We start from the raw sequence: 60,948 nt of genomic DNA on the forward strand, positions 1-60,948 counted from the left end.
TTGTGCTTCAGACAGCTGGGTTGTTGCAATGCGCCTCTAAAGTCTGACAGTAAACTAGCGAGTGAATCTTCGATAGTGCCGAGTCAAACCAAAGAGTTGCCAGCCTGAGTCAGGGCGTTGGGGCTCCAGAGAACTACGGGGTCTAGAGTTTACGAGGAGGAAGAGGAATGAGACCAACACGATGTGACAACAAATGAAAGATCAGAAACATTTGGAAACTGGTTGATCAAAAAAAAAAGGTGGTTAATTTCTGCAAATTACTGGTGGAAATCAACAGATCAGGTAACAAATGTAGAAAGAAAGAAATAGATAATATTTAGGACGAGCCCCTTCAGCGTGCCTAGACTGTGTACTCCTCTGCTTAGTTGCTGTCTGAACTGCAGAGTTCCTCCAACATGGTGTGTGTTTGCGTCTCTGTATTTCCAGCAACTGCAGAATCTCTTGTGTTTTATATCTACATTTGTAAGAGTATTGTACTTCGGCATTAGATACACGTTGATATTGAGTACTTTTTTTTAATGCCACTTCCTGCTTTAACCCAGCTGCTGAATTTTCCATACACACAAAAAAGACTTGAGTTATAGACGTGGAACCGGTGCTTGCTGAAACTGTTAATGGCACCGTGATTACCCATAAAACCCTGCGTTACATATTTCGCCGGCGCTGAAGCCCCGACCGAATGCGCAGGCGTCAAGGTTGTGACCTTCCCGAATGTAACGCATGCGCGCTGTATACAAAAGGCCTCGGATTTCGACTGCAGGTAAGGTCTGATCTCCAGCCGATTCTCTCCGGGCGGGCGGGAATTTCGGGACAATTGCTGTGACTCCGGACACCGTGACCCGCAATCCCGGGACAGTCCTGCTCTCTTCCCTCTCTCTCAGCCCCACCATCCGTACACGGGCCCCGGGGAGCTTCCGGCTGATGAGGGAATGGGAACCGATGGGTCTCTCAGACAGAGCTGAGCTCCAGCTGTCTAAATGCAAAGATCGGGAACTCGGAGAAAGGGAACAAAATCTTTTACATCAGCTGTTGAGAAAATCACCTTTGTTCTGCCGACAATCACAAACAAGAGAAAATCTGCAGAGAGGGCACAGTTTTAAGGTGCTTGGAAGCAGGTACGAGGGAGATGTCAGGGGTGTTGTGTTCTTTATACATACCGTGCGCTACTAATAACAAACTATATTCTGGCAGAATTGAACTTTAATTTAACAGCAGCAAAACCACGTCTTACACTGCCATGCTTCTGGATCATTCTTCATTTCTGCGCATGCTGGGAACTCTGTCCAGTCACGTCCTGACACGTGATATCAGCTCAAGGGGTGAGTTTTTTTTACACAGAGTGGTGAGTGCGTGGAATGGGCTGCCGGTGACTGTGATGAAGTCGGATACAATACGGTCTTTTAAGAGGCTCCTGGATAGGTACATGGCACGTAGAGAAATACAGGGCTATGGGGAACTCTAGGGAATTTCTAAAGTAAATAATGTTCGGCACAGCGTTGTGGGCCGAAGGGCCTGTATTGTGCTGTATTGTATTGTGTTGTATAAATGGGGAAGTCACTTACCCATGACCTCTGGTTGTCGTCCAACCCAACATCAGTGGAAAAAGCTGCTTGCATTTACCCTATCTATACCCTCATACCTTTTTATCCAAACAACAAATCCTCAAAGCAATGTATAATTTCCTTGTTTATGCGGCATTGATCGTGTGGATAGCCAGAGGTTGTCCCCCAGGGCTGAAATGGCTAACACAAGGGTGCATAGTTTTTAAGTTGCTTGGAAATAGGTACCGAGAGGATATCAGGGGTAAGTTTTTTTCACACAGAGAGCAGTGGGTGCATGGAATGCACTTTCAGCAGCGGTGGTCGAGGCAAATACAATAGGGTCTTTTAACAGCCTCTTAGATAGGTACATGGAGCTTAGAAAAATAGAGGGCTATGTGCTAGGGAAATTCCAGGCAGTTTCTAGAGTAAGTTACACGGTTGGCACAACATTGTGGGCTGTAGATTTCTATGTTCAGCAAAATTACTTTGGCTACCCTACAAACTCTCCCGTCACTAAGGATGATTTAATTATCCCTGCTGGGCCCCAACTATTTCTGCACTTGCCTCCCATAGGGTCCGAGGGAACACCTTGTCATGCCCTGGAGATTTCTGCACCCTAATCTGCCTCAGGATAGCAAACATCTCCTCTTCTTTAATCTGTACAGGGTCCACAATTTTAATGTCGCTTTTCCACACTCTCATTGACACTCTGCCCATCTCCTGAGTAAATGAGATTAAAAAAAATATTTTGGATCTCCCCCATCTGCTTTTGTTCTACACGTGGATTGCTATTCCGGTCTTCCAGAGGACCAACTTTGTGCCTTGCAATCCTTTTGCTCTTAATCTATTTCTAGAATCCCTGAGGATTATCCTTCATATTTTTTGTGAGGACAATCTCATGCTTTCTTTTAGCTGTCCTGATTTTTTTCTTATGTGTTCTCTTGAATTTCTTATACTCCATAAGAACCTACCTGCATATCCCTGTTCTGCAACTCCATTTTGTGCTTCACCAGGTTCTCAATATCTCTTGAAAACCAAGAGATACAGTTTCTATCTTTGTCTTTTATTCTGACAAGCACATACCCACTTTGTGTTTACAAAATTTTGCTTTGAAGGCCTCAATTTATCAAGCACACCTTTGCCATAAAGCAGCCTGTCCCAGGCCACAGTTGCCAGATCCTCGTATCTAAATTCCAGGTGTTGATCCATGCCCTGAACACATCCGCCTTTCCTGCACTGCTCCTTGTATTGAAATATACAGGGCTCAGCATATTCACTGCACCATGCTTAACTTCTTCATTCCTGACTTTGTCTGAGGTCCAAACAATAGCTGTCTCCACAACCTCTCCACTCTCTGTTCTGTTATTCAGGCTCCCATTCCCCCTGCAACTTTAGTTTAACCCCCCCTACCCCCACCTCCCACCATGCAGCTCCATCACCCCTTTGTGATTCATCTCCCAGATCAATAAAATAGGAGGTTCACACCAGGTATGGGCAGATCAGAACAAATGGGGTACTTATGAAATACAGGAAATTCAAGTGAACACTTATGAAAGGCAAAGAAGGCATGAGGTTGCCCCAGCAGACAAGGTGAAGGAGAATCCTCAGGGATTCTGCAGATATGTTAAGAGCAAAAAGATTGCAAGGGAAAAAAAAATTAATCCTCTGCAAGATCAGAATGGTAATCCATATGAGGAGACAAAACAGATGTTGGAGATTTTTTTCTGCAACCGTATTTACTCAGGAGATGGACACAGAGCCTATGGAAGTGAGGCAAAGCAGCATCAACTTCATGGACCCTGTACAGATTACAGAGGTGGAGGTGTTTGCTGTCTTAAGGTGAATTAGTGTGGATAAATCCCCAGGGCCTGACAAGTTGTTCCCTAGGACCCTGCGGCTGACAAGTGCAGAAATTGTCGGGGCCCAAGCACAGATATTTAAATCATCCTGAGTGACAGGTGAGGTACTGGAGGATTGGAGGACAGCCAATGTTGTTCCGCTGTTCAAGAAAGGCTCTAAAAATAAACTAAGAAATTGTACATTGGTGAGCTTGACATGGGTAGGGGAAAGTTATTGAAATGTATGTGCAGGAGCTGGAATTATAAGTATTCGGATACATAAAATAATCTGCAGATGCTGGGGTCAAAGCAACACTCACAACACACTGGAGCAACTCAGCAGGTCGGGCAGCATCTGTGGAAAAAGATCGGTCGACGTTTCGGGCCAGAACCCTTCGTGACGAAGGGTTCTGGCCGGAAACGTTGACCGATCTTTTTCCACGGATGCTGCCCGACCTGCTGAGTTCCTCCAGCACGTTGTAAGTATTCGGATAGATGTGGACGGATAAACGATAGACAGTATGGCTTTGTGCATGGTAGGTCATGTCTAACAAATCTTGTAGAGTCTTTCGAGGAAGTTATCAGGAAAGTGGATGAAGGCAAGGCAGTGGATGTTGTCTACATGGACTTTAGCAAGGCACTTGACAAAGTCTCATATGGGAGGTTGGTCAAGAAGGTTCAGTCACTCAGCATTCAAGATGAGACAGTAAATTGGATGAGACACTGTCTTTGGGAGAAGCCAGTGTGTGGTAGCAGATGGTTGCCTCTCTGACTGGAGGCCTGTGACTAGTGGTGTGCCACAGGGATCAGTGCTGGATCTGTTGTTGTTTGTCATCTACATCAGTAATCTGGATGATAACATGGTTAACTGGATCAGCAAATTTGTGGCTGACACCAAGATTGGTCATGTAGTGGTCAGCGAGGAAGAGTATCAAGGCTTGTAGTGTGATCTGGACCAGCTGGAAAAATGGTTTGAGAAATGGAAATGCAGACAAGTGTGAGTTGTTGCACTTTGGTATGACCTACCAAGGGAGGTCTTTCACCGTGACTGGTCGGGCACGGAGGAGTGTTGTAGTAGAAAGGGACCTAGGAGTACAAGTCCTTAATTCACTGAAAGAGGTATCACAGTTAGATAGGGATGGAAAGCAGGATTTCAGCCCGTTGGGCTTCATGAACCAAAGTACTGACAACAATAGATATTTTATACTTTACTGTCGCCAAACAATTGGTACTAGAACGTACAATCATTACAGTGATATTTGATTCAGTGCTTCACACTCCCTGGATTACAAATATTAAATATTAAAATATTAAAAGTAGTTAAAATTAGTAAATATTAAAAATTTAAATTATAAATCATAAATAGAAAATAGAAAAATGGGAAGTAAGGTAGTGCAAAAAAACCGAGAGGCAGGTCCGGATATTTGGAGGGTACGGCCCAGATCCGGGTCAGGATCCGTTCAGCGGTCTCATCACAGTTGGAAAGAAGCTGTTCCCAAATCTGGCCGTACGAGTCTTCAAGCTCCCGAACCTTCTCCCAGAGGGAAGAGGGACGAAAAGTGTGTTGGCTGTGTGGGTCATGTCCTTGATTATCCTGGCAGCACTGCTCCGACAGCGTGCGGTGTAAAGTGAGTCCACGGACTGAAGATTGGTTTGTGTGATGTGCTGCGCCGTGTTCACGATTTTCTTCAGCATCTTTCAGTCTTATGGATGTTATGTTGACTTGTAGAAGATATTGGTGAGGCCTAATTTGGAGTCTTGTTTGCAGTTGTGGTCACCTACCTACAGGAATAGGGTAAATGCAAGCTGGCTTTCTCCACTGAGATGGGGTGGGACTACAACCAGAGGCCATGCGTTAAGGGTGAAAGGTGAAACGTTAAGGGGAACATGAGGGGAAACTTCTGCACACAGACGGTCATCCGGGTGTGGAATGAGCAGCCAGCACAAGTGGTACATGTGAGCTCAATTTCAACATTTAAGAGGTTTGTGTAGGTACCTGGATGGTGGGAGTATGGGAGTAGAAAGTTTAAGCACCTGGGCACCAACTAGATGGCCCAAAGGGCCTGTTTCTATGTTGTAATTTTCTGTGACTGTGACAAGAGCCTGAAATAATACAAACATTCACTCCTTTAAAAGTCCTTTTAACAGCTGTGCAGACCAACCATTCATCTCAGCAGGAATCGTTTATATGGTGTTAACACTGTGGCACTTTAAGTTAATAATGCATAAAAGAAAATCCCAGCTGCATGTCAACAAAGGCTATTTGTGTGAGAGTGTTTCAGTTACTGTGGGGCCAGGTACCCCTGCAGCTCAGTGGGAACAGGGAATAATACAAATGGAGAGAGTCAAACTGAATCAGGTCACAGATTGGGGAGAGTAGAAACATAGACAGGCTCGTTGGCCCACAAAGCTGTGCTGTACATGTCCTTACCTGAGAAATTACCTCTAATTTTCTGAGCTCCATATACCTGTCCAGGGGTCTCTTAAAAGACCCTATTGTATCCACCTCTGCCACCGTCGCCAGCAGCCCATTCCACACACTCAGCACTCTCTGAATAAAAAAACTTGCCCCTCACATCTCCTCTGTACCCATTCTCATAGAGACAGAAAGAACATCAGAGAATTTGATGGTCATTCCAGATACCATCACTGTGCCCAGTTAGGAGATGATTTCTCTCTCTAACTTGGTTTGAACTTCACTGTAACAGTGTGATGTCAGATCACACCTTGACTACTCCAGTGATTTCATCTGAACTGTTGTGCTACACCAATTGATGGATTTTGTAAATCTCTTTACAGGTTAAAACTGACAAGGAATTTGTGTACGGGAATCTCGAACACAACACGCCAGTTTTGCTGTCTCTGTCCAGATATTTAAGAAGTGGAGCAAGGGATTCACTCGATCATCCTTCCTGCTCCTGTGGGGAGGGATTCACTCGATCATCTGACTGACTGGCACGTCCGTCATTTTACACAGGGGGGAACTCATTCATCGGCTCAGACAGTTGGAATGGATTCAGTTGGTCATTTCAGTTAAAGGTACATCAGCAAGTTCACACTGGCAAGTCCATTCCCTGTTAGTTTTTGCTCTTTTGTTTGCCCTCTGTTTGGCTTTTATTTTGGCTTTGGCTTCTCATTTCAGCCAGGATTTTGTCCTCCTGCCTTTCCAGTGCTTCCACTTCTTTGGGATGTATCGATCACTCAGCTCCCGAATTGCTCCCAGAAACTCCAGCCATTGCTGCTTCGTTGTCACTCCTACCAGTTTTCCTTTCCGAACAAGTTTGTCCAGCTTCTCTGTCATAGAAACATGGGGATGTTCAGTGCAGAAACAGGCTATTTGGCCCATCTAGTCAATGCTGAAAAAACATTTAATCTGTCTAATGCAACTACCTGCACTGGGACCATCGCCCTCCATACCCCTACCATCCAGGCTCCCATCCAAACTTCTTTTACATGGTGAAAACGAGCTCATATTCGCCACTTGTGCTGACACTCTCACGACCATTTCAGTAAAGAGCTTTTCCAAATGTTTCTGTTTAATTTTCACCTTCCCCACTTACCCATGACCTCTGGTTGTCATCCCACCCAACCTCAGTGGGAAAAGCTGCTTGCATTTACCCTGTCTATACCCTCATAATTTTGTATACTTCTAACAAATCCTCAAAGCAATGTGTACTTTCCTTGTTTATGTTTAAGCCTTTTTTAGATGTATAAGATGATGAGGGGCATTGATCGTGTGGCTAGCCAGAGGTTTATTCCCAGGGCTGAAATGGCTAACACGAGGGGGCATAGTTTTAAGGTGCTTGGAAATAGATACCGAGGGGATGTCAGGGGTAAGTTTTTTACACAGAGAGTGGCAGGTGCGTGGAATGCACTGCGGGCTATTTGTGTGTTTCAGTTACTGTGGGGCCAGGCACCCATGCAGCTCAGTGGGAACAGGGAATAATACCAATGGAGAGAGTCAAACTGAGCCAGGTCACAGACTGGAGATGGCAGAAATGCCCCATTCTTATAGAGACAGGAACAGCATCAGAGAGTTTGATGGTCATTCCAGACACCAGCTCTGTGCCCAGTTATAAGATGATTTCTCTCTCCAACTTGGGTTGAATCTCACTGTAACAGTATGATGGCAGATCACACCTTGGCAACTCAAGTGATCTCATCTGAAATATTGTCTGACACCCGTTGATTCATTTTGTAAATATTTTTACAGGTTAAAAATGACAAGGAATTTGTCTCCCGGAATGTCGAACACAACACGCCAGTTTTGCTGTCTCTGTCCGGATATTTAAGAAGTGGAGCAAGTGATTCACTCGATCATCCTTCCTGCTCAGACTATGGGGAGAGATTCACTCAGTCGTTTCAACTGAAGATATATCAGCAAGTTCACACCGGACAAGGCCATTCATTTGTTCTGTGGGTGAGAAGGCATTCAGTTGGTCATCCCACCTGTGGACACACCGGTCAGTTTACCCTGGGCAGAGGCTGGTCATCTGCTGAATTTGTGGGGAAGGATTCACTCGGCCATCTTACCTAATGGCTCATCAGCGAGTTCACACCGGGGAGCGGCCGTTCACCTGCTTGGACTGTGGGAAGGGATTCATTAACTCATCTGACCTACTGAGACACCAGTCAGTTCACACTGGGGAGCGGCTGTTCACCTGCTTGGACTGTGGGAAGAGATTCACTTGCTCATCCCACCTGAAGCTTCATCAGCGGGTTCACACTGGAGAAAGGCCATTCACCTGCTCAGACTGTGGAAAAGGATTCAGTTGCTCATCCCAACTGAAGGTACATCAGCGAGTTCACACTGGGGAGAGGCCGTTCACCTGCTCAGACTGTGGGAAGGGATTCACTTCGTCATGTGTCCTACACAGACACGAGCGAGTTCACACTGGGGAGAGGCCGTTCACCTGCTCAGTGTGTGGGAAGGGATTCATTCGATCGTCCGACCTACAAGCACACTCATCTTTTCACACTGGGGAGAGGCCGTTCATCTGCTCCGACTGTGGGAAGGCATTCACTTGCTCATCCCATCTGAAGGTTCATCAGCGAGTTCACACTGGAGACAGGCCGTTCACCTGCTCAGACTGTGGGAAGGGATTCACTTCGTCATCTCAACTGAAGATACATCAGCGAGTTCACACTGGGGAGAGGCCATTCAGCTGCTCGGACTGCGGGAAGAGATTCCGTTGCTCATCCCAACTGAAGGTTCATCAGCGAGTTCACACTGGAGAGAGGCCGTTCACCTGCTCAGACTGTGGGAAGGGATTCACTTCATCATGTGTCCTACTCAGACACCAGCGAGTTCACACTGGGGAGAGGCCGTTCACCTGCTCAGTGTGTGGGAAGGGATTCATTCGATCATCCCACCTACAAGCGCACTGGTCTATTCACACTGGGAAGAGGCCGTTCACCTGCTCCAACTGCTTGAAGGGATTCACTTGCTCATCCCACCTGAAGGTTCATCAGCGAGTTCACACTGGAGAGTGGCCATTCACCTGCTCAGACTGTGGAAAGGGATTCACTTGGTCATCCCAACTGAAGGTACATCAGCGAGTTCACACTGGGGAGAGGCCGTTCACCTGCTCAGTGTGTGGAAAGGGATTCACTCAGTCATCCAGCCTACAGAAACACCAGCGAGCTCACACTGGGTAGAGGCTGATCACCTGCTCAGACTTTGGGAAGAGATTCTCGCAGCCATCTCCGCCGAATGTGCATCATTGAGTTCACACTGGGGAGAGGCCGTTCACCTGCTGGGAATGTGGGAAGCGATTCACTCAGTATTCTAACCTTATGTAATTCTCACTTCAGCTAGCAGCTTAATATAGAGGGTGGTAGCCCCCCAGCCCGGCCAAACTGAAGAAATCTTGTTTGGGTGGATGCTGCACGATATGTCCCCTGTTACAAATCAGCACCCCGAAATAACAAACAATACACAATATGTGATTAAACGATTGGGCTTTATAGTTCTTTCTTTGACTACAGGGCAAGTAAAGAAAAAATAACGAAGAAAGGCCCACTCTCTCCATTCATGTCTTCTCATCTCTCCCTGGCAAAAGACCGCAAAAATCTCTCTTTCAGACTCACAAGAAGAACAACATTTCTGTCATTGGATAGCCCTGCGTTCAAAAACCCTGTTATCTCTAGTCGTAACCTAAGCATTGCTGCTCTGGAGAAAACATTACCTCAGCAGTGAAGGGGAATAGACAGAAAGAGCAGAGCACCCCTGTGGCCATTCCCATCAACAATGTGTGTACCATTTTGGATACTGGCCTTTATAGATCAGAGCATTGAGTATAGGAGTTGGGATGTAATGTTAAAATTGTACAAGGCATTGGGAAGGCCAAATTTGGAGTATTGTGTACAGTTCTGGTCACCGGGGACGACCTGCCAGGGAGAAGTTGTAGTGGTTGTGTGTCTGGCACTGAGACTGGACCCTCAGCTCAGAAAGGAAGGAGGGACAAGAGGAGAGCAGTAGAGCTAGGGGATTTGATAGTTAAGGGGACAGATAAGAGGTTCTGTGGGAAAGATGGAGAATCCCGGATGGTCTGTTGCCTCCCTGGTTCCAGGGTCCACAATATCTCAGATCGAGTTCTTGGTATTCTCAGCAGAGAGGGTGAGCAGCCAGATGTTGTGGTCCACGTGGGGACCAATGACATAGATAGGAGTAGGGATGAGGCCCTGAAGAAGGAATATTGGGAGTTAGGGGAAAAAAGTTAAAAAGTAGGACCTCAAGGGTGGTAATCTCGGGATTGCTGCCTGTGCCGCGAAACAGAGAGGGTAGGAACAGGAAGTCATGGCTGTTGAATGTGTGGCTGAAGAGTTGGTGCAGGGGGCAGGGGTTCAGATTTCTGGAGCATTGGGATCTCTTCTGGGGAAGGTCTGACCTGTACAACAAGGACAGGCTGCACCTGAACTGGAAAGGGACCAATATCCTGGTGGGCAGGTTTGTTAAAGCCGTTGGGGAGGGTTTAAACTCGTTTGGTAGGGGGGTGGGAATCAGAATGTGAGTGCAGAGATTAGGGTAGAAGGACAAGGGCATGATGCTATGTGTTCTGAGTTGGTGAGGAAGGACAGGCAGGGGACAAAATGTAAGTGTAGCCAGTTCGAGGTGTTGAAATGTGTCTATTTCAATGCTAGGAGTGTTAGGAATAAATGGGATGAACTTAGAGAATGGATCAGTACGTGGAACTATGATGTGGCCGTTACTGAAACTTGGCTGGAGGAAGGGCAGGATTGGCTGATGCAGGTACCGGGGTTTAGGTGTTTAAAAGGAATAGGATGGGAGGTAGAATGGGGGGGGGGCGGGGGGGGCGGAGTAGCATTACCAGTCAGGGATTGTATCAGGGCTGTAGAAAGGGAGGACGCTGCACAGGGAGTGTCCACTGTGGTTGGAAGTCAGAAAGAGGAAGGGATCAATCACTGTGCTGGGAGTAGTCTATAGGCCCCCAAATAGCCCTCGGGACACCGAGCAGCAGATAAGCAGGCAGATTTTAGAATGGTGCAGGAAATACAGGGTTGTAGTTATGGGTGATTTCAACTTCCCTCATATTGACTGGCACCTCCTGACTGCAAGGGGGATAGATGGGGCTGAATTTGTCAGGTGTATTCAAGAAGGATTCCTGACACAGTATGTGGACCGGCCAACGAGAAGAGAGGCCATACTGGATCTAGTTCTGGGTAATGAACCTGGTCAGGTGGCAGACCTCTTGGTGGGGGAGCATTTTGGTGAGAGTGACCACAACTCCTTTAGCTTCAGCATAACTATGGAAAAGGATAAAAACAGACAAAATGGGAAAGTGCTTAACTGGGGAAGGGCTAAATATGAAGGGGTGAGGCAGGAACTAGCGAGAGTAAATTGGAAACAGATGTTGAAAGGTGAAAACACAGAAGTAATGTGGAGGAAGTTTAGGGACCACTTGTGCTGGGTTCAGGATAGGTTTGTCCCACTGAGACAAGGAAAAAGTGGTAGGAAAAGGGAACCGTGGCTGATGAAACACGTGAGGCAACTCGTCAAGCGGAAGAAGGAAGCATATGTTAGATATAAGAAGCAGTCAGAGCCCTGTTGGTCGCTTTTCGATTGCTCCTACCCTGTTTACTTAATTGTCTCCTACCAGTCTTTGTTTTGAAACCTTATTATAATACTTCAATACCGCTTTACTGTGGCTGGGAAAAGAACCAAAGCGTTTGCAAAAGGAATAGAAACAGAAGATGATTCCCCAGTCACTTTGGATTCAATCAGTGACTTCCTTAAACGGCAAAAGTAGGAATTCTCTGAGGAGTTTCAACGGCTTAACAGCAAATTGGATACAATTCAATGAACTTTATTTGAGCATGAGAACCAAATTCAGGAGAATACTGCGAAGCTAATGACACTTGAAGAGGACGTTGAAGATGCAATTAAACTCTGCAAAGAGTTATCTTTATCCAATGATAAAATGCTGAAAAGGATCTTCAGTCCCAAAAATAGAAACAGGAGAAATAACTTGTGAATCCTGGGTCTTGAAGAATCAATTGAAGGCGCTGACCCTACGAAGTCTTTGCAAACTTTCTCAAGCGGCTTTTCCCTGCTTTATTCACTTCCGATCTGAAGCTCGATCGAGCTTTTCGCTCTCTGACTTTGAAGCCATTTTCCTCGGCGGCGAAACCCAGATCGATCGAACTAACCTTTCAGGAGTTTCGTATTAAGGACCTTTTATTTCACCACACCCAGAGACAAGGAATGATTGATTTCCAAAATTACATGGTTAGATTTGTGGAAGACTATTCATCTGATATTTTGACTGATTGCATGAAATATAAAGAAGATATCTCGGAATTTTATAATGAAGGATATAAACCATCCCTTCAGTTCCCCGCACGTCTGTGTATTGTTTTGAAGAACAGATTGCGAAAAAGAATCCATTCAGTTGAAGATGCAAAGGAGTTTCTGAAGGATGAAGTCTAAAACTTATATTTCTTATTTGATCAAGTTTTTTTCTTCTGTTAATATGAATTTGAAATAAGGTTTCATTAAGCTTACATTCTGGCTGTTCATATATTGTCTTTTGTTATATATTTTTTTGATACTACTTTATTTTATCTGTTTTTGAGGCTTTATTTTAATACAGCTTACTTTGAATTTGTTTAAAGTGATCCTTTCGTATTTCCGAATACCGAGTTATTTTACTTTATATGTTGTGTCTTGGTAGGGACATAATGACCTTGCAGGACTGGAGTTTTTTTTTCTGTCAACAGGATTTTTGGGGGCCGGTACTTAGTTCTCAGCTCGCTGACTGTCTATTGGTCAGCTTTCTCGCTTTGGGTAGGGGAGGGGGTAGGGCCTATTTCTCTCTGGGAGCTGTATTGGGTTGAATATATGATTGTTCATTTGAATACCTTACTTTACCGTTTGCTTTCTAGTTTTAATAACTTATGGCCAGATCTTTTAATTACTTGTTGATTGGTATTTAAAATGGTTCGAAGTATTAACCTGTTTAGTTTGAATGTGAAAGGGCTGAATCACCCCACCAAAAGGAACAAAGTGTTTGCTTATATTAAAAAAAATAAAAGCACCCATTATTTATTTTTACAAGAAACACACATACACAGCTGTGATACTTACGTTTTTTTTACTGGGTGGAAGGATATGCAATTCCACTCTTCGTTTAAGGCAAAATCACGTGGAGTTTCGATTTTTGTAGATAATACAGTTTCCTTTATTCAGCATAAAGTTGTTTCGGGCCCTAACGGTCGATTTGTTATTGTATCAGGGAGTTTAGACAGTAAGTTGATTGTTTTTGCAAATGTATATGCCCCCAACATAGATAATCCAGGATTTTTTGAACGTCTATTTTCATTTTTTCCAGATTTGCGTACTTACACCCTTGTGATGGGAGGAGATTGTAACAGCTGGTTAGATCCAGTATTAGATCGCTCATTTAGTAAACCAGCCACACTTAATATATCAGCTTTGTTTATCCAATCTTTTCTAACTAAATGTGGTATAGTTGATGCTTGGCGGTTTCTTCATCTGACGAACAGGGAGTATTCTTTTTTCTCTCATGTCTATCATTCTTATACCAGGATTGACTTTTTTTTTATTGTTAGTCAAATGATTCCATTAGTTCGATCGATTGAATATAAAGAGATTGCTATCTCTGACCACTCTCCTGTAATTCTATCTTAAAATCTTGCTGGTCCTATTCCCATGAGTAGATTTTGACGCTTTAATTTAACTCTGTTATCCGATGAGGATTTTTAAAAAATTTATGGAGAATCAAATTACTCTTTATTTTTGAAGAAAATACGTCGGAAGAGTCGTCTAGCCTTATTATATAGGATACTTTTAAAGCATACATCTGGGGTCAAATTATTTCTTATATTGCAAACATCATTAAAGAAGCTAACAAAGAAAAAAATGAATTAGCCAATCAGATAAAGCAACTGGACCATAAATATGCTTCGGTGTCTGATCCTGAAACATATAAGAGACGTATTGAAACTGAAACTAAATATGATCTTCTTTTAACATATCCAATTGAAAGCCAACTTTTAAAAGATACAAGTCAACTTTATATTCACGGAGATGAAACTGGTAAGCTACTGACTAATCAATTGGAAGCCATTTTCGGCCAAGCGGCTAATTAAAGAAATACATAAGATTAATGGGGACATGGCAACTGAGCACCTTGAAATTAATGACACTTTTAGAGAATTTTGTTCTAAATTGTATAGTTCTGACTCTGTTAATGATGATATTGCAATGAATAATTTTTTAGATCAATTAAATATCTTTTGTTAGATGATAGTAGACAATTGGATCAACTTACTTCCCAGGATGAAATTGCTCAGGCTATTTGAGAATTGCATTCTGGGAAATCCCCAGGACCCGGTGGATTCTCTGGAGAATTTTATTAGGCTTTTTCCTCCTTGCTTATACCACATTTATGTTCTACCATTACAGGAAGGAATTACCAGAGTCTTTTTACGGAGCTTCCATTTCGCTCATTCTCAAAAAGAATATGAATCCTACTAAATGTTCTTCGTATAGACCTATCACTTTACTCAATTTTGATACTAAAATTTGATCTACAGTGTTGGCTCGCAGACTTGAAGATATATCTTGCGCATGCACCAGTCGTGGTACAGCCAATCCGATTTATTCTTACCTTCTTCTTGTTACTTTTTAATTTACGTTATTTTTTGTATTTTTTTTCACGGTAACATGTCGAAGCTGCACACCCTCTAATATGCTGGTAGAGAGAGTTTTATTTGGGTTTTCTTTAGCGCTGGAAATGGTTACATCCCGACTCGCGGGACTGAAGCAAGGCCGCATTGTGTATTTCACGGACCAGCAAACACCGGCCAGCTTAGCGAACAGAGCGGAGGCCACCCCTGCTGAAATCCAGAGGAAAACACACAGAGGGGGATCACAAAGCCGAGGAAAGAGGACCGGGTCGAGACAACAGAGACTTTTGGTGAAGAGGAGTTCGGTGGGTAATACCGGTCTGGCTGACCGGAAGTGCACTGAGAGCGGTAAGCGTAAAGGAGTTGGGTGCTTACTGATCTGGCTAACAACAGATGGTGCAATCTGGGGTATATTATGATTGAGGAATGTGTTTGCAGACTGGATATCGAACTTCTTACTGTTGGACTTCAGCCACATTCCACCGTGATACAACACTTGGCAACACGGGAGGTCGTTCCTGCCTGTGGCCATCGAACATGCAGCTCCTCCCGTGGAGGGTCAGACACCCTGAGCCAATAGACTGGTCCTGGACTTATTTTCCATCTGGCATAGTTTGCATTTTGGTGTTTGATTGTTGGGGTTTTTTGTATTGCTATATTTACGTTCCATTGTTGGTTGGTGCAGCTGTAACGAAACCAAATTTCCCTCGGGATTAATAAAGTATATCTATCTATCTATATTGATAGGATGCAAAACTGGGCTGACAAGTGGCAAATGGAGTTCAACCCAGCTAAGTGTGAGGTGGTTCATTTTGTTAGGTCAAAGATGATGGCAGAATATAGCATTAATGGTAAGACTTGGCAGTGTGGAGGATCAGAGTCAAGTCAAGTCACTGTATATTGTCATTTCGACCATAACTGCTGGTACCATACACAGTAAAAATGAGACAATGTTTTTCAGGACCATGGTGCTACATGACGAATACAAAAATTATACTGAAGTACGTAAAAAAAAAACACAAAATTACACAAGACTGCAGACCTACTGAGGACTGCATAAGGTGCACAAAACAGTGCGGGCATTACAATAAATAATAAACAAGACAGTAGGTTGGTGTCAGTCCAGGCTCTGGGTATTGAGGAGTCTGATGACTTGGGGGAAAAAAACACTGTTACATAGACTGGTCGTGAGAGCCCGAAAACTTTGGTGCCTTTTGCCAGATGGCAGGAGGGAGAAGAGTTCGTATGAGGGGTGCGTGGGGTCCTTCACAATGCTGTTTGCTTTACGGATGCAGCGTGTGGTGTAAATGTCTGTAATGGCGGGAAGAGAGACCCCTATGATCTTCTCTGCTGACCTCAGTATCCACTGCAGGGTCTTGCGATCCGAGAAGGTGCAATTTCCGAACCAGGCAGTGATGCGGCTGCTCAGGATGCTCTTGATACGTCCTCTGTAGAATGTGGTGAGGACGGAGGGTGGGAGATCGACCTTCCTCAGCCTTCTCAGAAAGTAAGGACACTGCTGGGCTTTCTTTGCTATGGAGCTGGTGTTAGGAACCAGGTGAGATTCTCTGCCCAGAGAATCTTGGAGTATGAGTCCATAGGACAGTGAAAGCTGCTGCGTAGGTTGACCCTGTGGTTAAGAAGGCGTACGGTGCATTGGCCTTAATCAACTTTGGGATTGAATTTAAAAGCCGAAGGGTAATGTAGGACTCTGGTCAGACCGCACTTGAAGTACTGTGCTCAATTCTGGTCACTTCATTACAGGAAGGATGTGGAAACCATAGAAAGGGTGCAGAGGGGATATACAAGGATGTTGCCTGGAGTGGGGAGCATGTCTTATGAGGATAGGTTGAGGGAACGTGGCCTTTTTTCTTTGGAGCGACGGAGGATGAGAGGTGACCTGATAGAGGTGTATAAGATGATGAGAGGCATTGATCGTGTGGATAGTCAGAGGCTTTTTCCCAGGGCTGAAATGGTTGCCACAAGAGGACACAGGATTAAGGTGCTGGAGATTAGTTACAGAGGAGATGTCAGGGTTTAAGTTTTTTCCACAGAGAGTGGTGAGTGTGTGGAATGGGCTGCAATAGGGTCTTCAAAGAGACTCCTGGACAGGTACATGGAGCTTAGAAAAACAGAGGGCTATGGGTAACCCTGGGTAATTTCTAAGGTAAGGACATGTTCGGCACAGCATTGTGGGCCGAAGGGCCTCTATTCTGCTGTAGTTTTTCTATGTTTCTAATTTCTATTCACATTACTCTGGCCTCACTGGACAGGAACACTGAAACATCAAGTGAGAAACAGCAGGAGGTGGCCATTCAGCCCCTCTAACCATCAACAAGATGGCGGCTGCTCTCCCATCTCAGCCACATGTTTCTGCCCAATCCTCATTTCCTCGATTCCTTCGGTCTCCACACATCTGCCGGCCTCTGTTTGATGTGAGGACGATCACTGAGTCTTCACCGCCCTCTGTAGTGGGGATTTACAGAGAGTCACCACCCTCGGAGTGGAGACATTTTCCCTCATCTCAGTCCCGGACTGTCCACCCCCTTTTTCAGAGACTGGGATCCCTGGTTCAGCCGGTAATGATGTTGTGCATTTCAATGTGTTCACCTCTCAGTCCTCGATTCTCTAAATGAAAGGGTTATCGCATTTGATCTTTCTTCATATGATGACCCCACCACTCCAGGGATCAGTCTGGTGAATCTTCATTGCACTCTCTATAACAAATACTCTCTAACCTCTTTGTTAATCCTCTATGGAATTAATTTCCATCTTCTGCAGCCCCGTGTTGCCCCAACCACTCACCTCCCACCCCCGTCACTATTTCCACCTTCCCACCTCCCCCTCACCTGGATCCACCTCTCACTCCCCAGCTCTTGCCCCATCCCCACCCCTCACCTCTTTTCTCTGACTATTTCCCGTCCACTCTCAGTCCAGAGGGAGGGTCTCGGCCCGAAATGTTGACGGTCCATTTCCCTCCACAGATGCTGCCCGACCCACTGAGTTCCTCCGGCAGTTTGTTCTTTGGTCTGTATAACCCGTGTTAGTGTGGGGAGCGGGATTTTACACCATATTCCAGGTACAGTCTCAACAAAACACAAATAATTGTCACTTTGCCCGGACCATTGGCCCCGCTTGCAGGGCAACAGTCTGCCGGTGTTTGCCCCCCAATGTGGTGAATCCCTCTGCTCGCCACCACCGTGGGCTCAGACATTTCCACAGATGAGCCCCTCCTGTCCCCACCGGGACAAACATCCTGTCCGCCCCCTCTCTCACCGTCTTCATCCTTTCAATAAAATCCCCCTCTCCCTCCCCGGGGAACCGGCATCAAACCGACGGGCCGAGCGGTCTCCTCCCACCTCTCAGCGACACATCAGACTCCGGCCGCAGGAGACGCTTCACAAACGCCCCAACTTCCCTCGGAGGGAAATGGAAATAAATCAGAAAGCGGACATTTACTTTGACGGTTGTCCCGCCGTGACGGAAAGTTCGGGAGACGGTGTCAGCGGGGGTAACGCCCTCTCGGTTGGTCCGCCTCCGCTATTGGCTGGAAGCAGTGATTGACATCGCTTCGCACCAATGGGAATAGCGCAGCGCGTGAAACCTCTGTTGACAGCGGTGGGAGAGGGACTGGTCACGTGATTAGTAGCCCAGCCGTTAAACCGACCAAGCTCGAGCTCACCAGCGCGCGGTGCACAAAAGGCCCCGGATGATCGGTTGAGGTAAGAAGGGATCTCCGGGTTGGGGGTCTCACCGGGCGGGCGTTTTCAACACCGACTTCGGGTAGTTGCTGTGAGCTCCGGACTCCGTGACCCGCAATCCCGGGACAGTCCTGCTCTCTTCCCTCTCTCTCAGCCCCACCATCCGTACACGGGCCCCGGGGAGCTTCCGGCTGATGAGGGAATGGGAACCGATGGATCTCTCAGACAGAGCTGAGCTCCAGCTGTCTAAATGCAAGGATCGGGAACTCGGAGAAAGGGAACAAAATCTTTTACATCAGCTGTTGAGAAAATCACCTTTGTTCTGCCTCCAGTCACAAACAAGAGAAAATCTGCAGATGCTGGAAATCCAAGCAACACACACAAATTGCTGGAGGAACTCAGCATTAGTACTCTTTTCCATAGATGCTGCCTGGCCTGCTGAGTTCCTCCAGCATTTTGTGTCTGTTGCTTGTTCTACCTCCTCTTGTTCTGGACTTTTCTACCCGTGAGAACATGTTTTGTCCCACTCTCTCTGGGGACATAATGATATCAAACACCTTTGCCCTGGGCAACAAGTAGCTTTCACATCACAAATGTGCCAGACTCCAATGAGACAGACTACTGCCCTTCCCTTCATATTCACTGGCATTGCCATCACTGAGTTCACCACCATCAGTCACCTGGGGGAGGGTTCAGGGGAAATATTTATGTACAATACAGAAACTGGTGTTACCTGTGTATATTGTGAGGATGCAAAAGTTGCTGGAGAATTTGCAAGTGGGAAGAAGTGGAGTGATATTTGAAAATCTGAGTTTTTAAAGCGTAATTTAGCAAGCAAATAACATATGGACAATGTGCAAAAGCTCTGGCGAGAAAATCCTTCATTACCCGTTACAGGCCTGCTACATAGGTTGTGTGAGAGTGCAGATGAACTCGTTCGAAGCCAGAGGAGATCAAAGTTCTTACTGACAGTGATTTGCTAGCTGTTGAAATAAATACCTCTCTATAGAAAATTCATGATGCAGATGTTGCCACTGTGTAAAAAAATGCACGGTACAAGCTTTATGTGCACACTCGTCATTACAAATTAGAGGGGAAATTGGTGGGAGGGTGAGGAGACCTCCAGTGTCCCTGATGCCCTCACCTATAAGATGTGCATCCAGCTGCAGCTTGTAACCCCGCACTTTAAGGAGTTGGATCTTGAAATGGATGATTTCCAGATCATCCAGGAGTTGGAGGGGGTGATAGATATAACATGAATAGAGGTGAGTTACACCCTAGGTGTAGGACACAGGAAACTGGGTGAGAGTCAGGAAGGGGAATGAGGTTAAATGGCCATCGCAGAGTAATCTTGTGTCCATCCCACACAACAACAGGTGGGTCCACTTTAGAAACTGTTGGGGGGATTACTGACAGAGGAAAGTCAAAGGGGTGAGAGGGGATTCGTTAGTGAGGGGAACAGAACAAGAGGGGACTAATATCCCAGTGGTGAGGCTCGCTAGTGCTAGTGTGGGGAGAGGGTGATGTGGTTAAAATAAGTTGTAGGGGGAATGGGAGCCAGACTGACAGAACAGATAGTGGGGAGGGTGAATTGAATTGAATTGACTTTATTACATACATCCTTCATATACATGAGGAGTAGAAATCTTCACGTTATGTCTCCATCTAAATGTGCAATGTGTAATTTATAGTAATTTATAATAAACAGTTTGTACATAGGACAGTCAGTATAACATAGAAATGCAATTGTATCAGCATGAATTAATCAGTCTGATGGCCTGGTGGAAGATGATGTCCCGGAGCCTGTTGGTCCTTTTGCTGTGGTACCGTTTCCTGGATGGTAGCAGCAGGAACAGTTTGTGGTTGTGGTGATTTGGGTCCCCAATATCCTTTGGGCCCTTTTTACACACCTGTCTCTGTAAATGTCCTGAATAGTGGGAAGTTCACATCTCCAGATGCCCTGGGCTGTCCGCACCACTCTCTGCAGGATCCTGCGATTAAGGGAAGTACAGTTCCCATACCCAGCAGTGATGCAGCCAGTCAGGATGCTCTCAGTTGTGTGCCTGTAGAAAGTTCTTAGGATTTGGGGCCCCGTCCCAAACTTCTTCAACCATCTGAGGTGAAAGAGGTGCTACTGTGTTTTTTTCACTACACAGCCAGTATGTACAGACCATGTGAGATCCTCGGTAATGTTTATGCCGAGGAACTTAAAGCTGTTCACCCTCTCAACCCCAGATCCATTGATGTCAACAGGGGTTAGCCTGTCTCTGTTCCTCCTGTCATCCACAATCAGCTCCTTTGTTTTTGTGACAATGAGCGAGGGTTTGTTTTCTTGACACCAGTCAGATGTTGTTCAGACCTCAGACAGAGTCAGCAATCAAATGGTTGAGCATGGAGCGATGAATGTGCTGAGCTGTGTATATCACAATGCAAGAAGCATCGTAGGAAAGCCAGATGAGCTCAGGACAGGGAATTATGATATTGTAGCCATTATTGGGACTTGGTTGCACCCAACAGTCTGAGGGATTTAGAGGAACAAATTTGTAGAGAGATTGCAGACCATGCCAAGAAACAAAGGTGTGATTTTAACTTACCATATATTGACTGGGACTCCCATACTATAAAAGATGTCGAGGGGCTAGAGGTTGCCAAATGTGCCCTTAATCAGTTCGGAGAATTCCCGACATAGAAGTGTGCAATGAGCTATTAGGAAATGATCCAGGGCTGATGACCAAAATTAGTGATCATAATGCCATGAGATTCAAAGTAAATATGGCAAAAGGGAGGTCTGCACTACGGGTTGAGATTCTAAATTGGAGAAAGGTCAATTTTGATGGTATCAGAAAGGATCTGACAAGTGTGGTTTGGGACAGGCTGTTTCCTGGCAAAGGAGTACTTGGTAAGTGGGAGTTCTTCAGAAGTAAAGTTTTGAGGGTGTAGAGTTTGTATGTGCCTATCAAAATAAAAGTTGAAAGGTAACTGATGCAGGGAACCTTGGTTTTCAAGAGATATTGAGGCCCCGGTTATTTTGTTCCTCTGAATGCCTCAGACTGTTAGGTGCTACAAAGACTCACTAGTGACTACAATATCATAATTCCACCCCCTGAGCTCATCTGACATCTTTTTTAGTCATCTTCTGTTGCTTTCTAAAAGCTTCCCAATAGATTTTGCTCTTTTGTTTGCCCTCTCTTTGCTTTTTATGTTGGCTTTGGCTTCTCATTTCATCCACAGTTGTGTCCTCCTGCCTTTCCAATGCTTCCACTTCTTTGGGATGTATCGATCACCCAGCTCCCGAATTGCTCCCAGAAACTCCAGCCATCGCTGCTCCGTTGTCACTCCTACCTTTTCCCTTCCAGACCAGTTTGTCCAGCTGCTCTGTCATAGAAACATGGAGAAGTTCAGCACAGAAACAGGCTATTTGGCCCATCTAGTCAATGCCGAAAAAAACATTTAATCTGCAACTACCTGCACTGGGACCATCGCCCTCCATACCCCCACCATCCAGGCTGCCATCCAGACAACTTTTACATGGTGAAAACGAGCTCATATTCACCACTTGTGCTGACACTCTCACGATCATTTCAGTAAAGAGCTTTTCCAAATGTTTCTGTTTAATTTTCACCTTCCCCACTTACCCATGACCTCTGGTTGTCATCCCACCCAACCTCAGTGGGAAAAACTGCTTGCATTTACCCTGTTTATACCCTCATAATTTTGTATACTTCTTACAAATCCTCAAAGCAATGTGTACTTTCCTTGTTTATGTTTAGAGACTTTTTTAGATGTATAAGATGATGAGGGGCATTGATCATGTGGCCAGCCAGAGGTTTTTTCCCAGGGCTGAAATGGCTAACACGAGGGGGCATAATTTTAAGGTGCTTGGAAATAGATACTGAGGGGAAGTCAGGGGTAAGTTTTTTACACAGAGAGTGGTAGGTGCGTGGAATGCACTGCCGGCTATTTGTGTGAGAGTGTTTCAGTTACTGTGGGGCCAGGAACCCATGCAGCTCAGTGGGAACAGGGAATAATACCAATAGAGAGAGTCAAACTGAGTCAGGTCACAGATTGGAGATGGCAGAAATGCCCCATTCTTATAGAGACAGGAAGAGCATCAGAGAATTTGATGGTCATTCCAGATCCCAGCTCTGTGCCCAGTTAGAAGATGATTTCTCTCTCCAACTTGGGTTGAACTTCACTGTAATAGTGTGATGCGAGAATACACTTTAACAACTCAAGTGACCTCATCTGAAAGGTTTTCCAACACTGATTGATGGATTTTGTAAATCTTTTTACAGGTTAAAAATGACAAGGAATTTGTCTACTGGAATCTCGAACAGAACACACCAGTTTTGCTGTCTCTGTCCAGATATTTAATAGTCATAGTCATACTTTATTGATCCCGGGGGAAAATGGTTTTCGTTACAGTTGCACCATACAGTGGAAGAAGTGAAACAAGGCATTCACTCAATCATCCCTCCTGCTCAGATGATGGGGAGTGATTCTCTCGATCATCAGACCGATTGGCATACCCGTCATTTTACACAGGGGGGAATCCATTCATCTGATCATACAGTGGGAATGAATTCAATCGGTCATCTCAACTGAAGGTACGTCATCAAGTTCACACTGGGACAAGGCCATTCACCTGTTCTGTGTGTGAGAAGGGATTGAGTCGGTCTTTCCATCTGTGGACACACCAGTCAGTTCACCCTGGGCAGGGGCTGGTTGTCTGCTGAACTTGTTGGGAAGAATTCACTCGATCATCTGACCTAATGTCTCACCAGCGAGTTCACACCGGGGAGCAGCCGTTCACCTGCTCGGACTGCGGGAAGGGATTCACTCGCTCATCTAAATTGAAGGTACATCAGCGAGTTCACACTGGAGAGAGGCCATTCATCTGCTCGGAATGTGGGAAAGGATTCACTCAATCATACCATCTGCTGACACACCAGCGAGTTCACACTGGAGAGAGACCGTTCACCTGCTCAGACTGCGGGAGGGGATTCACTTGCTCATCTAAACTGAAGGTACATCAGCGAGTTCACACTGGGGAGAGGCCATTCATCTGCTCAGACTGTGGGAAGGGATTCACTTGGTCAACCGATCTGCTGACACACCAGTCAGTTCACTCTGGAGAGAGACCATTCACCTGCTCAGTCTGTGGGAAGGGATTCACTTGCTCATCTCAACTGAAGGTGCATCAGCGAGTTCACACTGGGGAGAGGCCATTCACCTGCTCAGATTGTGGGAAGGGATTCACTTGCTCATCTAAACTGAAGGTACATCAGCGAGTTCACACTGGGGAGAGGCCGTTCACCTGCTCAGTCTGTGGGAAGGGATTCACATGCTCATCTCAACTGAAGGTGCATCAGAGAGTTCACACTGGGGAGAGGCCGTTCACCTGCTCAGAATGTGGAAGGGGATTCACTGTGTCATCCGAACTGCTAATACACAAGTCAGTTCACACTGAGGAGAGGCCGTTCACCTGCTCAGTCTGTGGGAAAGGATTCACTTGCTCATCTCAACTGAAGGTACATCAGCGAGTTCACACTGGGGAGAGGCCATTCACCTGCTCAGATTGTGGGAAGGGATTCACTTGCTCATCTAAACTGAAGGTACATCAGCGAGTTCACACTGGAGAGAGGCCGTTCACCTGCTCAGACTGTGGGAAGGGATTCACTACATCATCCCAACTGAAAGTACATCAGCGAGTTCACACTGGAGAGAGGCCGTTCACCTGCTCAGACTGTGGGAACGGATTCACTCAGTCATCTCATCTGAAGATGCATCAGAGAGTTCACACTGGGGAGAGGCCATTCACCTGCTCAGACTGTGGGAAGGGATTCACTCGGTCATCTAAACTGAAGTTACATCAACGACTTCACACTGGGGAGAGGCCGTTCACCTGCTCAGTCTGTGGGAAGGGATTCACTACATCATCTGAACTCAAAGTACATCAGCGAGTTCACACTGGGGAGAGGCCGTTCACCTGCTCAGAATGTGGAAGGGGATTCACTCGGTCATCCCAACTGCTGGTACACAAGTCAGTTCACACTGGGGAGAGGCCGTTCACCTGCTCAGAATGTGGAAGGGGATTCACTGTGTCATCCGAACTGCTAATACACAAGTCAGTTCACACTGAGGAGAGGCCGTTCACCTGCTCAGTCTGTGGGAAAGGATTCACTTGCTCATCTCAACTGAAGGTGCATCAGCGAGTTCACACTGGAGAGAGGCCGTTCACCTGCTCAGACTGTGGGAAGGGATTCACTACATCATCCCAACTGAAAGTACATCAGCGAGTTCACACTGGGGAGAGGCCATTCACCTGTTCAGATTGTGGGAAGGGATTCACTTGCTCATCTCAACTGAAGGTACATCAGAGAGTTCACACTGGAGAGAGGCCGTTCACTTGCTCAGTCTGTGGGAAGGGATTCACATGCTCATCTCAACTGAAGGTACATCAGAGAGTTCACACTGGGGAGAGGCCGTTCACCTGTTCAGACTGCGGGAAGGGATTCCCTCGGTCATCCAGCCTACTGGTACACATGTCAGTTCACACTGGGGAGAAGCCGTTCACCTGTTCAGACTGTGGGAAGGGATTCACTCAGTCATCCAGCCTACTGGTACACATGTCAGTTCACACTGGGGAGTGGCCATTCACCTGTTCAGACTGCGGGAAGGGATTCACTCGGTCATCTCAACTGAAAGTACATCAGCGAGTTCACACTGGGGAGAGGCCATTCACCTGTTCAGACTGTGGGAAGGGATTCACTCAGTCATCTCAACTGAAAGTACATCAGCGAGTTCACACTGGGGAGAGGCCATTCACCTGTTCAGACTGTGGGAAGGGATTCACTCGGTCATCTCAACTGAAAGAACATCAGCGAGTTCACACTGGGGAGAGGCCATTCACCTGCTCAGACTGTGGGAAGGGATTCACACAGTCATCTCATCTGATGGTACATCAGAGAGTTCACACTGGGGAGAGGCCGTTCACCTGCTCTGTGTGTGGGGAGGGATTCACACAGTCATCTCATCTGATGGTACATCAGAGAGTTCACACTGGGGAGAGGCCGTTCACCTGCTCTGTGTGTGGGGAGGGATTCACTCAGTCATCTGAACTGAAGGTACATCAGCGAGTTCACACTGGGGAGAGGCCGTTCACCTGCTCAGACTGTGGGAAGGGATTCACTTGCTCATTCCACCTACAGAGACATCAGCGTGTTCACACTGGGGAGAGGCCATTCAACTGCTCAGAGTGTGGGAAAGGATTCACACAGTCATCTCATCTGAAGTTACATCAGCGTGTTCACACTGGGGAGAGGCCATTCAACTGCTCAGAGTGTGGGAAAGGATTCACACAGTCATCTCATCTGAAATTACATCAGCGTGTTCACACTGGGGAGAGGCCATTCACCTGCTCAGACTGTGGGAAGGGATTCACTTGGTCATCTCAACTGCAGAGACACCAGCAAGTTCACAATGGGTAGAGGCTGATCACCTGCTCAGACTCTGGGAAGAGATTCTGTCAGCCATATCAACCAAATGTGCATCACTGAGTTCACACTGGGGAGAGGTTGTTCACCTGCTGTGAATGTGGGAAGCGATTCACTCAGTCATCTAACCTTATCTAACTCGCGCTTCGGCTGGCAGCGTAATATAGGGGGTGATAGTCCCCCAGCCCGGCCCAACTTCAGAAATCTCGTTTGAGTGGATGCTGCATGATGTGTCCCCTGTTACAAATCAGTACCCTGTGTGACGGGGTCCTGAATTACCCCTATGAACTGTGCTCGATTACCCCTATTAACTGTGCTTTTGAAAAGAGAGAGAGAGAGAGATATTTAACATCGATAGCTTGTTTTGAAAGAGAGAGAGACAAAGACTAACTGTGGGACTGTCACTTTAAGGCACAAGAAAGAACTCGTTAACTTTAGGCATTCTGCTGAGTTGGAGAAAGCACCGAGCAGCTCGTAAGTTGCAATTGTAACCGAAGGCGGTATTATTTAATGGACACTTGATGTCATATTTTTGGCAGGTTGTTGACACTTTCTTCAAGGATTTTTGCCTGCTTGGATTTCTTTCACAGGGAGAGAATGGAAGAGTTATTTGAATGATAGTTGACGCTCAGCACGGGAAGATAAAATAGGTCAGATGATAGACCTCAGACACATGTTTGGACACTGAATGAGCATTGTTGTGCCCGCAGGTAAACTGGGTTTTGGAGGATCGATCCATCGCTCTTGCAGTGGAAAGAGGAAAAGGGTTGACTCGTGGGGAGTTGTCCATGTGTCCACCCTTGCCTGAGGGATAGCTCCACCACAGAAAACCAGTCCCCTTTGTTATAGTCACAGTCGGTGACTTTTAAAGGATTTCAAAGGACAACGAGAAGATCAACGGCATCAGCTCACCTGAAGACTCAAATCTCTGTCTCCCTCTCTCTCCATCACTACTCAACTCAATACCACGAACTGAACTGAACTGAACTTTACTTATCATCGTAAGACTGTATCTTTTTACCCCTAGACTTGAAGAAGCTTGGTTTTTTATACATATATATTCCACACTTACTTTTATGTAATCATTACTAGCCTGTTTGATTTATCTACATTTATATTATTGTATTGCGTAGTTACTAATAAATATTATTAGTTTATAGCAATACTGGACTTCAAAGTGTTTTCCATCTCTGCTGGTTCTTTCTTCCCGTCACGGGCTACGTATACAAAATTGGGGCTCGTCCGGGATATGAACCCTGGACCTCTTACAAAATTGGGGCCTGCATCAGTGTTATGAACAAAATTGGTTGGGAGGCTTGTTTGAATTGATTGGGGAAAATCCCGTTTGATTTGGTTGTGTGGAAATGCAGCAGAAATGGATGTTAGTATTGAGGATGAGCTTCAGCTTCTGTTGGAAAAATTAAGAATGGAGCATGAATTGAAATTAAAACGGCTTGAGAGAGGCTAGAAAGGCAGCAAGATGTAGACAAGAGGCAGCAAGACAGAGCGAAGGGTAGGAAAACAGAGAGAAGAGGCAGAAAGACAGAGACAGCCGAGATGGAGATATGGCAATGTGAAGATCAGGTGGCAGACGACAAGCAGAAGCGGTTCAAGCTGGAAAAGATAGGGAAGTTGCAGCAAAGAGGTTTAGTGTTGGACCCTGATGATTTTTACAGCTCGGAAGGGCTTGTTTTGTGTGATGAATTGAAAAGTTGTGTTCTTGATGATGTAAGGGCATACCCTGATGCAGAGGATGCCGCTACCCTGCAGGGGTTTGATAAGAAAGCAGATAAAGAAGTTTTAACCCACGAGGTTGAGTTTACTCCCAAAAAGAATTTGCCAGAGAATAGCTGGGAGGTTCGGGGTGACCTTGAATTTGAAACTGGGACAAATGATGACAGCCCAGAAGAGGCAGCTGTCCCGATTTAATGTGTTCAGGTTGTGGAAGTACCTGTGAATTCACAGGGTTCTGAACCTTATGTTAAAGCTCAGTTAAAATCTGAGGTGCCTGACTTGGTTGAAAAGGAATGCAGGTTTTGTGTGTCAGATGATCTTGGTTCAGTGAATAAGGGGTTAACCTTGGTACTGGTGGAATGTGAGGATTCTCAGTTACTTGTATTAGACCGTGGTTTAAAGGCTGGTGAAGAAGTGGGTTCTGGTGAGGTCAGTGTTGCTGAAAATAATGGGAAAAGTGCTGTTCCTGGACTTTTGGATAAAGTGCTGGAAAAGTTTGGATTGGTTGCGCGACCTTTGACCCTGCTTGCGGGACAAAGGCCTGCCGAGCAAGGATGTGCTACTCTGTGGAATTTTGTTTGGACACTTCAGCACCTGCAAGCTAATTCAGTGTAATATTATGGAGATAAGTCGGAGAAATTTGATGAACGGATTGTTTGGTCTCTTCCATAATGTATACATGGTTCCCATAAGCCTGATGATGGTGCTGAGTTTAGTAAGCAATGGAGACATGTTGACAGCTCTCCACGATAAGAGTGTTTCAGCAATTCAGCTGATGAGCAGAGCTGCTGTTGAGGCCTACGGTAGGAAAACCAGAGGTTTAAATTATAATGATGTATCACAGACTTTTCTACCTTCCAGATTTCGGCAGGACTTTGAGAGTAAGGTGTATGGGAAAGACTTGTCTTTATTGAGGAAGGTATTTACAGAGAACAGAAGGGAGATTCTGGAATGGTGGCTTTAAAGGAGATAGCTCTCATAGGAGAAGAGGTTCAGAGACAGTCAGTGGGATATTACCATAAAGATGGGGTGTTGATGAGGAGGTGGAGACCAGCCACTGTGCCTGCAAGTCACGTGATGGTTCTGAAAATTTACAGGGCTGAAATTTTAAACATGGCTTACAGTGTGCCTTTCGGTGGGCCTCATGGAGTGAGAAAGACAGTGAACAGGATTATGAAGGAATTTTACTGGCCTAGTTCAAGGAAGGATGTTGTGAATTTTTACAGGATTTGCCATACCTGTCATGTGGAGGGGAAATCTAATCAGGTTATTCAGGTAACACTACTTAAACCGGTATCTGCTTTTAGTGAATCTTTTTCCTGGGGTCATAGTGGATTGTGTAGGCCCATTGCAAAAGACTGCAGCTGGTCATCAGTATGTGTTAACAATTATGTGTGCTGTGTCTAGGTCCCCTGAAGTAGTGTATTTTGAAAACACCCTGGCCAAGACTGTGGTAACAGCATTCAGTAAGTTTTTCCCACTGGTAGGTCTGCCCAAAGAAATTCAATTTGATTTAAAAAGGGTTGTAGGTTTACTTTGAGAGCATTCCAGGGGATAGCTACAGAATTAGAAGCTAAGCACATGGTGTCATCTACAGATGTAAGAGTCCAAGGGAGCCTTGGAACGGCTCAACTCAACTCTTAAGACGATGATTAAAACACATTGTGTGAGAAATGGGAAAAATTGGGATGAAGGGGTTCCCCTCCTCTTATTTATTGTTGGAGATTCGATTCAGAAGGCTTTGGAGGGTAGTTTGTTGAAACCTGTATTCAGTTACAGGCCAAAAGGACGTTTGACCCTACTCAGAGAACTATGGTCTGATTGAGAAAAATGTGTCAGTGTGTTTAAGTTTGTTTTAAAATTCTGGGAAAATTTAGTAAGCTTTGTGTCCTTGCAAAGGAAAGTTTACAAAATGGTCGAATCAAAATAAAACACTTGTTTGCTAGAATTGCAGCTGGGAGAATTGTTATGGAACAAAATGGAGTCGTGGAATCTGATAATGGAGTGGAAAAACATGTTTATCCACTGAATCTATTCTCACTCAGATGTCAGAATTCCATTGTTTTGGAAAATATTACTGATAAGGTCCATCAGTTGGACCCTAGACTGCAACAACTAGCGAAAGGACTAATTGGTATTTTGAAATAGAGCACAGGTGCAGTGCATCACGTCATTATGAATTCAGCCCAGCCCATGAAATGGTACCTTCACAGAGAGAACTTTCAAGAAAGGAAAATGGTTGAAGAAATTAGAAACAGGAAAGAACAAGGACAGAGAATGAATGACTGTATTGATAGAGTGGGGAAGGCTAAATACCTTTTAAAGTTTGACTTGTTAAAAGAATACTGGGGTGTTCCCTTAACAGAGAGGGCTAAAGAGAAATCAGCATTTGGGACATTTCAAAGAATGATCAATTCTGTGATTAGAGGTTTAGTAAACACAGGGGCTTATATCAGTGATTTATTGGTCTTGAATGACACATGGGAAGAGCAGATTGCAGCTGTAGAAAAACTATTTGACAGATTTTCCAAGGCCAGTCTTACTGTGAACCTCACTAAAAGTGAGTTTGGCCATTTTACAGTTGTTTGTACATATCTGTGTTATATGTTGGGCCAAGGCCACTTGGCTCCTGGACAGGCCAAGGTTCAAGCTATTGCTGAAGTTCCTGTAAAACTGTATCTTTTTACTGCTAGAATTAAAGAAGCTTGGTTTTTCATACATATATATTCCACACTTACTTTTATGTAATCATTACTAACCTGTTAGATTTATCTACATTTATAATACTGTATTGCATAGTTACAAATAAATATTATGAGTTTCGAACAATACTGGACTTCAAAGTGTTTTCCATCTCTGCTGGTTCTTCATTTCCATCACAGAATACGTGACAGCTGAAATAACAAACAGTACACAATGTACAATGAAATGATTGAGCTTTATAATTCTTACTTTGACTGTATGGTTACCAAAGTAAAGAGAAAAAGGACCCACTCTCTCCATTCAGTATTGTACATCACTCATATCTGTGGAAGACACTGGCAGGAATATGGAGGTCGCAGAGGTCAGTGGTCAGAATGTGTAAAGTTACGTTACTCGGGAGAAGGTTCTTGGGAAACAGAGATGGTCTGAAGGTAAGTAGGTCACCTGGACCAGATGGTGCACACCCCAGGGATCTGAAAGAGGTGGCTGAAGAGATGTGGATGCATTAGCAATGATCTTTCGAGAATCGTTAAGGAAATTAGATCCTAAGAAGTTTTTTTCCTTCGCTACTCTCCCTCTCCCAGTTTCACCTATCACCTACCACTTCTTCCACCCCTCCAACCCCCACACTTCTTCCTCTGACATCTCATCTTTTTTTTCCCCAGACCTGATGAAGGGTCTCGGCTCGAAATGTCGACTGTTTACTATTTCCCATATATGCTGCCTGGCCTCCTAGGTTCCTCTAGCATTTTGTCTATGTGTTGCTTGGATTTCCAGCATCCACAGATTTTCTCCTATTTTTCATAAAAACAAAAGTGGGGTCATATAATAAAGCAAGAAAATGGTGGGAAGTTAGAGGATTGAAAAGCTTTTACATACCCAACAGGAGACAACTAAAAAAAACACACAGGGGAGACAAGGTGAAAAATTAAGGTAAGTGAGCCAATAATATCAAGTATCAAAAGCCTTTCAGATATATTAAGAGTAAAAGAGAGGCAAGAATTCATATTGTACCGCTGGAAGATGATGCTGGCGAGTTAGTAACAGAGCAAAGAAACAGCGGTTGAATGTAGTAAGTGTTTTGTGTCAATCTTCACTGTGTAAGACACTGGCAGTATAAGACCATAAGACATAGGAGCAGAATTAGGCCATTCAGCCCCATCGAGTCTGCTCCGCCGTTCTATCATGGCTGATCCCGGTTCTCACTCCACCCCATGCACCTGCTTCCTCGGCATATCATGTAATGCCCCGACTGATCAGCAAACTATTAGCTTCTGCCTGAAATTTACCCACAGACGTGGCCCCCACCGCCGTGTGTGTCAGAGAATTCCACAGATTCACTGCTCTCCGACTAAATAAAATCCTCCTTAATTATTCTAAAAGGTCGCTCCTCAGCTTTGAGGCTGTGCCCCCTGTTATGGCTACCCCCACCATACGAAAAGTCCTCTCCTCATCCACCCATTGAGATCTTTCCACATTCGGTGGGTTTCAGTGAGATTGAACACCCCCACCCCACCCGCGTTTATTAAACATAGGTCAGTGCAGGAGTACAGGCCCAAGGCTGGCAAACGCTCCTCATATCTTAACCCCTTCATTCCTGGAATCATCTTCTTGAATATCCTCTGTACTCTCTCCAATGACAACACACCTTTTCTGAGATATGGGTCCCCAGTAGCCTAAGTGCGGCCTAAGTAGTGTTTTAAGTATCAGCATTACCTTTCTGCTTGTATATTCTACTTCAGTTTAAATAAATGCCAGCATTGTGTTTGCCTCCTTTACCACAGACTCAACCTGTAAATTAACCTTCTGGGAGTCTTGCCTGGGGACTCATATTTCCTTCTGTACTTCTGTTGTTTGAACCTTCTCCCCAATCAGATAATAGTTCACTGTTGTTCCTTCTGCCAAAATGCATTATCGTACATCTCCCAATATTGTATTCCATCTGCCACTTTCTTTGCCCGTTCTACAAATTTGTCTGTGTCCTGCTGCAATCGCATTGCTTCCTCAGCACTACCAACGCCTCCACCTATCTTTGTATCATCTGCAAACCTTGCCACAAAGCCATCAATTCCATTATCCAAATCATTAACAAACAATGTGAAAAGTAGCGGACTGATTACTGATCCCTGAAGACCACTAGTCACTGCTAGCCAACTAGGAAAGGCTCTTTTTATTCCCACTCGCTGCCTCTTGGCTTTCAGCCATTCCTCTATCCATGCCAGTATTTCTTCTGAAGTTTATCCTGTTATGCAGTCTCATGTGTGACACCTTATCAGATGCCTTCTGAAAATCCTGGTAAAAGATGTACACTGCCTCTCATTTGTCCATTCTGCTTATGACTTCTTCGAAGAACTCTAACAGATTTGCCAGGCAAGATTTCCCTGTGCAGAAGCTATGCTGGCTTTGACTTATTTTATCATTAGTCTCCTAGTACCCCAAAACCTTATCTGTTACAATAGATGCAAACGCTTTCCCAGCCACTGAGGTGAGGCTAACTGGACTATAATTTTCTTTCTTTTGCCTTCCTCCCTTCTCAAAGAGTGAATTGATATTTGCAATCTTCCTGTCCTCCGGGACCATGCCAGAATCAAGTGATTCTTGACAGGTCATGAGCAATGCATCTGTTATCTCTTCAGCAACCTTTCTCAGGACTCTGGGATGTAGTCCATCTGGTCCAGGTGACTGATCCACTTGAAGAACCTGGGAACCTAGCACGTTTTCCTTTGTAATAGCAATGGCACTCACTCCTGCTCCCTGACACTCACGGATCTCTGGCACACTGCTAGTGTCTTCCACGGAGAAGACAAATGCAAAGTACCATCAAGTTCATCTACCAACTCTTCCCCATTTCTACCTCATGAGCATCATTTTCCAGTGGTCTAATATAAACACGTTTTTTTTATCATGGTTTATATTATTGTCCAGTTTGCTCTCATATTTCACCTTTCCCCTTCACAGAGCTTTTTTCTTGGTTTCCTGTTGTTGGATTTTAAAAGCTACCCAATTATCAAACTTGCTACTCACTTTTGCTACCTTATGTGCACTTTCCTTGACTTTCATACCGTCCTTAACTTCTTTTGTCAGCCACGGTAGCCTAGCCCCGCTGTTCGAGAACTAATTCCACAGGACATATCCAGTACATTATGAACCATTCTCAGAAACATCAGCCATTTCTGCTCTGCCGTCATCCCCACCAGGATCCTTCTCCAATCCACCTGGGGAATCGCCTCTCATCAGGAAATCAGGAGATCAAAGGACAGAATACACTCCCCCCCCCCCCCCATATACATGGAGAGGTAGTGGAAAATGTGGAAAACCTAAAGTTCCTTGGAGTTACGTTGTCAAAACAGCTGACATGGACCACCAACACCTCGCTGCTTGTTAAAAAGGTGCAACAAAGACTCTTCTTCCTCAGAAAGCTGAAACAGGCCAAACTCCCACAAAAGCTGTCGCTTAACTTCTGCAGAAGCACAATTGAAACCATCCTGACCAACAGCGCCACAGTGTGGTATGCCAGCTCCACAGCCGCTGAGCGACGGGACCTGCATCGCGTGGTGAAGGCGGCCCAGTGGGTTGTCAGGATGGAGCTCCCAGGACTGGACACCATCTATTCCAGCAGACTCAGGAGGAAAGCAATCAGCATAACCAGAGACACCACACACCCCGGCCACTGCCTGTTTGACCTGCTGCCGTCCTGCAAAAGGTTCAGGACACTAAAAGCCAGAACAAACAGACTGAGGAACAGCTTCTGTCCCAGAGCGGTGGCCTCCATCACACCACTCCCACAGAACAATGACTGAAACTGTCAGCACACACACATGCACACATTGTTGTGCATTACTGTGACATTCTGGTGCTGGTGTAATTTACTTTCTGTTACTTCTCTATTTAATATTGTTTTTCTATTACTGTCTTGTTTTTATCTACTGTTTATTTAATTGCCTGAGGGGAAGCCAAACAGAGTTTCATTGTACCGATGTATAATGACAATAAATATTATTCAATTCAATTCAATTCCCTTTATTCTATTGTGATTCTACGCATCTGACCTATGCTTCTCCCTCACAAATTGCAGGAGGAATTCAATCATATTATGATCACTGCCTTCTAATGGTTCCTTTACATTAACCTCCCTAATAAGATCTGGGTTGCCACACGACACCCAATCTAAGATAGCAGTTCCCCGAGTAGGCTCAAACATCAGCTGCTCTGAAAAGCTATTTCATAAGCATTCAATACATTCCCTCTCTTGCGATCTCACACCAATCTGACTTTCTCAATCCTCCTGCAGATTGAAGTTACCTACTATAATTGTGTCTTTAAATTGATTACATAAGTGCCACACATTCAGGAGTATCTGGGGCAGAAGTGAGGATACACGCTTTTACCAAGGAGAGAAGGTGTTTTGGAAGCTGAAAGGCCTGAAGGTGGATAGGACTCCTGGACCAGAAGGTGAACACCCCAGGGTTCAGAAAGAGGTAGCTGAAGGGATTGTGAAGGCATTAGAGTCATAGAACACCACAATACAGGGAAATACCATTCGGCCAATCTCGTCTGTGCCAAAGCATTAATTGCCGAGTTCCAACAATTTCCACCTCCTCCTCGTACCCCATCCATTATTTATTTTTATACACACATTCTTTCTCTCACTCTCCTTCTTCTCCCTCTGTCCCTCTGACTATACCCCTTGCCCATCCTCTGGTTTTCCTCCCCTCCCTTTTTCCTTCTCCCTGGGCCTCCTGTCCCATGATCCTGTCATATCCACTTTGCCATTCACCTGTCCAGCTCTTGGCTCCATCCCTCCCCCTCCTGTCTTCTCCTACATTTTGGATCTCCCCCTCCCCCTCCCACTTTGAAATGTCTTACTAACTCTTCCTTCAGTTAGTCCTGACGAAGGGTCTTGGCCTGAAAGGTCAACCGTACCTCTTCCTAGAGATGCTACCTGGCCTGCTGCATTCACCAGCAACTTTGATGTGTGTTGCTTGAATTTCCAGCATCTGCAGAATTCCTGTTGTAAGTGTGAGGTGGTTCATTTTGGTAGGTCAAATATGACGGCAGAATATAGCATTAATGGTAAGACTCTTAGCAGTGAGGAGGATCAGAGGGATCTTGGAGTCCGAGTCCATAGGACACTCAAAGCTGCTACGCAGGTTGACTCTGTAGTTAAGGCATAGTGTGCATTGGCCTCCTGTGGGACTGAGTTTAAGAGCCAAGAGGTAATGTTGCAGATATATAGGACTCTGGTCAGACCCCAGTTGGAATAATTTGCTAAATTCAGTTTGCCTCATTACAGGAAGGATGCGGAAACCATGGAGAGGGTGCAGAGCGGATATACAAGGATGTTGCCTGGATTGGGGAGCATGCCTTATGAGAATAGGTTGAGTGAACTCGGCCTTTTCTCCTTGGAGCGATGGAGGACGAGAGGTGACCTGATAGAGGTGTATAAGATGATGAGAGGCATTGATCATGTGAATAGTCAGAGGCTTTTTCCAGGGCTGAAATGGCTAATACGAGAGGGCATAGTTTTAAGGTGCTTGGGAGTAGGTACAGAGGAGATATCAGGGGTAAGTTTTTTACGCAGTGAGTAGTGAGTGCATGGAATGGGCTGCCAGCGGTGGTGGTTGAGGTGGAAACAATAGGGTCTTTTAAGAGTCTCCTGGATAGGTACATGGAGCTTAGAAAACCGGAGGACGATAGGTAAGCCTAGGTAGTTCTAGGGTAAGAACATGTTCGGCTGAGCTTTGTGGGCCAAAGGCCCTGTGTTGTGTTGTAGGTTTTCTATGTTTCTAAGGGGCTGCACGTGAGGCTGCTGAACAAGATCACAGCTCATGGAATTACAGGAAAGATGCTTGTATGGGTCAAAGATTGGCTGACTGACAAGGGAGAAAGAATCAGAATAATGTGGAGAATTCTGTTTTGCTGTCAGTAACTAATGGTGTTCCGTAGGGGTCAGTATTGAGACCACATCTTTTCATGTTAAATATGAATGATATGGATGACTGAATTGATACCTGGGTGATGAACTTTGCAGTTGATACAAAGATAGGTATGGGACAGATAGATTAGAGCAAAGCGAGAGTCTGCAGAAGGACTTTGATAGGTTTGGAGAACAGACAACGAAGTAGCAGATGGAATACAGTGTATGCAAGTGTACGGTCATGTACAATTGGTAGAAAGAATAAAGATGGAGAGAAAAAAAATAAATGGGAGAAAATACAAAAATCAGAAATAGGTACTTGGGAGTCCTTGAGCAGGAGTCCCTGAAGGTTTGCTTGCAGATTGAGTTGATTAAGGATGACAGCTGTAATGTTAGCATATAAGAGCAAGGATGTGACACTGCAGCTTTATAATGTATTGGTCAGATTGCTGTTGGTGTATTGTGAGTAGTTTCCGACCCCTTATCTGAGAAAAAGATGTGCTCGTATTGGAGCGCGTCCGGAGAAGGTTCACAAGAATGATTCCAGGAATGAAAGGGTTAATGTATGCCGAATGCTAGATGGCTTTGAACCTGTACTCACTGGTCTAGAAGAAAGAGAGGGGATCTCATTGAAACCTATCGAATATTGAAAGGCCTCGGCAGAGTGGCTATGAAGAAGATGCACCCTACACAGTGTGAGTCTGGGACCAGAGGCCACGGCCTCAATGTATAGGGCATCCACTGACAGCAGAGAATTTCTGTTGGCAGGGAGTGGTTAATCTTTGGAATTCATTGCCATGGTCGGAGCAGACGCCAAGTCACAGTGTATTTTCAATAGATGTTCAAGGATTAAGGGGAGAAGGCAGGAGAATAGTGTTGAGAGGGATAATGAATTGGACATGAAGGAATGGTGGAGCAGACTCGATTAACTGAGCAGCCTCTGTCTCATATCTCATGGCTCATGGTCTGAAGAAGAGGCTAGTGAGGTTGCATTAGGGTTAGGGTATTGTTAGGGTATCCACGCCTGGACTATTGTATTCAGTTTTGGTCGTTCTGCTGTAGGAGTGAGGACGTCAATCTGGAATGAGTGTGGAGGAGATTTACGAGAATGCTGCCGGTACTCGAGGGACTGAGTTCTGGAGAGAGGCTGGGCAGGTTGGGACTTCACACCTTGAAGTGCAGGAGATTGAGTCTGACATGATGCAGGTGTTCCAAACCCTGAGTGTACAGAAATGGGGAACGTGCGCCGTCCTTTTCCCCACTTTTGTGGAACCAACAACCAGACGGCACCGGTTCAAGGTGAGAGGGGATTTATTTAATAGGGATGCCAGAGGAAAATTATTAATCCACTCTCCCTTCCGGTTCATCGTTTAACTAACTCGATGAGTCCACTTGCAGGTTAAAGGAGCAACACCTCATATTACATCCGGGTAGTTTACAACCCGATGGCATGAACATCGACATCTTTAACTTCTACCTCTTCCTTTTCCTTTCATCAACCCACACGCGCGTCTCCTCCATTCTGTCTCCCCACTTCTCTCTTCTCCACTGTGGATCGTCTCCCTCTGGTTCCTCTTTTACTTCCTTTTTTCCCCATGGTCCGCTCTCCTATCCTATCAGATTCCTTCTTTTCAGTCCTTTGCATTTCCCACCTACCACCTCACAGCGTCTCACTTCATCTCCCACCTCCCCCACCCACTCACCTTCACTCTGATCTGACTTCACCTATCATCTACCAGCTTGGACTCTTTCCACTCCCCGCACCATCTTATTCCAGCTTCTCCCTACTTCCAGTCCTGATGAAGGGTCTCGGCAGGAAATCTCTGTTTTGATTTATCCCCCTCTGTAGAAGCTATCTGACCTCCTGACTTCCTCCAACATTTTGTGTATGTTACTCTGCATCTCCAACACCTGCAGAATCTCATCGGGACAGAGTGCAGAATGCAGAGACTACATCGGGTCTCACTAATGTCGAGGAGGCCACACCTAGAAAACTGGAAACAGGAGATGACCCCGACAGGCATGATGTTGAAAAGTTGTCTCATATGGAAGGACTGTTTGGGGCCCTGACTGGTGGTGAGGAGAGTGGTTTGGGGCAGGACTGGCACTTCATCCACTTGCAGAGTTGGCTTCCAGCCCCCTGCACCTCTCCTTATCGCTGTAAACCTCTCCCTTTTGTGGACAACACTGACACTTGGTGATTTGCCATAATAACAGGAGCCCCTGATTTGTGGACTCCATTGTCACCAGGTGGCACTCTGCCACAAAAATGCTGCAGACTGCTGAAATGTTTATTCAAGATTGTTTAATTCCATTTCCAGCAGACAAATGTAAACGAGATTGAAATAATTATTACTCCGGCTCCAATGCAACACAGCAACACAATAGTAAAAACATAACCACAGCTTATATACTGTGCACGGATTGATTGGATGTTCATAAAGTGACGCTCGGCAGAGGATGTCTGCAAATAAGATGAGAGACAGGTAATTATAAAGTAGAGGTGTTTGGTGGTGTGGAAGGGTGGGTTAGTGGGTAGAGATATTTATCAGCCTTACTGCTTGGGAAAAGTAGTTGTCCCAGAGGCTGGCAGTCCGGGTGAGGATGCTGCACAGTCTACCCAGTTGGGAGTGGGACAAACAGTGGGATGGGTGGAGGTTGATTATGAAAATCAGGTTGGTGTTTGATCTCAAGAGAGGGAATTTGGAAAATACCAATGAGATGCCTTTTTGAAAAGCTTGTAATTGTGCCCACTGGGGAAAAGTTCATTTTGGATTGGGTGTTGTGTAATGAACCAGATTTGATTACAAAGCTTATGGTAAAGGAAACGTGGACTTGGTGATCATAACATGTTAGAATTCACTCTGCACTTTGAGAGGGGAAAGGTACAAGAAGATGCATCATTATTAGTGGAGTGAGGGGAACTACGGAGGCATGGGAGAAGAGCTCACCAAAGTTGATTGGAAGGGGACACTAGCATGGATGATGGCAGAATAGTAATGTCTTTTTTCCTACCTCTCTAGCCTCAACCTGCCTCTGCCTTTCCACAGCCTCCATCTTTAATTTTTCTAACTTGTACGGGAGCCCAAGCTCACTAGGTTTACTTTCAGGAAACACCTCCAACTCCTCCACTTTAAACACACCCTCAGATACATAATACTCAGCTATTATCCTCTGCATCTGTGACCTCCTCATTGTCAATTCCACCTTAGCAAGTCTTAACCTTTTAGCAATAATCAACAACTCAATCCTTCTGGTATCCTTTAGTGCCTCAGAGGTTGATGCTTCCAGACATTTATCAACCTCCATTGCTGCTGATTTTCCACACACAAATAAATCAAAAGGGATTTCCCCAATGAAATCAATAATTAATCAACACGCTTCCAAATCTGTTCATATCCCGGATGCAGGCCCAAATTTTGTTATGAACCCTAACGCTTTAGAAATGAGCCAGCCGCAATAGACTACACCTCGAGTCTGCTTTTGATGTTAAATCCACTATCTTTATTGGTATCTACTAACAATATAGTAATTTAAGCAAGATAAACAAAAGTTAACAGTGTTATGTGTATTTGTGTGTAAATATAACTCCCAAACTATTGAGCTCAGGGGAAACAAGGCTTGGAGTCTTGAGATGGTGAACTATGAAAGTTCAGTTCAACCACAGAATAGTTGAGGAGAGAGAGATATTTGTAATCCTGGGTAAATGTCAAGAGAAGGCAATTATGTCGAATTCCACAGTTTCCACGGTGGTAAAACAAAAGGAACAGTCGCTGTAGATTTTATCCGTCGTTGTTCCAAATCCACATACAAATTATCACTGAAAGTGACTTGTCACAAGGGGTATCGTCTTCAAGTGAATTTCCACACCACAGCCAGGCAAGGGTTAACACATAAGTGGTCTTCACAGGATACCCCAAATCAGATCCACTCGTATGGATCAAACGAGGTGACAACCTCATATTCGATGTTCGCTGAATCGATAATTAACCCACCCTTATGGGCATAGGAAAGTTCTAAACAGTGACCCTTGGCCACTAGTTCCCTTGTTTCGATCCTTCCATTTATCCTCCTTCATCTCCGTCTGACTCTGAGTGTCTGTGTCCTCGGTTAAAACTAAACAAGCTGTGAGCGATGGAAACAAGCTGCAAGTCAGACTGATTTCCATTCTTAATCTCTCTCTCTCTCTCTCTCTCTCTCTCAAAATGACAGTCCACAGCAAATGAAATCTAGGGATTCATAACAATGGTCACTCCCCATTGTGAACTGACTGGTGTGCCAGTAGGTTGGATGACTGAGTGAATCCTTTCCCACATTCTGAGCTGGTGAATCGCTTCTCCCCAGTGTGAACTCGCTGATGATTCTGTAGGTTGGATGACTGAGTGAATCCTTTCCCACATTCTGAGCTGGTGAATGGCTTCTCCCCAGTGTGAACTCGCTGATGTCTCTGCAGGTTGGATGACTGAGTGAATCTCTTCCCACATTCTGAGCAGGTGAACGGTTTCTCCCCAGTGTGAACTCGCAGATGTGTCAGTAGGGTGGATGATTGAGTGAATCCTTTCCCACATTCTGAGCAGGTAAACGGCCACTCCCCAGTGTGAACTGACTGGTGTGCCAGTAGTTGGGATGACCGAGTGAATACATTCCCACATTCTGAGCAGGTGAATGGCTTCTCCCCTGTGTGAACTAACTGGTGTCTCTGTAGGTTGGATGAATCAGTGAATCTCTTCCCACAGACTGAGCAGGTGAACGGCTTCTCCCCAGTGTGAACTCGCTGATGTCTCTGCAGGGTGGATAACTGAGTGAATCCCTTCCCACATTCTGAGCAGGTGAATGGCTTCTCCCCAGTGTGAACTCGCTGATGAATCTGTAGTTTGGATGACTGAGTGAATCCCTTCCCGCATTCTGAACAGGTGAACGGCTTCTCCCCAGTGTGAACTCGCTGATGACTCTGTACGGTGGATGAATCAGTGAATCTTTTCCCACAGACTGAGCAGGTGAATGGCTTCTGCCCAGTGTGAACTCGCTGATGACTCTGTAGTGTGGATAACCAAGTGAATCTCTTCCCACAGACTGAGCACGTGAACGGCTTCTCCCCAGTGTGAACTCGCTGATGTACCATTAGGTTGGATGACTCAGTGAATTCCATCCCACAGTCTGAGCAGGTGAACGGCCGCTCCCCGGTGTAAACACGCTGGTGAGCCATTGTGTCAGATGACCGAGTGAATCCTTTCCCACAAATTCAGCAGATGACCAGCCTCTGCCCAGGGTAAACTGACTGGTGTGTCCACAGGTGGGATGAGCAACTGAATGCCTTCTCACCCACAGAACAAATGAATGGCCTTGTCTGGTGTGAACTTGCTGATATATCTTCAGTTGAAATGACTGAGTGAATCCCTCCCCACAGTCTGAACGGGCGGGCGATCAAGTGAATCCCTTGCTCCACTTCTTAAATATCTGGACAAGGACAGCAAAACTGGCATGTTGTGTTCAAGATTCCGGTAGATAAATTCCTCGTCATTTGTTACCTGTAAAAAGATTTACAAAATCCATCAATGGGTGCAGGACAACATTTCAGGTGCGATCACTTGAGTTGCCAAGGTGTGATCTGGGCGTGCCAATTGGTCAAATGAACGAGTGAATCCCTCCCCACTGTCTGAGCAGGAAGGATGGCCGATTGAATCCCTTGCTCCTTTTCTTAAATATCTAGACAGAGACAGCAAAACTGGCGTGTCGTGTTTGAGATTCCTAGAGACAAATTCCTTCTCGTTTTTAATGTGTAAAAAGAATAACAAAATCCATCAGTGGGTGTAGGACAACATTTCAGATGAGATCGCTTGAGTTGCCAAGGTTTGATCTGGTATCACACTAACAGTGAGATTCAACCCAAGATGGACAGAGAAATCATCTTCTAACTGGGCACAGAGCTGGTATCTGGAATGACCATCAATTCCCTGATGCTCTTCCTGTCTCTATAAGAATGGGGCATTTCTGCCATCTCCAATTTGTTCCTTGGCTCAGTTTGACTCTCTCCATTGGTATTATTCCTTGTTCCTGCTGAGCTGCATGGGTGCCTGGCCCCACAGTAACTGAAACAGTATCACGCAAATAGTCTTTCTTGACATGCATTTGGGATTTTCTTTTACGTATGATTAACTTAAAGCGCCACAGTGTTAACGCCATATAAAAAAATTCCTGCTGAGATGAATGGTTGGTCTGCATGGCTGTGAAAAGGACTTAAAGTGATTTTTTGTATTATTTCAGGTTCTTGGGCCATCTGGTTTGTGCTGAACTATTTAAACTGCCCACTCCCATACCCCTACCATCCAGGTACCTACACAAACCTCTGAAATGTTGAAATCGTGCTTGCATGCACCACTTGTGCTCTTTGCTCATTCCACACTCGGATGATCATCGGTGTGAAGAAGTTTCCCCTCATGTTCCCCTTAACATTTCACCTTTCCCCCTTAACCCATGGCCTCTGGTTGTAGTCCCACACCATCTCAGTGGTAAAATACAGCTTGCATTTACCTTATCTATGTCCCTCATAATAGTGGTATACCTCCATCAAATCTCCCCTCAATCTTTTATGTTCCAAGGAATAAAGTCCTGACCTGTTCAATCTTTCCTAATAACCCAAGTCCTCCAGACCTGGCAACATCCTTGTGAATTTTCTCTGAACCTCTTTTACATCTTTCCTGTAGGTTGGTAACCAAAACTGCATGCAATATTCCAAATTAGGTTTCACCAGTGTCTTCTACAAGTCAACATAACATCCGTCTATTGTTGTCAGTACTCTAGTTCATGAAGGCCAATGGGCTGAAATCTTTCTTTCTGTCTCTATCTAACTGTGATACCACTTTCAGTGAATTAAGGACTTGTATTCCCGGGACCCTTTCTACTACAACACTCCTCCATGCCTGACCAGTCACTGTGAAAGACCTCCCTTGGTAGGTCAGACCAAAGTGCAATACCTCACACTTGTCTGCATTAAATTACATTTTCCATTTCCCAAACCATTTCCCAGCTGGTCCAGATCATACTGCAAACCATGATACCCTTCCTCGCTGACGACTACACCACCAATCTTGGTGTCAGCTACAAATTTGCTGATCCAGTTAACCACCCTATCATCCAGATTACTGATATAGATGACAAACAATAACAGATCCAGCACTGATCCCTGTGGTGCACCACTAGTCACAGGGATACAGTCAGAGAGGCAACCATCTGCTACCACACACTGGCTTCTCCCAAAGACAGTGTCTCATCCAATTTACTATCTCATCTTGAATGCTGAGTGACCAAACCTTCTTGATCCACCTCCCATATTCCACCTCTGTAATCTGTACAGGGTCTAGGAATTTGATGCTGCTTTGCCTCACTTCTATAGACTCTGCGTTCATCTCCTGAGCAAAAAAAAATCTCCCACATCTATTTTGTCTCCTCATATGTATTACCGTTCTGATCTTGCAGAGGATTAATTTTTTCCCTTGCAATCTTTTCACTCTTAACATATCTGCAGAATCCCTGAGGATTCTCCTTCATCTTGTCTGCTGGGGTATCCTCATGCGTTCTTTGTCTTTCATAAGTGTTCACTTGAAGTTCCTGTATCTCACAAGTACCCCAATTGTTTCTATCTGCCTGTACCTGGTATGCGCCTCCTTTTTATTGATCTGGGAGAGGAAAGCCAAAGGGGTGATAGAGCTGCATGGTGTCGGGTGGGGGTAGGGGAGGGTTAAACTAAAGTTGCAGGGGGAATGGGAGCCTGAATAACAGAACAGATAGTGCAGGGTTTGCAGCGACAGTTGTTGTTCAGACCTCAGACAAAGTCAGGAATGAAAAAGTTGAGCATGGTGCAGTGAATATGCTGAGCCCTGTATATTTCAATACAAGCAGTAGCGTAGGAAAGGCGGATGTGTTCAGGGCATGGATCAACACCTGGAATTATGACACTAGGATCTGGCAACTGTGGCCTGGGACAGGCTGCTTTATGGCAAAGGTGTGCTTGGTAAATTGAGGCCTTCAAAGTGAAATTTTGAAAGTACAAAGCGGGTATGTGCTTGTCAGCATAAAAGGTAAAGATAGAAACTGTAGGGAACCTTAGATTTCAAGAGATATTGAGACCCTGGTGAAGCACAAAATGGAGTTGCATAACAGGGATAGGCAGGCAGGTTGAAATGGAGTATAAGAAATAAATCAGGAGGGCTAAAAGAAGGCATGAGATTCCCCTTGCAGAAAAGAGAAAGGATAATCCTCAGGGATTCTGGAGATAGATTAAAAGCAAAAGGATTGCAAGGCACAAAGTTGGTCCTCTGGAAGACCGGAATGGCAATCCATGGCTGGAACCAAAGCAGATGGGGGAGATCTTAAATATTTTTTTCATCTCTATTTACTCAGATGGACACAGTGTCAATGAGAGTGTGGAGAAGTGGCATTAAAATCGTGGACCCTGTACAGATTAAAGAAGAGGGTGGATAAATCTCCAGGGCATGACAAGGTGCTCCCTCGGTCCCCATGGGAGGCAAGTGCAGAAATCGTCGGGGCCCCAGCAGAGATAATTAATTCATCCTTAGTGACGGGAGAGTTATCAGAGGATTGTAGGATAGGCAAAGTTATTTCACTGTTCAACATAGAACATAGAAATCTACAGCATATTCCAGGCCATTCAGCCCACAATGTTGTGCCAACCATGAAACTTACTCTGGAAACTGCCTAGAATTTCCCTAGCACATAGACCTCTATGTTTCTAAGCTCCATGTACCTATCAAAGAGGCTGTTAAAAGACCCTATTGTATCTGCCTCGACCACCGCTGCTGGCAGTGCATTCCACGCACCCACCACTCTGTGTAAAAAAACTTACCCCTGACATCCCCTCATTATCTATTTCCAAGCAGCTTAAAACTATGCCCCTCGTGTTAGCCATTTCAGCCCTGGGAAAAGCCTCTGGCTATCCACATGATCAATGCCCCTCATCATCTTATTCACCTAAAAAAGGCTTTGTTGGAAGTAGGCAAAATTATGAGGGTATAGATAGGGTAAATGCAAGCAGCTTTTTCCACTGATGTTGGGTGACGACAACCAGAGGTCATGGGTAAGTGACTTCCTCATTGATACAACACAATACAGGCCCTTCGGCCCACAATGCTGTGCCGAACAGTACTTACTTCAGAAATTCCCTAGAGTTCCCCATAGCCCTGTATTTTTCTACACGCCATGTACCTATCCAGGAGCCTCTTAAAAGACCCTATTGTATCCGGCTTCATCACAGCCGCCAGCAGCCCATTCCACGCACTCACCACTCTGTGTAAAAAACGTACCCCTTGTGGTGATATCACGTGTCAGGACGTGACTGGACAGAGTTCCTAACATGAGCAGAAATGAAGAATGATCGAGAAGCATGGCAGTGTAAGACGTGGTTTTACTGCTGTTAAATACAAGTTCAATTCTGTCAGAATATGGTTTGTTATTAGTAACCCACGGTATGTATAAAGAACACAACACCCCTGACATCTCCTACGTACCTGCTTCCAAGCACTTTAAAATTGTGCCCTCTCTGCAGATTTTCTCTTGTTTGTGACTGGAGGCAGAACAAAGGTGATTTTCACAACAGCTGATGTAAAAGATTTTCTTCTCTTTCTCCGAGTTCCCGATCCTTGCATTTAGACAGCTGGAGCTCAGCTCTGTCTGAGAGATCCATCGGTTCCCATTCCCTCATCAGCCGGAAGCTCCCCGGGGCCCGTGTACGGATGGTGGGGCTGAGAGAGAGGGAAGAGAGCAGGACTGTCCCGGGATTTCGGGTCACGGAGTCCGGAGCTCACAGCAACTACCCGAAGTCGGTGTTGAAACCCCACCCCGCAACAGTCTCCCTGCAGCCAATCTCCTTAAGCTTACCGTGTACTGCGCGCATGCGTGATATTCGGCAACGGAACAACCCTGACGCCTGCGCATTTGATCGGTGCTTCTGCGACGGCGAACTTTATATCGCAGGGCTTTATGGGTAATCACGGTGCCATTAAAAGTTTCTGCAAGCACCAGTTTCATGTCCATATCTCAGTTTTTTTTGTGTGTATAGAAAATTCAGCAGCTGTTTTAACGCAGAAAGCGGCTCCCATAAACAATATACTCAATATCAACGTGTATCTAATTCCAAAGTACAATCCTCTTACAGATGTAGATATAAAACACAAGAGATTCTGCAGTTGCTGGAAATACAGAGACACACACACACACACACACACACACACACACACACACAATGCTGGAGGAACTTTGCAGTTCAGGCAGCGACAAAGCAGAGGAGTACACAGTGCAGGCCTGCTGAAGGGGTTCGGCCTGAATGTTGTCTATTTATTCCTCTCCACATTCGTTGCCTGATCTGCTGATTTCTTCCAGTATTTTGTAGAACCCACTTTTTTTTTCAAGCTGTTTCAAAATGTTTCTGATCTTTCATTTGTAGTCACATCCTGCAGATCTGATTCCTCCTCCTCCTCCTCATAAACTCTAGACCCCATCTCTCTCTGGAGCCTCAAAGCCCTGACTCAGGCCGGCATCCCATTGGTTTCTGAATCTGCTCCATCGAAGATTCATTCGCTAGTCTGCTGTCAGACTTTAGAGGCGCATTGCAACAACCCAGCTGTCTGAGGCACAGTCCTTTGAAATTAGTGAAAATGATCGAAAATGTTGAAAAGAGCAGGGAAGAAGGAGTTCAGCTAAATTATTTCACAGCACTGAACAACTTCAAATACACAGGGAGCTCATCGTCTTATTCAGCCTGGAGAAAATCATGCAGGGAATTCATGCAGGTGTATAAGATGATGAGAGATAGTGGTCGTGTGAACAGCCAGAGGCTTTTTCCCAGGGCTGAAATGCCTAACACGAGGGGCATAGTTTTAAGGTATTTGGAATCAGGCGCACAGGAGATGTCAAAGAGTGGAATTCACAGCCAGAGACATTGGTAGACGTGGATACAATAGGTTCTTTTAAGACACTCTAAGACAATCGACAATAGGTGCAGGAGTAGGCCATACAGCCCTTTGAGTCAGAACCATCTTTCACTGTGATCATGGCTGATCATCCACAATCAGTATCCAGTTCCTGCCTTCTCCCCGTAACCTTTGATTCCGCTATCTTTAAGAGCTCTATCCATCTCTTTCTTGAGAGCATCCAGAGACTTGGCCTCCACAGCCTTCTAGGGCAGAGCATTCCATATATCCACCACTCTCTGGGTGAAAAAGCTTTTCCTCAACTCCGTTCTAAATAGCCTGCCCCTTATTCTTAAACTGTGGCCTCTGGTTCTGGACTCACCCATCAGCGGGAACATGCTTCCTGCCTCCAGCGTGTCCAATCCCTTAATAATCTTATGTTTCAATAAGATCCCCTCTAATCCCTCTAAATTCCAGAGTATACAAGCCCAATCGCTCCAATCTTTCAACATATGACAGTCCCGCCATCCCGGGAATTAATCTTGTGAACCTACTCTGCACTCCCTCAATAGCATGAATATCCTTCCTCAAATTTGGAGACCAAAATTGCACACAGTACTCCAGGTGTGGTCTCACCAGGGCCCTGTACAACTGCAGAAGGACCTCTTTGCTCTAATACTCAATTCCCCTTGTTATGAAGGCCAGCATGCCATTAGCTTTCTTCACTGCCTGCTGTACCTGCATGCTTGCTTTCGGTGACTGATGTACAAGAACACCTAGATCTCGTTGTACTTCCCCTTTTCCTAACTTGACACCATTTAGATAGTAATCTGCCTTCCTGTTCTTGCCAGCAAAGTGGATAACCTCACATTTATCCACATTAAACTGCATCTGCCATGCATCCGCCCACTCACCCAGCCTGTCCAAGTCACCCTGCATTCTCATACGTCCTGCTCACATTTCACACTGCCACCCAGCTTTGTGTTATCAGAAAACTTGGTGATGTTACTTTTAATACCTTCATCCAAATCATTAATATATACTGTAAACAGCTGTGGTCCCAGCACAGAACCCTGCAGTACCCCACTGGTCATCGCCTGCTGTTCTGCCATTAATCCCTACTGTTTGTTTCCTGTCTACCAACCAATTTTCTATCCACGTCAGTACTCTACCCCCAATACCATTTGCTCTAATTTTGCACACTAACCTCCTATGTGGGACTTTATCAAAGGCATTCTGAAAGTCCAGGTACACTGGCTTTCCCATGTCCATTTTCATAGTTACGTTCTCAAAAAATTCCAGAAGATTAGTCAAGCATCATTTCCCCATCGTAAATCCATGCTGACTCGGACTTATCCTGCCACTGCTATCCAAATGTGCTGCTATTACATCTTTTATAATTGATTCCAGCATCTTCCCCACCACTGATGTCAGACTAACTGGTCTATAATTGCCTGTTTCCTCTCTCCCTCCTTTATTCAAAGGTGGGATTACATTAGCTACCCTCCAATCCACAGGAACTGACCCTGAATCTATAGAACATTGGAAAATGATTACCAATAGACAGGTATATGGAGCTTAGGAAAATAGAGGGCAATGCGGTTGGGAAATTCCAGGCAGTTTCTGGAGTAGGTTACATGGTCGGTACAACATTGTGAGCCGAAGGGCCTGCAATCTGCTCTAGATTTCTATGATTCTATGAAATTCAGGGGAAATCTCTTCTCCTGCAGAGTAGTGACGAGTTGCAACCTGTCATCATGGGGAGAGTGAGAGGTGAAGTGAACAACAGGACTAGACTTTAAAATACTGATATGGAACAGAAACATGGGCAGGGACCAGACGGACTGAGTGGCCTCTCTAGTGTACATTGTAAGTTCGGCAGAGACAGTAAGTATCTGTGACATGAGATTTGAAACAGAACTGATTTATCTTTTACAGATCCACAATATTAAACATCAGTCTAGTTTAAGGCAAACATCAGAAGAACATTGGATTTGATAAGGTACACCATGCAAGACTTATTGAGAAAGTAAGGAGGCCTGGGATCCAAGGGGAGATTGCTTTGTGGATCAAGAGCTGGCTTGCCCACAGAAGGCAAAGAGTGGTTGTAGACAGGTCATATTCTTCATGGAGGTCGGTGACCAGCTGTGTGCCTCAGGGATCTGTTCTGGGACCCCTACTCTTCATGATTTTTATAAATGACCTGGATGAGGAAGTGGAGGGATGGGTTAGTAAATTTGCTGATGACACAAAGGTTTGAGGTGTTGCGGATAGTGTGGAGGGCTGTCAGAGGTTACAGCAGACATGGATAGGATGCAAAACTGGGCTGAGAAGTAGAAAATGGAATTCAACCCAGATAAGTGTGAGGTGGTTCACTTTGGTAGGCCAAATATCATGGCAGAATATAGTATTAATGGTAAGACTCTTGGCAGTGTGGCGGATCAGAGGGATCTTTTGGTCCGAGTCCATAGGTCACTCAAAGCTGCTATGCAGGTTGACTCTGTGGTTAAGAAGGCGTACGGTGCATTGGCCTTACTCAACCCTGGGATTGAGTTTAGGAGCCGAGAGGTAGTGTTACAGCTAAATAGGACCCTGGTCAACCCCACTTGGAGTACTGTGCTCAGTTCTGTTCGCCTCACTACAGGAAGGACGTGGAAACCATAGAAAGGGTGTGGAAGAGATTTACAAGGATGTTCAAGCAACACACATAAAAGTTGCTGGTGAACGCAGCAGGCCAGGCTGCATCTCTAGGAAGAGGTGCAGTCGACGTTTCAGGCTGAGACCCTTCGTCAGGACTACAGGGATGTTGCCTGGATTGGGGAGCATGCCTTATGAGAATAGGTTGAGTGAACTCGGCCTTTTCTCCTTGGGGTGATGGAGGATGAGCGGTGATCTGATAGAGGTGTATAGGATGATGAGAGGCATTGATCTTGTGGATAGTCAGAGGCTTTTTCCCAGGGCTGAAATGGTTGCCACAGAGGACACAGGTTTAAGGTGCTGGGGAGTAGGTGCAGAGGAGATGTCAGGGGTAAGTTTTTTTTTGCAGAGAGAGTGGTGAGTGCGTGGAATGGTCTGCCAGCGATGGTGGTGGAGGCGGATATGATAGGGACTTTGAAGAGTCTCCTGGACATGGAAGTTAGAAAAATAGGGGGCTATGGGTAACCCTAGGTAATTTCTGAGGTAAGGATATATTCGGCACAGCATTGTGGCTGAGGGGCCTATGTTCTGCTGTAGTTTTTCTATGTTTCTAGTTTCTATTCACATTCCTCCTGCCTCACTGGACAGGAACACTGAAACATCAAGTGAGAAACAGCAGGAAGTGGCCATTCAGCCCCTCTAACCATCAACAGAATGGTGGCTGCTCTCCCATCTCAGCCATATGTTTCTGCCCGATCCTCATTTCCTCAATCCCTCTGGTCTCCACACATCTGCCGGCCTCTGTTTTATGTGAGGACGATCACTGAGTCTTCACCGGCCTCTGTGGTGGGGATTTACAGACATTCACCACCCTCAGAGTAGAGATATTTCCCCTCATCTCAGTCCCGGACAGTCCACCCCTTTTTCAGAGACTGGGATCCCTGGTTCAGCCGGTAATGATATTGTGCATTTCAATGTGTTCACCTCTCAGTCCTCGATTCTCTAAATGAAAAGGTTATCACATTTGATCTTTCTTCATACAATGACCCCACCACTCCAGGGATCAGTCTGGTGAATCTTCATTGCACTCTCCATAACAAATACTCTCTAACCTCTTTGTTAATCCTCTATGGAGTTAATTTCCATCTTCTGCAGCCCCGTGTTGCCCCAACCACTCACCTCCCACCCCCGTCACTATTTCCACCTTCCCACCTCCCCCCTCACCTGGATCCACCTCTCACTCCCCAGCTCTTGCCCCATCCCCACCCCTCACCTCTTTTCTCTGACTATTTCCCGTCCACTCTCAGTCCAGAGGGAGGGTCTCGGCCCGAAATGTTGACGGTCCATTTCCCTCCACAGATGCTGCCCGACCCACTGAGTTCCTCCGGCAGTTTGTTCTTTGGTCTGTATGACCCGTGTTAGTGTGGGGAGCGGGATTTTACACCATATTCCAGGTACAGTCTCAACAAAACACAAATAATTGTCACTTTGCCCGGACCATTGGCCCCGCTTGCAGGGCAACAGTCTGCCGGTGTTTGCCCCCCAATGTGGTGAATCGCCACCACCGTGGGCTCAGACATTTCCACAGATGAGCCCCTCCTGTCCCCACCGGGACAAACATCCTGTCCGCCCCCTCTCTCACCGTCTTCATCCTTTCAATAAAATGCCCCTCTCCCTCCCCGGGGAACCGGCATCAAACCGACGGGCCGAGCGGTCTCCTCCTACCTCTCAGCGACACATCAGACTCCGGCCGCAGGAGACGCTTCACAAACGCCCCAACTTCCCTCAGAGGGAAATGGAAATAAATCAGAAAGCGGACATTTACTTTGACGGTTGTCCCGCCGTGACGGAAAGTTCGGGAGACGGTGTCAGCGGGGTAACGCCCTCTCGGTTGGTCCGCCTTCGCTATTGGCTGGAAGCAATGATTGACATCGCTTCGTACCAATGGGAATAGCGCAGCGCGTGACTCCGCTGCTGACAGCGGTGGGGGAGGGGCTGCTCACGTGATTAGTAGCCCAGCCGTTAAACCGACCAAGCTCGAGCTCACCAGCGCGCGGTGCACAAAAGGCCCCGGATGATCGGTTGAGGTAAGAAGGGATCTCCGGGTTGGGGGTCTCACCGGGCGGGCGTTTTCAACACCGACTTCGGGTAGTTGCTGTGAGCTCCGGACTCCGTGACCCGCAATCCCGGGACAGTCCTGCTCTCTTCCCTCTCTCTCAGCCCCACCATCCGTACACGGGCCCCGGGGAGCTTCCGGCTGATGAGGGAATGGGAACCGATGGATCTCTCAGACAGAGCTGAGCTCCAGCTGTCTAAATGCAAGGATCGGGAACTCGGAGAAAGGGAACAAAATCTTTTACATCAGCTGTTGAGAAAATCACCTTTGTTCTGCCTCCAGTCACAAACAAGAGAAAATCTGCAGATGCTGGAAATCCGAGCAACACACACAAATTGCTGGAGGAACTCAGCATTAGTACTCTTTTCCATAGATGCTGCCTGGCCTGCTGAGTTCCTCCAGCATTTTGTGTCTGTTGCTTGTTCTACCCCCTCTTGTTCTGGACTTTTCTACCCGTGAGAACATGTTTTGTCCCACTCTCTCTGGGTACATAATGATATCAAACACCTTTGTCCTGGGCAACAAGTAGCTTTCACATCACAAATGTGCCAGACTCCAATGAGACAGACTACTGCCCTTCCCTTCATATTCACTGGCATTGCCATCACTGAGTTCACCACCATCAGTCACCTGGGGGAGGGTTCAGGGGAAATATTAATGTACAATACAGAAACTGGTGTTACCTGTGTATATTGTGAGGATGCAAAAGTTGCTGGAGAATTTGCAAGTCGGAAGCAGTGGAGTGATATTTGAAAATCTGACTTTTTATGGCATCATTTAGCAAGCAAATCAGATATGGACGGTGTGCAAATGCTCCAGTGAGAAAATCCTTCATTACCTGCTCCAGACCTGTTACATAGGTTGTGTGAGAGTGCAGATCAAAATTATTATTGACAGTGATTTGCTGGCTGTTAAAATGAGTACCTCTATATATAAAATTCAGTGTGCACATGTTGTGTCGCCACTTTTAGGAGTTGGGGCTGGAAATGGATGAATTCCATATCATCTGGGAGTCGGAGGGGATGATAGTTATGACATGAAGAGAGGTGAGTTACACCCAAGGTGCAGGACACAGGAAACTGCGTGAGAGTCTGGGAGGGGAATGAGGTTAAATAGCCATCGCAGAGTGCTCTTGTGGCCATCCCCCACAACAACAGGTAGGCCATAGATAGGGTGCAGAGGAGATTTACAAGAATTTTGCCTCGACTGGCGAGCATGCCTTATGAGAACATGTTGAGTGAACTCGTCCTTTTTTCCTTGTAGTGACGGAGGATGAGAGGTGACCTGATAGAGGTGTACGAGATAATGAGAGGCATTGATCATGTGAATAGTCTGAGGCTTTTTCCCAGGGCTGAAATGGCTAGCAAGAGAGGGCATAGGTTTAAGGTGCTTGGAAGTAAATACAGAGGAGATGTCAGGGATAAGTTATTCATGCAGAGAGTGGTGAGTGCGTGGAATGGGCTATCGGCGATGGTGGTGGAAGTGGAAAAGATGGGGTATTTTAAGAGACTCCTGGATGGGTACATGGAGCTTAGAAAAGTAGAGGGCTGTGGGTAAGCCTAGGTAGTTCTAAGGTAGGGACATGTTTGGCATAGCTTTGTGGGCCGAAGAGCCTGTTTTCTGCTGTAGGTTTTCTATTTTTTTTTTTATTTCTATGTATTCTACCACTTTGGAAACTGTTGGGGGTGGGGGGATTACGTGGCAGAGGAAAGTCAAGCGGGTGATAGGGGATTTGCTAGTTCGGGGAACAGAACTAGAAGGGGACTGATATCCTAGTGTTAAGGCTTGCTTGTGCTAGTGTGGTGGGTGGTGGGGGGTGGGTTAAACTAAAGTTGTAGAGGGGATGGGAGCCAGAATGCCAGATAATAGAGAGGGTGAATTGAATTGACTTTCTTACTTACATCCTTCACATGCATAAGGAGTAAAAATCTTTGTTGCATCTCCGTCTAAATGTGCAATGTGCGATTTATAGTAATTTATAATAGAACAGGGCAGTCAATATAACATAGAAATACAGTTGTATCAGCATGAATTAAGCAGTGTGATGGCCTGATGGAAGATGCCTGTTGGTCCTGGCTTTTATGCTGCAGTACCGTTTCCGGATGGTAGCAGCTTGGAACAGTTTGTGGTTCGGGTGAGTAGGGTCCCCAATGATCCACCAGGCCCCTTTACACACCTGTCCTTGTAAATGTCCTGAATCATGGGCAGTTCATAACTACAGATGTGCTGGACTGCCCGCACCACCCTCTGCAAAGTCTGTGATTAAGGAAAGTACAGTTCCCATACCAGGCACTGATGCAGCCAGTCAGGATGCTCACAATTGTGACCCTGTAGAAAGTTCTCAGGATTTGGGGCCCCGTTTCAAACTTCTTCAACCGTCTGACGTGAAGGGGGCACTGTTGTGCCTTTTTCACCACACAGCTGGTATGTACAGACCACATGAGATCCTCGGTGATGTGTATGTCGAGGAACTTAAAGCTTTTCCCCTTCTCAACCCCAGATCCACTGATGTAAATAGGGGTTAGCCTGTCTCCATTCCTTCTGTAGTCCATAATCAGCTCCTTTGTTTTTGTGGCAATGAGGGAGAGGTTGTTTTCTTGAAACCAGGCAAATGTTATTCAGACTTCAGGGCATAGAATTGTGATATTGTAGCCATTTCTGGGACTTGTTTGCACCCAGCAATCTGAAGAATTTGGAGGAACAAATTAGCAAGAGAGATCTCAGACTACACCAATGCTTGATATACTAAGCGATTTTAAATTTCCATAGATTGACGTGACTCCCATATGTAAAAGGACTAGATGGGGTAGAGTTTGTCAAATGTGCCATTAATCAGCACGTAGAATTCCCAGCATAGAAATGTGCAATAAGCTATTAGAAAATAATCCAGGGCTAGTGACAGAATATTAGTGTATGGGAACACTTTGCATCTCGTGATCATAATGCCGTGAGATTCCAAGTTAACATGGAAAAAGAAAGGACTGAACCATGGGTCGAGATTCTAAATTGGAGAAAGATCAATTCTGATGGTATCAGAATGGATCTGACAAGTGAGGATTGGGACAGGATCTCTTTGGCAAAGGAGTACTTGGTAAGTGGGAGTTCTTCAGAAGTGAAGTTTTGAGGGTGTAGAGTTTGTATGTGCCTGTCAAAATAAAAGTTGAAAGGTAACTGGTGCAGGGAACCTTGGTTTTGAAGAGATATCAAGGCCCCGGATATTTTGTTCCTCTAAATGCCTCAGACTGTTGGGTGCTACAAAGACTCATTAGTGACTACAATATCATAATTCCACGCCCAGAGCTCATCTGACATTTTGTTTTTTAGTTGTCTTCTGTCGCTTTCTAAAAGCTTCCTAATCGTTTTTGTTCTTTTGTTTGCCCTCTCTTTGGTTTTTATGTCGACTTTGGCTTCTCATTTGAGCCATGGTTGTGTCCTCCTGCCTTTCCAAGGCTTCCACTTCTTTGGGATGTATCGATCATTCAGCTCCCAAATTGCTCCCAGAAACTCCAGCCACTGCTGCTCTGTCGTCATTCCTACCAGTTCCCCTTCCAGTCAAATTTGGCCAGCTTCTCTATCATAGAAACATGGAGAAGTTCAGTACAGAAACATGCCCACTCGGGAAGACCAGAATGGTAATCTACATGAGGAGACAAAATAGATGGGGAGATATTATTTTTGCATCTGCATTTACACAGGAGATGGACGCAGTCTACAGCAGTGAGGCAAAGCAGCATCAACTTCATGGACCCTGTACAGATTACAGAGGTGGAGGTGTTTGCTGTCTTAAGGCAAATTAGCGTGGATAAATCCCCAGGGCCTGACAAGTTGTTCCCTGAGACCCTGCGGAAGACAGTGCAGAAATTGTCAGGGCCCATGCATAGATATTTAAATCGTCCTTAGTGACAGGTGAGGTACTGGAGGATTGGAGGACAGCCAATGTTGTTCTGCTGTTCAAGAAAGGCTCTTAAAAATAAACTAGGAAATTATACATTGGTGAACTTGACATCAGCAGTGGGAAAGTTATTGGAATGAGTGTGCAGGAGCCAGATATATAAGTATTTGGATAGATGTGGATTGATTGAGGACAGGCAGCATGGCTTTGTGCATAGTAGGTCATGTCTAACCAATCTTGTAGAATTTCTGGAGGAAGTTATCAGGAAAGTGGATGAAGGCAAGGCAGTGAATGTTGTCTATGTGGACTTTAGCAAGGCACTAGACAAAGTCTCATATGGGAGGTTGGTCAAGAAGGTTCAGTCACTCAGCATTCAAGATGAGATAGTAAATTGGATGAGACACTGTCTTTGGGAGAAGCTAGAGTGTGGTAGCAGATGGTTGCCTCTCTGACTGGAGGCCTGTGGCTAGTGGTTGCCACAGGGATCGGTGAGGGATCTGTTGTTGTTTGTCATCTATATCAGTAATCTGATGATAACATGGTTAGCTGGATCAGCAAATTTGTGGATGACACCAAGACTGTGGGTGTAGTGGAAAGCAAGAAAAAATATGGTATCTTGCAGTGTGATCTGGATCAGCTGGAGAAATGGAAAATGGAATTTAATGGAGACAAGTGTGAGGTGTTGCATTTTGGTGGGACCAAGGTCTTACACAGTGAATGGTCGGGCACTGAGGATTGCTGTAGAAGGAAAGGATCTGGGAATACATGTCCATAGTTCACTGAAAGTGATGTCACAGTTAAATAGGGACGGAAAGAAAGATTTAGGCACATTGGCCTTCATAAAGCAAAGTACTGAGTACAGGAGATGGATGTTATGTTGACTTTGTACAAGACATTGGTGAGGCCTAATTTGGAGTGTTGTGTGCAGTTTTGGTCTCCAATGTGCAGGAAAGATGTAAAAGAGGTTGAAAGAGTTCAGAGAAAATTCACATGGATGTTGCCAAGTCTGGAGAACTTGGATTATAAGGAAAGTTTGAACAGATCAGGACTTTATTCCTTGGAATGTAAAAGATTGAGGGGAGATTTGATGTAGGTATACCACAATTATGAGGGGTATAGATAGGGTAAATGCAAGCTGGCTTTTACCACTGAGATGGGGTAGGACTACAACCAGAGGCCATGGGTTAAGGGTGAAAGGTGAAACATTAAGGGGAATGTGAGGGGATACTTCTTCACACAGACGGTCATCCAGGTGTGGAATGAGTAGCCAGCACAAGTGGTGCATGTGAGCTCAATTTCAACATTTAAGAGGTTTGCATAGGTACCTGGATGGTAGGGGTATGGGAGTGGGTGGTTTAAATAGTTCAGCACAAACCAGATGGCCCAAAGGGCCTGTTTCTGTGTTGTAATTTTCTATGACTGTGACAAGAACCTGAAATAATACAAAAAATCACTCTTAAGTCCTTTTAACAGCTGTGCAGACCAACCATTCATCTCAGCAGGAATTTTTTATATGGTATTAAAACTGTGGCACTTTAAGTTAATAATACATAAAAGAAAATCCCAGATGAACGTCAGGAAAGACTATTTGCGAGAGGGTGTTTCAGTTACTGTGGGGCCAGGCACCTATGCGGCTCAGCAGGAACAGGGAATACTACCAATGGAGAGAGTCAAACTGAGCCAAGGAACAAATTGGAGACGGCAGAAATGTCCCACTCTTATAGAGACAGTAAGAGCATCAGGGAATTGATGGTCATTCCAGATACCAGCACTGTGCCCAGTTAGAAGATGATTTCTCTGTCCAAATTGGGTTGAATCTCACTGTAATAGTGTGATACCAGAACAAACCTTGGCAACTCAAGTAATCTTATCTGAAATGTTGTCCTACACCCATTGATAGATTTTGTAAATCTTTTTACAGGTTAAAAATGAGAAGGAATTTGTCTCCAGGAATCTCAAACACCTGTTTTGATATCTCTGTCTAGACGTTTAACATGTGGAGCAAGGGATTCAATCGACCATCCTTCCTGCTCAGACAGTGGGGAGGGATTCACTCGATCATCTGACAGACTGGCACGCCCGTCATTTTATACAGGAGAAAGGCCGTTCACCTGCTCAAACAGTGGGAATCGATTCACTCGGTCATCTTAATTGAAGGTACATCAGCAAGTTCACACTGGGCAAGGCCTTTCACCTGTTCTGTGTGTGAGAAAGGTTTCAGTCAGTCGTCTCACCTGTGGACACACCAGTCTGTTCACACAGGGCAGAGGCTGGTCATCTGCTGAATTTCTGGGAAAGGATTCACTCAGTCATCTGACCTAATGGCTCACCAGCGTGTTTACACCGGGGAGAGGCCGTTCACCTGCTCAGACTCTGGGAAGGGATTCACTCAGTCATCCGACCTACGGAGACACCAGCAAGTTCACAATGGGAAGAAGCTGTTCTCCTGCTCAGTCTGTGAGAAGAGATTCACTCGGTCATCCCACCTACAGAGTCATCAGCGAGTTCACACTGGGGAGAAGCCGTTCACCTGCTCAGTCTGTGGGAAGAGATTCACTCACTCTTCCACCCTACTGGTACATCAGCGAGTTCACACTGGGGAGAAGCCGTTCACCTGCTCAGTCTGTGGGAAGGGATTCACTCAGTCATCCCACCTACAGAATCATCAGCGAGTTCACACCGGGGAGAAGCCGTTCACCTGCTCAGAATGTGGGAAGGGATTCGCTCAGTTATCCGACCTACAGACTCATCAGCGAGTTCACACTGGGGAGAAGCCGTTCACCTGCTTAGTCTGTCAGAAGAGATTCAGTCGGTCATCCCACCTACAGAGTCATCAGCGAGTTCACACTGGGGAGAAGCTGTTCACCTGCTCAGAATGTGGGAAGGGATTCACTCAGTTATCCAGCCTACAGACTCATCAGCGAGTTCACACTGGGGAGAAGCCGTTCACCTGCTTAGTCTGTCAGAAGAGATTTAGTCGGTCATCCGACCTACAGACTCATCAGCGAGTTCACACTGGGGAGAAGCCATTCACCTGCTTAGTCTGTCAGAAGAGATTTAGTCGGTCATCCCACCTACAGAGTCATCAGCGAGTTCACACTGGGGAGAAGCCGTTCACCTGCTCAGAATGTGGGAAGAGATTCACTCGGTCATGCGACCTACAGGGTCATCAGAGAGTTCACACTGGGGAGAAGCCATTCACCTGCTTAGAATGTGGGAAGGGATTCACTCAGTCATCCAACCTACAGAGTCATCAGCGAGTTCACACTGGGGAGAAGCCATTTCCCTGCTCAGTATGTGGGAATAGATTCAGTCTGTCATCCGACCTACAGATTCATCAGCGAGTTCACACTGGGGAGAAGCCGTTCACCTGCTCAGTCTGTGGGAAGGGATTCACTCAGTCATCCAACCTACAGAGTCATCAGCGAGTTCACACTGGAGAGAAGCTGTTCACCTGCTCAGTCTGTGAGAAGAGATTCACTCACTCTTCTGCCCTAATGGTACATCAGCGAGTTCACACTGGGGAGAAGCCGTTCACCTGCTCAGAATGTGGGAAGAGATTCACTCGATCATCCACCCTACAGAGTCATCAGCGAGTTCACTCTGGGGAGAAGCCGTTCACCTGCTCAGTCTGTGGGAAGAGATTCACTAATTCATCCACCCTACAGAGACATCAGCGAGTTCACACTGGGGAGAAGCCATTCACCTGCTCAATCTGTGGGAAGAGATTCGTGGATCAATGCACCCTACAGAGACATCAGCAAGTTCACACTGGGGAGAAGCCGTTCACCTGCTCAGTCTGTGGGAAGAGATTCACTCAGTCATTCACCCTACAGAGACATCAGCGAGTTCACACTGGGGAGAAGCCATTCACCTGCTCAGTCTGTGGGAAGAGATTCACTCTGTCATCCAACCTACAGAGTCATCAGCGAGTTCACACTGGGGAGAAGCCGTACACCTGCTCAGAATGTGGGAAGGGATTCACTCAGTCATCCAACCTACAGATTCATCAGTGAGTTCACAGTGGGGAGAAGCCGTTCACCTGCTCAGTCTGTGGGAAGAGATTCACTAATTCATCCAGCCTACAGAGTCATCAGCGAGTTCACACTGGGGAGAAGCCGTACACCTGCTCAGAATGTGGGAAGGGATTCACTCACTCATCCACCCTACAGAGTCATCAGCGAGTTCACACTGGGGAGAGGCCGTTCCCCTGTTCAGTCTGTGGGAAGAGATTCACTCAGTCATCCCACCTACTGGCACATCAGCGAGTTCACACTGGGGAATGGCCATTGTTATGAATCCCCAGATTTCATTTGCTGTGGACTGTCATTTTGAGAGAGAGAGAGAGATTAAGAAGGTGAATCAGTCTGACTTGCAGCTTGTTTACATCGCTCACAGCTTGTTTAGTATTAACCAAGGACACAGGTACTTTAGTTTTAACTGAGAACACACTCAGAGTCAGACGGAGATGAAGGAGGAAAAATGGAAGGTTTGAAACAAGGGAACTAGTGACCAAGGGTCACTGTTTCGAACTTTCCTATGCCCACAAGGTTGGGTTAATTATCAATTCAGCGAACATCGAATGTGTGATTGTCACCTTGTTTGATCCATAGGAGTGGATCTGATTTGGGGTATCCTGTGAAGACCACTTATGTGTTAACCCTTGCCTGGCTGTGGTGTGGAAATTCACTTGAAGACGATACTCGTTGTGCCAAGTCACTTTTGGTGATAATTTGTATGTGGATTTGGAACAACGACGGATAAATTCTACAGTGACTGTTCTCTCGTTTTACCACCATGGATGCTGTGGAATTCAATGTTATTGGCTTCTCTCGACATTTACCCTGGATTACAAATATCTCTCTCTCCTCAACTATTCTGTGGTTGAACTGAACTTTCATAGTTCACCATCTCAAGACTCCAAGCCTTGTTTCCCCTGAGCTCAAAAGTTTGGGAGTTATATTTACCCACATATATACACGTAACACTGTTAACTTTTGTTTATCTTGCTTAAGTTACTATATTGTTAGTAGGTACTAATAAAGATAGTGGATTTAACATCAAAAACAGACTCTAGGTGTAGTCTATTGCTGCTGACTCACTTCTAAAGTGTTATGGGGCCAAAATTGGGGCCTGCATCCGATATAGGAAAAGATTTGGAGGCGTATTGATTAATTATCGATTTCATTGGAGAAATCCCTTTTGATTTATTTGTGTGTGGAAAATCTGCAGCAATGGATGTTGATAGATGTCTGGAAGCATCAACCTCTGAGGCA

At 45.6% G+C, this 60,948-nt stretch overlaps 3 protein-coding genes and 1 pseudogene across 4 annotated transcripts; 3 read left to right on the forward strand and 1 right to left on the reverse strand.

Moving 5' to 3' along the window:
- The first annotated feature begins 7,882 nt into the window (after window positions 1–7,882).
- Window positions 7,883–10,632, forward strand: LOC134341502 (zinc finger protein 229-like; annotated as a pseudogene).
- An 11,701-nt stretch (window positions 10,633–22,333) lies between these two features.
- Window positions 22,334–26,090, forward strand: LOC134341498 (zinc finger protein 850-like). The gene has a single exon (XM_063039368.1). The coding sequence runs from the start codon at window positions 23,025–23,027 to the stop codon at window positions 25,740–25,742; it is 2,718 nt and encodes a 905-aa protein (XP_062895438.1). The 5' UTR covers window positions 22,334–23,024; the 3' UTR covers window positions 25,743–26,090.
- Window positions 26,091–39,610: 13,520 nt separating this feature from the next.
- On the reverse strand, window positions 39,611–51,508 carry LOC134341506 (oocyte zinc finger protein XlCOF6-like). Of its 2 annotated transcripts, none has more exons than XM_063039375.1 (2): window positions 51,390–51,508; window positions 39,611–41,630 (listed from the first exon to the last, which is right to left on the reverse strand). In XM_063039375.1, the coding sequence occupies exon 2, from the start codon at window positions 41,306–41,308 to the stop codon at window positions 40,352–40,354; it is 957 nt and encodes a 318-aa protein (XP_062895445.1). In that variant the 5' UTR covers window positions 41,309–41,630; window positions 51,390–51,508; the 3' UTR covers window positions 39,611–40,351. The 2 variants fall into 2 exon arrangements, with proteins under 2 accessions (XP_062895445.1, XP_062895444.1); XM_063039374.1 differs by lacking the exon at window positions 51,390–51,508 and adding an exon at window positions 45,627–45,671.
- Window positions 51,509–51,656: 148 nt separating this feature from the next.
- On the forward strand, window positions 51,657–60,699 carry LOC134341499 (zinc finger protein 585A-like). Its single transcript, XM_063039369.1, has 2 exons — window positions 51,657–51,751; window positions 57,594–60,699. The coding sequence occupies exon 2, from the start codon at window positions 57,994–57,996 to the stop codon at window positions 59,686–59,688; it is 1,695 nt and encodes a 564-aa protein (XP_062895439.1). The 5' UTR covers window positions 51,657–51,751; window positions 57,594–57,993; the 3' UTR covers window positions 59,689–60,699.
- The last annotated feature ends 249 nt before the right edge of the window (window positions 60,700–60,948 follow it).

Source organism: Mobula hypostoma, unplaced genomic scaffold (genome assembly GCF_963921235.1).
Source record: "Mobula hypostoma unplaced genomic scaffold, sMobHyp1.1 scaffold_100, whole genome shotgun sequence".
Classification (NCBI taxonomy): domain Eukaryota; kingdom Metazoa; phylum Chordata; class Chondrichthyes; order Myliobatiformes; family Myliobatidae; genus Mobula; species Mobula hypostoma.

Coding starts and splice junctions, on each gene's coding strand:
- LOC134341498 (XM_063039368.1), top strand. CDS start 23,025: ATGTCTCACCAGCGAGTTCACACCGGGGAGCAGCCGTTCACCTGCTCG.
- LOC134341506 (XM_063039375.1), bottom strand. CDS start 41,308: ATGGCTCACCAGCGTGTTTACACCGGGGAGCGGCCGTTCACCTGCTCA.
- LOC134341499 (XM_063039369.1), top strand. CDS start 57,994: ATGGCTCACCAGCGTGTTTACACCGGGGAGAGGCCGTTCACCTGCTCA.